A 72,089-nucleotide genomic window follows, 5' to 3' on the forward strand; every position below is an offset into this window, starting at 1 on the left:
TTTGATTCTCTAATGTTATTTTGAGAAAAAAATGATGTTTACAGAATGATCTCCACTCCCAACCCCTGACCATCTCCACTTCTCTTCACCATACTATCAGACTTAGTGTGGCCGGGATGTTCCCCACGAAAATTGGAAACAAAACCCTCTGAGATGTGCTAGGGAAGAAGACGTTTTAACTGCTGCTTGATCATAGATCTCTTCTGTCTTTCTTGCCTGCCTTTGAAAATTCAGACTCCTGATCAAGTGTTTGGCTCTTTCTCCTGCCTTCTTGTCACTGGGCTCCATTATGTTTGGTAGCTTTTCCCTTTTCTCCCTCATTGCACCAAGTTGCCACTGACTAGATGTGGGGAGGAGCTAATCAAAGAACATGTTAGATGGAATGTATAAGAATTTCAAAAATTCCCTCCAGACCACTGTTGTCATCTATGTTCATCCTGAGTTTAATTGAAACTCCTCCGCTATTTCCTCCAAACCCAGTGTTTCCTGTTCACCTTCAAAGATGAAAATCAACATTCCCAGGATGGCTAAAGAAGATGACAGCAGAGCTGTGTGAATTTCATGATGCAGTCAAAGTTAATTGCAATTGGAAATCATGAAGTTGTCTAGAGCTTTAAATTTGGCTTACGTTGTTTTCCCTCTAATACTTTCCCTTAAAATGCTTTCAACTCAAAATTATTCCCCAAGTTGCATTTTGCCATTGTTATATTAATGAATGCTTAAGAAATGACAGTATGCTTTGGTTCCCCTAATTCCTCCTTTGTGACAGAAATGCTTGCACAAATTTGTTTTGTTCCTTGTACACAAGAGTGTTGTTAGAATTTTTTGTCTCCTCTTACACCAAAGTTACCTAGCTACAAACCTGATGATGCCCTGGCTTTCATGGAAGGCCTGGGAGACTTCCTCTCATGCTACTTTTGCTAGACAGTAAGTGTTGGAAATTTCACCCTGAAAATCACACAGGACATTGAAGTCTCTGCTGCTTTTACAGGGTCCTGATCCCATACTAACCTTCATCACACAAACTAATTTTTTAAAATTATGCATTCCTTTTGATATTGTGCCCCAACACAGTTCTATAAAGGTAAGTGCTTTACTTATCTGCAAAACAAAATTATTTCCAATAGATGACAGGACATCTTCCTTTGTCTTATGTGTAGAATCTGACTTTGATGGAGTGATGAAATCCATGATAAATTTATGGGAAAATTTTCTCTAGTTACAGATAATGAAAGCTGAGAAAAAATTCCTTTTGATCTTATATAACTTAAACAATTGTCTTGATAATATAGAAGGATATTTCAAGGTTATTTATTCTTTTGACTTCAAATAAGATAATTGATAATCCTTGAGTGTTTTAGGGACTATATCACAAGAAACACACATCAGGTTTCACCAGCCCTCGTTACCCAGCCAGAGAAAGTTAGTTTTATAATTTATGCCTTTAAAAGAAAGGAGGTTAGGAGAAAAATAGCATGTGTGTGTTTGTGACCAATTAATACCATACTACTAGACTTACTACGGAGTTATTTCCTGGTAAACCAGTTGTAAATTAAAATGCATCAGATACACCAGTGTAGTCACAGAGTACACTGCAAAGTATTGGCTGTTTATCTCCTGAATGTGTGATGGACTAGGAGCTAGGATTTGCTGCTGCTCCCCAGCATCAAGAGACAGGATTGGACTGCACACTGTTCACCCAGGAAAAGAACAACATGAAAAGTTTGAAGCATGTTTCTACTAAATGTAATAATCACTTTCACACTATCCTAAAGTTGAAAGATTATAAGTTGAACTATTGTAAGACAAGTGCTGTCTCTATAAAACTATAAATATGGAATAATTATTTACTATGTCTTATTCTCCCACAAAACTATTATTTTAGATTTTTGGTACTTGATCAGATATTACATTATTTATTTCAAACCTTTCATTTTACAAATAAAAAAAATGAGACCCCAATTGAATAAATGATATTAAAGCCACACCATCCATTTAAATATGAATTATGTTGAGTATTCACTTGTTGATTTTTAACTTTCAGCCTCACAACTGCTGACACAGTTAAGAATTATGTTCATATCTGAGTATAATGTTCAAATATTTTAGCACAGGATAAAAGGCCACCATGATGTCATGTCTGCTTAACATCTTCAGTGGTGTCTCTCATTTTGCACTAACTCAATTCCCCTGTTGACATTTTGATTTATAATATAATTCTTTTCTTGAGATAAAGGACAGGGAGGATGAGGGCTGTCCAATGCTCTCCCGTGTGCTTCCCAGGATTCCTGGCTCCTATGCAGCAGCAATCCTGGATCCCACCCAGCTTTCACAAGCAAAAATGTGTCTAGAGAATGTAAATGACCCAGAGGGCCAAGTTTCTCCCCTTCCACTTTAGAAATGCTATATTGACATATTATACCATTAAATACAATGACTTAATGATTGTAAAAACCCAAGAAGCTGTTGACAGGATTACTTTATTTATTCTGCTTCTCCACAGACCACATTTAATTGTCTTGCCCATCTGTAAAAACAACTCATTTTTCCAAATTCACATAATCATTAATATTCTCCTTCATGAAGTCTGCTTTTTTTTTTAAATCATATCCTAAAGGGAGATCTATCTTTCCCTTTTCCCAGCCACAGGGTTGCTTATCTTTGTGAATTACTCAAATACAGTCTTTTACACTTAATTGGATTCATCAGTAAATATGGCACCTCACTTTTCAACTGTGAATCAAAGGAAGGCAGAGGCCATTCAGATGCTTCTGTAATATGCCATGTACTGGTAGTGTCTTCTGTATATTCATTCCAGGTCTCAAAGTATTACTGCTAAGTGAGTGAGTGAATGGGAAAGTTAATGAACTAATGAAATGAATCAGTGAGTAGACAATGATTTATGTAACTCATTTGACATATATAAATTTAGTTGTTGTTAAATAAACTGTTTTTACCAAATACTCAACTGAGAACCCAATAAATTATGCAAAAGTCAATTGTGAAAATAACTTATAAATCTGACTGAAAAAATAAAACTGATTCTGTCAGTCTTGGAAGAAAAATCACATTCTACTCTACTTCAACTCAATCAGACACATCTCCTACAGTCTCACTTAAATACTAGTCAAATATGATTTTGTAAAAATCATAAATTGAGCAGTACAAGGAATAGATTTATGTAGGAGTTTATTAGAAAAGAAAATCAAGCCATTCCATTCTGTAGATCACTTAACTTTTCATATAACAGAAAACAGTGAGGCGGTCAGTGTGGAATAGAGCCATCATCATTAATTACATGTTTTCTCGCTTTCGTTAACTCAGCTCAAATTCTATCCTAAAAAATTTGGGGAAAATTTCAGTGCTTTGACAAAAGCTTATATTTTGTGGATTAAATGAAAGGTTGAGCTCCAAATTTAATTTTTTGAGTACCTTTATGCTGCCACACATAGAAAGCTCTGATGTACAGTCTAAGGACAGGCACACTAAAGGTATTGTATAAAATTACCTTCAATTTGTGTGCATGAATTATATATGAAACATAAATGAATTGTCTATTTAAATATAGGTTTACTTTCCAACATATCTCATTACATATATACAAGTATTTCAGTATTTTAAAAAATCCACAATACCTCTGGTCTCAAGCATTTTGGATAAGATCTATCTTTTAAACTGTGTTTAGATATTTATAGTGTTTATCATTGCAAATCCTTTAGAATTTTCTTTTGTCTCTACATATTTAATCTTTAATAAAATGGTAATTTTAAGAATATATCATATCAAACTTAAAAATTAATGATAATTAAGGGCAAAATATATTTGGTTAAGTTGACAATGGCTAGTCAATTACCACTTAAGAAAACTATGGTATTATGGAGGAATCATGATATTTTTATGAAGATATTTTAAAAATAGAAACTCTACACAATTCCCCAGGCTGTGCATACATCTGACTTCTCCTAGCAACCTACTGAAAATTTGCTATTGTATTTTTGGTGACAAAGGGGATTGAAGTAGCAAAGTGGTATATCCGAAGAATTTACTGTGGTTATGTGTATGTAAATGGGACATGGTTACATATATACTTAATATATGCAGGAATTTGAGGCAAATAAAAATTGGAAGCATTGAAATTTCTGATATAATGATCAATATTAGCTACAGAAGAAAAGAACTTTGAGTTCACAGAAGCAAAATTTTTGACAAATTAATTGTTGTTTTCCTGGCTTTGGTAACTCTAAATTGCCATATTATACAATTTTTGCTATTCAAAAGTGCTATGATTTGTGTCCCAACAGTGTTTGAAAATGACTATTATTGCAGAGGCCATTCTGAATTACTACTGGGTGCTCATCTCATATATGTATCAGTCACATTTTAAGGGGGCAAATCACTACTATTTCTTCTGTATGGAATTTCTATAGAACTTTTATTCTGAGTACTCTACTCTGAGACTTTACAGTATTGTGGTCAGCTGGAAAAAATGGATAAATACTCTACCAAAAGAAAAAAGAAAAACTTCAGTGCCCACCCAAACAGAAAACCAACAAAAAGGAGGTAAACTTTATTTACCTATGCTCAGGAATGGATGAGTCTGAGAATGTGGCTCTAAGGGTCAGTCTTCACTCTTTTATAATATTTCATTCAAATTACTGCATAAGTATAAATAAAATCTAAATAAACCAGATTTAATAAATCTGTAGGAAGACCAAAGCAAGAGAAGACAGTGTTTGCCTTTAATTAACTAATAAAATTTATAAAATTATAAATAGAGATTTCTGCAACACATTACAAACCAGGACATATTTTCTAAAAGGAATAGCTTCGTTGTGAGCTAGTCCTAATTGTAGATTTTAGAGTTCTTGACTTCGCTTCAGAAGACACCTAAAATTCTCTAGCTGCACTTTCAGAGATATATATATTCTGTCCCACTAGTGCCAGGTCAACTTTAGAACTAAAGGCAGAAAATAACGGACTAAAACCCTAATTAGTACAAAGCCATTAACCATAGTTTGGGCAGGTTCAGCCTAAATCATAGGTAGAATTAGCACTCTGCTTTCAGTGATGAGAAAAAAAAAAATCCTGTTTTCTTCCTTAGGCTTGAAATACAAAGAGGAAAATAAGAACTACAAATAAAATCATCTTAATAGGACTCTAGAGTCTTAGAGCTGCCAGGATCATAGAGATTATTTACAAATACTTCCCATTGCTGATGAGCAGCTGGGGCGATGGGTATGGCATCTCCTGCTCCTAGTCAAAATCTCTGGGAGTCTTTAGCTTGTGAAGAGAAATAGAAAAACAACAAAAGAAAATCTTGAGGTTTTGACCTCTTACTTTTAAAGCAGGTTGAAGAAATACAATATTATGTGTAGTAGACATTAAAACATAGTGTAAGAAATAAATTGAAATAGTATAATCCCATAAGTAGGTGAAGTACAGTGGAAAATGATTGGGAGAGAGTGGACATGAAGTGGCTATAGAAGAAAGGGAGAGATAAGGTGGGGGTAAAAGTGAACTAAAGGGAAGTGGAGAAGCACACAGGAAGTGATGGACATTGAGTAAAAGACAATGAGACATTGAGAGAAAACAGGCTCTTTTCTACTTTTGTCGCATCCCATCCCTGCCCTTTGGAAAGAAGCATTAAAATCCTATCATTCTAAGGACCTGATAAATTAAAGTGAAATTTCTCTTTTGGCCAACGATTATTCTCTACTAATTTATACAAACCAGTGAATCTGGTAATTGATTTAGATTGTTTTACTGTCCTGGATTTGTCTTTATCTTTAAAACATTTTGTCAGCAATTTGAGAACGACCAACAGATTTCACATTACTCATTGCTAAAGAGAGCTAGAATAAGTTGTAGGACAGTTGGATTATTAACACATAAGTTTTTCAAGGATGAATATTGAAACAATTATTTTGAATTCTACAAGTTTCAGAACATATACATTCATTAAATGTTTGATGAATAAATAAATAAAAAGTATTATTTTCTTCAAAATGATATTTTAATTATTTTCAAACATATATAAATATTCAATTTAGACTTACAGATCTTCTTCATTCTACTAGAGTTTTGATATCCATAGGAAATATAGTTGAATAGAGTTCTGTTTAGTTTATCTAAGAGGAATCTATGATATTTCACAGCATTCCAAACAACCTTTTTTGGCACTCTTAGAGAAACAATGAAAAACTTTCTCTTCAGCTTGTTTTAGTGAAAAGTTTGGTGTCCAGGGGTGCTTATCAGTGTATCAGGAATACATAAAAAAGCTCTAGGAATGTAAAGCCTTCTGGGTAAAGTGACTCACAGGGAGAAATCTACAATGTGCAATAAAAAGTTAATTCTAATGAAACAATGAGTTTCTTTGCCTGAAAATCTCACTTTCATTTTAACATTTCAGTCCTATTACAGTGCATTAACCTTTGCTTCCTTCTGAGTAAGGTAGGAAGTGAGGAAAAGGGAAGGAAGAAAAGCACACAGGCTTTTTCTTCCTATTTCACATTACCTATTATACATTTTGATCCTTATTTACACTTTCAGTTTTTCACACCAGAGAAAGTATTCAGTATTTACTCACGAGTGTCCTATTTATTTCACTTAACAGTATGGCCTCAATGTGCATCCACTTAGCTATAAATGTCTGTAGTTTTTTATTCTTTATGGCTGAGTTTATTAAAAAAAAGCCACATCTTCTTTATCCAGCCTCCAGTTGATGGGCACTTGGGCCGTTTCCAAGCTTTAGCTATTACAAACTGTGCTGCTATAAACATGGGTGAGCATATATCACTGTGGTATGATTCTTTTAATTCTTTTGGGAAGAAAAGGTCTAAAGGACTAGGGCAAGAGGGATAGGTAGGGGAAAGGAATGAAGGGAAAAGAAAAAATATGAAAAAAGGAAAAAATGGAAACAAAATCTTTGTAAATAGGGAAGGGTGGAGGGGTGAAGGGAGGACAGGGGAATAGGGAAAAAATGAGAACCAAGATACATCATGTACAGGTACAAGATCTCAATGATGAATGTAACTGTATTGTATACCTAAAATGTACCAATAAATTTAATGGAAAAAAAAAAACCACACAGGTGGGGCAGGGCTGCGTGTGCGGTCGAGCGGAGGATCCTATCCTCCCACACTTGTGCTTCCGCTGGCCGAGGCTGGAGGAAGGGTCCCTAGCTCCACAGAGTAGTTGCCCACTGTATCTGTGGTGAGGATGTCACTAAAGATATATTTTTATTGAATTGGAGCATTACTGTTTATAAGTAAACTTGATGAAAATACCTTGCTTCACTCCCAGGAACAGTCATTGATCCACCATAGGATTGATTCCTTTTTAATTATATGATCCCAGTGAAATGTGCAACTGAACAGTTTCTCCCAACTGTTTCTGGAAATTTTAGATTCTGTGATCTATATATAGCAAAAAGAGTAGGGATACATTTTTAAACAATTTATTAATATCAGTAATATTTTCATTCACTCCTTTGACAAGTTTTTAGGTCCTCTTTTGGCATATTATTATTACTTATATAGGTTTGCAATGATTAGAAAAAAGATATAAACGCTTAAATAGCACTGTCTAAGTGCCATGTACTGCTGTAAAGATTTCGTGGCCATGCCTTCATCTGATTTTCACAATGAGCCTCTTGGGAAGGTAGACTATTAGGACCATATATATATAGGAAGCAAAGGGTCAGAGAATTACCTACAGAATTTGCCAAAGAGAACACAGCTAAAAAGAAATGGAGATAAGCTTTTACTCCAGTCATTCCGGCTCCAAAGTGAATGCTTTGACCTACTACCCTATGCTACCCTATTGTGGACTGGAGTCTACTCCTTTATTTCTTAAAGAAGGTAGAATTCAGATGAACACAAAGTGGGAAGAAATTTCACAGAGTACTTTTCATTAGCTTTAATCCTTCATTAGGTTTTATCTCATGTTGAGAGATTATTAGCTTTCATTTATGTCTTTAGGTTGCTGACCTAGACTTTTAATCTAAATGGGTACTGAATTTCAATTTACTGTGCACTTATTTTCTTTCTTTTTTTCCTTAAATTCTTTTATTGGTACATTTTATGTACACAATACATTTACATTTATCATTGGGTGCTTGTACCTGTACACAATGTATCTTGGTTCTTATTTTTTCCCCATTACCTGTGCACCCTTCACCCCCTCCAGTCTTCCCTATTTACATAGATTTTGTTTCCATAAGAAGGGAAGGGAAAAATTATGTGCACTTATTTCCTTTGTGAATCCACAAACATACTGATGGATTGATGGGTTTGGTAAATTAGCTTCAATGTCATACACCACAAATTAATTAGTTTAATCTGCACTTATATTTACAAAAAAATTTAAACATGTACACTGCAATATCTTCAGTCTATAAACACTTTGTGATTCTACAGTAGGGATCTCTCTATGTCTTTAAACCTCAAACCCAGTAGGGATCTCTCTATGTCTTAAAACCTCAAACCACAAAGGAAAGTATACCTTCTTTTCTAAATTGCTGCTTATAATCTTAGATCTCCCAATCCATTAATACAAAGTGTCTTTCTATTTATAAATGGTAGGTCTTCTGTTTTGCTTGTTTGCTTGTGTTTTGCTTTTTGAGACAGGGTCTCACAATGTAGTTCAAGCTGGCTTTGAATTCACAATGTAGCCCAGGCAGGCCTTGAACTTGTGGTGATCCTTCTGCCTCAGCCTCAGGTGTGCTAGGATTACAGGCATGCACCACCACACCCAGCTCACAGCCATTCTTTTTTTTTTTTTTTTTTTTTTGGTTCAGGGGATCAAATTCAGGACCTTGCATTCGTGAGGAAGGTGTGTTGCCACTTAACTAAATCCCTGGCCCATTTTTTAAAGCAATTTTTTAAATGTTTCAGTTCACAAGTCTTTCTCCTCCTTAGTCAAGTTTATTTGGAATTGTCTAAATCTTCTATGTTACTATTAAACATATATGCTTAAAATTACCCTTTCACAACTTTATTAAAACTGAAACTGATTGATTTATTAGCTTCTAACATTTCTGAAGAATTATCATCTATAACCATGAACAATTTGACTTTTTTCTTCCAATATGGGTGCCTTTGGTTTCATGTTTTTGCCTGATTGCTCTGGCTATATATTCCAGCTGAAAGAGAGTGGCTGAAGTGTGCTTCCTTAACTTTTTCCTGATCTTAGGATAAACGTGCTAGTCTTTCAATGTTGAGTATATTAAAATTATAAAAGTCTATTATTTTTATAACAGCCAACCTAAAGGGTGTAAAATTATACTTCATCATAATTTTTATTCACTGTGCTTCATTTCAATTCTGACAGATTTTGCTATGTTTACTAGCAGGTTCTGTGTTCACATGACTGTAAGTTTATATTTGTAATATCTCTTTGGGATGCTGAATTTTTTATCAATACATTATGCTTTTCTTTATATCTTCTCTTTTTAACTTAGAGTTTATTTAGTCTGAATATAGACTCCTTGAGTCTTTTAAGCTACTACCTGCATGGTATATCCTTTTTCCATCTTGGTGCGTTCAAACTTTTTATGTTCTTATGTGTAAAATGAGCCTTTCTGAGAGGTAAATTATAGATTTTTATATCTAAACTGCCAATCTATTTTTAATGGATGAATACAATCCATTCGCATTTAATCTATTTTTTATAAAATCTACTTTATTTTTATAGGTCCCTTTTTTATTCCTCACATGCTTTTTTTGTTTTTAAGCTTTATTTTCCTTATGCCATTTTTTCCTTCTTTTGTTTTCAGAGTTTTTATTATATATTATATTTTAGTTATTTTTGGTGGTTATCTTGTAGTTTACAAATAACATTGCACTCATAAAACTATAGTTTGTTTTTTTTTAATTAAATTCTTTTATTGGTACATTGTAGGTATACAACACAATTACATTTCTCATTGGGAATTGTACCTTTACATAATGCATCTTGGTTCTTATTTTTTCCCCATTCCTAGCCCTCCCTTCACACCCTCCACCCTTCCCTATTTACAAAGACTTTATTTCCATTTTTTCCATTTCTCATCATTTTCCTTTCCCTTCTTTCCTTTCCCCTGCCCCTCCCACTACCCCTACCCCTTTGCACCTTTTCTTCCCATTTTGCCTTATCGATTATTCTTTCTAATCATTGGTACATTTTAGGTATACAATATAATGACATTCATCATTGGAAATTTGCACCTTTACATAGTCTCTCTTGGTTCTTATTTTCACCCTTGTCCAGCCCTCCCTTCAACCCCTCCATTGCTCCCTATTTACAAAGATTTATTTCCTATTTTCCCATTTTCTCATATTAATCCCATTCCCTTCTATCCTTTCCCATAGCCCTCCCACTTCCTATTCACATTAACTATTATACATTTTAGTCCTTATTTACACTTTCAGTTTCTCACACCAGAGAAACTATTTGGTATTTATACATGTGTGTCCTAGTTATTTCACTTAAGAGTATCGGCTCAATGTGCATCCACTTACATATAAATGTCTCTAATTTCTCATTTTTTATGGCTGAGTAGTACTCCATTTTATTAAAAAAAACACACATTTTCTTTATCCAATCTCCAGTTGATGGGCATTTGGGCTGTTTCCAAGTTTTAGCTATCACAAACTGTGCTGCTATGAACATGGGCCCACATATATCACTGTGGTATGATTCATTTAATTCTCTGGGGAAGATCCCCAGCAGTGGAATAGCAGGGTCAAATGGGACTTCCAGTCCTAGTTCTTTGAGGTATCTCCATACTGATTTCCACAGTGGTTGCACCAGTCTACACTCCCACCAGCAGTGGAGCAGGGTTCCTCTTTCCCCACAGCCCCACCAGCATTTGTTATTAGTTTATTTCATGATAGCAGCCATTCTTTCTGGAGTGAGGTGGAATCTCAGCATTGTTTTCATTTGCATCTCTCAAATGACCAGTGATGTGGAACATTTTTTCATGAAACTCTGAACCAGTTGGAACAGAGGTTAGGTAGAACTCTTGAAGACATGGGTGTAGGAAAAGATTTTATGAACAAAATCTCAGTTGCCCATGAACTAGCACAAACAATCAACAAGTGGGATCTCTTCTTATTAAAAGGCTTTTGCACAGCAGGAGAAACCACCAGCAGTGTGAAGAGTCAACCCACAATGTGGGAAAAAATCTTCACCTGCTCGTCCTCAGACAAAGGTCTACTATCTCAAATCTATAAAGAACTTAAAAAGATCAGACCTCCCAAATTTAAAGACCCAATCCAAAAATGGGCATCTGAAATGAACAGACATTTCTCAGACAAAGAAGTAGAAATACCAAATCAATGGAGTTTCTCATGTCCTGGAAATCTATTTGCATCTGTTTTATGGATTCCATTTGTTTCCTATGTTGGGATTCCATCATGTTCCTGAGCTCCTCTCTAGATTTATTAATCATCTCTTGCACTAGGGGCACAATTCCTCCTGTTATCTGAGAAATTATTTCTGATTTCATTTTTCCCAGATCCCCTTTTGTTGCCAGTTCAGTGGTTCCAGGTGGTTGAGTATCAGAGTGTTCCATCTCATTTCCCTTTGGGGTTGCTGTAGGTGATCTAGAAGTCTGGTTTTGAGACTCATTTGCATGTTTTCTCATTTCGACTGGGGGAGGGGGGCTGTTGGCACCTGCACTGATTACCTCCTCTGTGCTGGGAGAGGTGGAACAGGGGCCAGGAGCAGCAGTAGGGATAATGGCCCAAAAGCCCTTTCCTGTGGGCTGGGAGCAGTGGGAGGGATGGTGCCTGGGGATCCCCTTCCTCTGGTCCAGGAGCAGTGGGATGGTGGCTCAGAAGCCCTTACCTCTGGGCCAGGAGTGGTGGGAGGGATGGTGGCCCAGAAGCCCCTTCCTCTGGGCCAGGATTGGCGGGACAGAAGGTGGCCCAAAAGCCCTTTCCTGTGGGCTGGGAGCAGTGTGAGAGATGGTGGCCAGGAAGCCCCTTCCTCTGGACCAGGAGCAGTGGGACAGCAGCTCAGAAGCCCCTACCTCTGGGCCGGGAACAGGGGGACTCAGTACCGTGGTCTGGTGGTCGGGTGTCCTCTGCGTCTTTGTAGTGTGGAACCAGGTAGCTGTACAGAGGAGTGGCGGGGGGGCCGGTCCCGTGGATTGTTGCCGGGGCACGGGCTGATTCAGTGTGTTTCGCGCTACTCGGGATAAAAATATAGTTTTAATAATACAAACTTAATTTAAGTAGTATAAAAACTCATATCTATATACTTACATCCCTCCCTTCTTATATCATCATCACCAATTATAACATTAGACATTATATTTTAATTAACATATATTAAGAATTACTGTTTTATACAATTATTGTGTTCATTATGTAGAACAACAGAAAATGCAAAGGTAAATAAAAGTAAGATAATATGATTATATTTACTCACATTTTAAATATTAATAAAATTCTTTGGATTTTCTTGTCATTGTGGATTTTTTGTACAACTTCAAGTGACACTCCAGTGTCCCTTCATTTTTGATTGAAGGACTTTCTTTGGCATTTCTTACAAAGCTGGTTTGTTTATGGCATCTTAATTTCTCCTCATTCTACATGGATATTTTTGCTGAATATAGACTTTTAGTTGAAATATTCTTTTTTGAGATTTTCATTAAGTCAAACCATGGCTCCCTGGCTTCCATTTTAAACTTGCCACCCCTCTGCTCTGGATTCAAATTACCTCTTCATATTATTGAAGATCACTTCAATGTGATCAGTCGTTTTTCTTTCAATGGTTTCAATTTCTGTGTTTTAGGATTCCAAAATTTGACTATAATATGTTTCTCTGTGTATATCTCTTAAACCTTAATCAGTTTGGGATTTATTGAGATTCTTGAATTTATATAACAATATCTTTCATCAGATTTGAGGAAATTTCAGTGATCATTACTTCAAGTATTGTGCCTTTTCCTTTCTCTTTGCTCTTGGCATTCTTATAATACATATGTGGGCTTTACTGGTGGTTCCTACCAGGCTCCCCGGCTGTTTTCATTTTTCTTCAATCATTATTACTTTCCACTCTTCAAATTGGATCTCTTTAATTTTTATACAGAAATATTTGCTGCTCTTTACATTTGTCTTTGCAATTCTGATGTTTGAACCATTTACTGAAATTTTTATTTCTTTTCTTTGAGTATCCAGATACCAAATTTCCATTTGGCTTCATTTTTGTAACTCATGTCTTTTTATTCAGATTCTATTTTTTTCAAACACTGTTTTCGTGATTTCATTTTTTTTCCACATTTTTCTCTTAGCTTGCTGAAAATATTTAAGGCAGTTGATTTTACTTCATTGTCTATTATATTTATATGTGGTCTTACTTATGAATAGTTTCTTTTAATTTTTTTCTTACATTTGCTTCATACTTGCTGTTTCTTCTCACATTTGTTATTGTCAAAACCAAACATTCTGAATGTTCTTTTGACTCTAGTAATCTAATCCCTCAATACTCAAATATTGTTGGTTTTTCATATTTGAGGGCTTAAAGTATCTTCTGGTGACTTTTCCCAGATGTATAGTCTTCTTTGTGGGGATTCACTGAAGCCTACATTTCATCCTCCGCAGTTACCCAATGACATAAATATTTCCTAAAATTTCTGGCTCCAAAACCAGGAAAAGTCCTGTATCTTTGGTAGTCTTCAGCTGGGCATCTGTTTCAGTCCATGAGTACTGAAAGCATGCTTGCTCTCTGTTTGCCTCTCAGCAATGAAGAGCAGTGTTCAGCAGTCAAAAAATCCAAGTTCAGTTTTGGCAAGACAAAGCATTTTATAGCTACTCCGAAACAGCAAGTCACATCAGAAACATGTGCTGGATGCTTAAGGCTACTGCAGCAAGGTAAGGCATGGGAATGACAGCTGCTCGTTCAGTTGTCTTCACTTGGTACCTGTGAGTGACTGGGTCCAGAGCCCAGCAAGGACTCCAGCATTTGTAGACACCCAAGTCCCTTATATAAAAAGGCACAGTGTTTCCTTATAAATTACATATTTTGGCTATATAGCTAAATCATTTCTTGCTTACTTATGACTCCTAATACAAAGGCTATGCAAATCATTATGCTGTATTGTTTAAGGAACAATGAAAAGACTAAAAGTCTATACATGTTCAGTACACATGTACGTTAGTTTTATATTTTTTTCTGTTCTGTGGTTTGTTGAATCTGCCCAGGCAGAACGTGCAGATAAAAGGAATGACTGCATAATGCAGCTAATCACTGAAATTTACAAAACTGTTACAACTTATTTATCAAGAACTCGCTTGGACAGTTCAAGTAGTCTATTCTATTCCAGAGTTGAAAACATCTTGCTTCAGACAGTTCTTATCATCTCAATAATAATTTCAGCGACAAACGATTTCCTAGAGCTTCTTATTTATCCATCTTCTGTGACATCCTTATCAAGGACTTTGTAGAATTGGAGGTTGTCAGAATGTCTAAGGAAAGTAAGAACATTCAAAGAAAGCTATCAACCTACTTCTGGGTATAAATAATAGTGTCTAAGTAAAATAAAATTTAATTAATATAAACATTATTTATTCATCTACTCAAAATAGTGCCAATTCAACACTTAGTTACTACCTGCCTTTACATGTAACAGACATAGAATTAAGGCTTTGTGAATTAAAAAATGAACATGGCTGGGCACGATACCACATGCATGAAAAGCCCAGCATACAGGAGGCTGAGGCAAGAGGATTGAGAATTGGAGGCCAACCTGAGGAATTTAACAAGACTTTAACTCACAAAAAACAAAAATAATGAATGAATGAACAAATAGGTAAATAGCTCAGAGTGCAACCCTATAATGATATGTGAGGAGTAGGCAGATGGAGGAGATGTGGTAAAGAGAAAAGAAATATAAATATGGCTCATTTCTAGAGAATCTTAAAAGAAGTAAGCAAAACACTTGTGAATTCATGTCTGCCTCTGAGATGATTTCTTCAAGTGTTGAATGAAGGCTATGGAAGATACACAGTATATGATCCTTTTAGGGTGGAAATCATATCATTCGAATGTTTTGTGACTTTAAGTTTTTTTTAATCTGGATGAAACTTTTACTTGCACAGTCCATTAGACTCTAGCTCTCAGTTCTGTTCAGAATTTAGCATTTTTGCGACTAAACAGAGGCTACCTTCTCTTTCGAATTTTTTTTCAGAAAAAAATAAAACAGCCTCTAGGATGGAGAATTTGCCATTCTTTCCTTTGAATGAATGAGCTTGGAGCCCAAGCTCAGGGAGAGTGAGAGGCTATTGCTGAAAGACTGGCCACCAGGTCTACCTCCAGCTCACAGGGTGGATCTTGCACATTGCTCATTACAGTGCTAAACTGAGGCACAGAAGAGCAAGAAAGTGGCCCAATCAGCTGTTTTCATAATCTTTATGCAGCAAAACAGTTGGACTGATTTTTCTGATTGATATATTTGTTCAGGTGTGTAACTGTGTTTTCTATTCTTTCAATTATTTGAATGAGCCAGATGTTTTGCTGTATTGTGGGCATAATTTCAATCACTATTATAAAAGAAAGCCAATTTCAATGGAGATAAATAGCCAGTACAAATGGCAAAAGTAAGGGCATGAATATCCTGCAACATTTTCAATATTTTTATTGAAAAATGTGCTTCACAAGTAATATACAAAAAATATATTAAAATTTAACTATTTATCAATTGCCTCAAGAAAACTTATGCTATGTTTCAAGACCTGTAATAGTCACTGAAAATATAGAAATAAATGTGATAGCCTCTACTCTTTAAATAATATGAATGTGAAAACAGAGAACAACTGAAAGCATATAAACATGTACTGCCTCATGCAATAAGTAGTCATTGTCATGCAAGGTGCATAGGGTAAAAATAAAATAAGAAAGCAATAAAGTTTTCCACCATGGAGTTGAAAACCTTAAATGGAAAAGATGAAGGACTTACAGTGAATTCTTATAATTGTCAGGATAATCTCTAGTAATAAGCAAACTTTAGTGGACATAAAATATTCACATAATTAGGAACATTGTCCCTGAAAAGAGACAGTCATGCCCAAGTTTTGTTTTTTTTTAAATAGAGTTTTTGATACAAAGCAACAGGCGGTGATGTAGGGGTGGTACTCAAAAGGGGTCTGAAGTGGTGTGTACACAATCAATATTTTCCAATTGACTGGCACAGGGTTTTTGATTGTCAACCTTCCTAATTTCCCAAGGTGAAAATTAATATAAAATTAATAACATAACATGGTCTGAACTAAATTTAAATTGTCCTGGTAATTCTTGAAAAAAGAAGTGGGAGAAGGTATTTCTTTCTAACGAGGAATCAAAGAGCTCTAGAAACAATGTGCAAATGCATTTAATTAATTTAAGCTGTCAGTTCTGTTGCACCTCTTTTGTTTTCTAACACAGATTTCCCACTTCAGTCTTAAGGACATAAGTATCACACCACTGTATTTCAGCCGATTCGTGTTTAAAGCATTATGTGATACTTAAAATGATGCTAATATAAAGGGAGAAAGATACTGAGCAGCTTAATCATTTATGAATGTGATTTTTACCACATATACTTTCAGTTCAACTTTTAAAGTCTAGCTTTGATAGAAACTAGCTATAAATATTTGGACAAAGTACCTAACACTTGATAAAAGCTTAATAAATATAAAATTAAATTTTATTGCTTTTGGCACAACAGTACTTATGAGAATAAATTTCCTTAGCATTTTGATTAATGAAAGAAAAGCTCATTATAGGACATAATTTCACTGTTCACAAATACTTGATTCAGAAGTTTGCTTTCCTGGGCAACAGAAAAATGGATGAGTACTATTCTCACTATTACAGAGAAAAGAAAACAAATTTCAACAGACTAATGTTTTATGTTGAACTCATTGAAGAGTTAAAGTCACAAAGGAACTGACTTGATCAAATGCTAAGTGCTGAAGGTACCTAAGGGAAGGAAGACTTGAGGGGAAACCTCTGAACTAAACAGCTAAACATCAGTAAGAAGAGATTAGGGAAGTAGCTGACAAATACTAAAGGCCAGGTTCAGTCTTTGACAATAATCTAAAATCCCTGAGTGTCGCACAGATTGGGAAAATTTCCATACTTTTGAAGACTCTTTTTTAAATAAACTTTTCTAATGGATCACAGAGAATATTGGGAAAAAAATGTAAAGTGTCTTACTGAGTGAGGAGGAGACAGTTCTGTGAGATGGGTCAGAAATGCCACCTAGATTATTCTCCCTTCCTCTACTGTGGATCAAAAGCTGTGTTCTAGCAAGTGAGGAAGGGAAACACTGCTGTACCTAAGATGCTAGTGAAACATCACAAATTACTTCTGGGCAAGGAGCAAGGTCACAAATGTACTGAGAACACAGTTTTAGAAAAGGGCATGAACTGAAAAATAGCAATGCCCAAGAAATTCAGTGACACAATTCATGCCAAGCCTTACTCAGAATAATAGTAGTGGAAATTTGCCATTATGATCTATATTTAGATGTCCCCCAAAGCCTTATGCTCTCATAGTGGGGCTTTTGAGAGGCGATTGGATTATAGACGTTGCAGCAGATGTGCTGCTAAGAAGTAGGGCTGAGAAGAAAGGTGCAGATCACTGTGGATATCACCTTGAAGACGGTGTCTCTCCTAATGGGATTTCTTTCATTTAGAGTGAAGGTTTAAAAAATCTATTTATTACTGCATTTTGAACATCTTAGAAATAAACTGCACCAGAAAGTCTAATATTTATACTTTCAAACCTACAAAACATTGTTAAAAGGAATTGAAGAAAGCTAGAACACATTAAAGATATTTCACAGTCATGAATAAGAATACTTAATAGGGTAATTTATATGTCCTACAGACAAAATTACCTCAAAATCTCAGTAAATTCTTTGCAAAACTTGACAAGGTGATCCTAAAATTTATATTGAAATTTAAAGCATCATGGAGAGCCACAAGAATACTGAAAAGGAACAACTTTGAAATACTCATATTTCTTAAATTTAAAAATCAAATGAAACTATTTTAGTCAAGATCTATGGTACTGGGACAAAAGTAAACATGTAAATCAATGAAATAGAATTGAAAGTTCAGAAATAAATTCTCATGCTTATGACTAATTGATTTTCAACAAGGTTGATATGATATTCTGATGGTGGATAGAATAGTAGCTTCAAAAAATATATTGCAAGAATTACACATTCACAGGAAAAGAATATTGTTGTACCTCTGCTTTATTACATGTGTCAGAATAAACTCAAAATAAATCAAAGACTTAAATACACAGGTAAAACAATGATACTAAAAGAAAAATATTAATCATAATAATAATGACCCTGAGCTAGGTGTTGGTTTATGAAATGTGAATATAGAAGTAGAAGTAGTAAAAAGAAAATGTAGATAAATTGTGGATGATCCATATTAAAAGCTATTGTGCTTCAAATACACCATCCAGACTGGGAAAGTGAAAACCACATAAGAAAATATTTAAAAATCAGTGTTTCCAATAAGGAACTTGTACCTAGAATACATACAATGATTACAACTATATAAGACCGATAGCCCAATTGAAAAATGAATAAAGTATTGTAATAGACACTTCTCAGAAGAACATCACAATGGCCAATGAACACTTGAATTATTCTCAATATCTCTAGATATTAAGAATTTTGCATCTATCCCACAGTGACCCAGTATACTCTCACATATTTAGTGCCTCTGTCAAGATTAATGATACTATACAGACATAATAGGGCTATCTAGAAGTCTGTGGCAGACTGCTCATGGTGGTCTAAAAATGACTTTAAGGAGCAATGAAAGTAATTTTTCTGGTAGTTATTGTGTGATGATGGATGAGTGTTCCCACATAGGAACTTGGGAACATTTACATAATATAAAACTCCTGTCTGTGCCAAAAGAGAGGAGTGCCCAAGCTTTTTCCCATTAATATATCTATAGTCTTAAAGATTATGATAACCATATAGAGGAAGTGGGCACCTTATCAAATGCTGGTATGGATGTAACAGGGTTCAACTGACAAAATTGTTTGCCAGTTCCTCAACCAGTTGGGTATAAAATTAACATAAGACCTAGAAATTCCACTCCTACATGCATACTCAAGAGAAATGATGAGATCCATCCATATAGAAACATGGACATAAATGTTTTTAGGAACATTACTCATAATAATGTAAAAGTTGGCATATCTCAAATATCTATCAACTGATAAAAGAATGGATAGACTATGCTATAACCATGCAGTAAAATATTTTTAGCAAAAAACTAGAAAAGAAAGTACTGATCAGTGCCTCAAAGTGGATGAACCTAGAAACATTAAGCCAAGTGAAAGGAACTTATTACAATGGGCTAGGTATTTAGTGACTCCATTTATACAATATCTAGATAGGCAAACTGTGGAGACAGAAAGTAGACCCACTCCTTTTTAGAGATAAGGGGAGGGAGTGGTTAGTAAAGAGTACAAGGCTTCTTTCTTGGGTTAAAAAATAAAACCAAAATTGATTGGAGAATAGGTGCATAGCTCTATTTAAATCTATTTAACTATACACTTTAAATGGGTGAACATTATGGAGTATGAATTAAGTCTCAATACAACTTTTCATTAAAGAATAATAAAGATCCTCAACTTTCTCTCACATCTAATATAAAAGTTAATTCAAAATAGTTCATGACCTAAATGTAATTTCTACAAGTGTTAATCTTCTATACAAAAACATAGGAACACAAGCCATGACCTGAGATTAACCAACGTTGTTAGATATTAATAAAAAAATATGATTCATAGAAGAAAAATGTGAGTAGTAGTCCATTTTATAAAAAAAAACAAAACACACATTTTCTTTATCCAGTCTCCAGTTGATGGGCACTTGGGCTGTTTCCAAGCTTTAGCTATTACAAACTGTGTTGCTATAAACATGGGTGCACACATATCACTGTGGTATGATTCTTTTAATTCTTTGGGGAAGATACCCATGAGGGGAAATAGCTGGGTCAAATGGGCCTTCTAGTCTTAGTTCTTTGAGGTATCTCCATACTGATTTATAAAATGGAGTAGTGCTTAGCCGTAAAAAATGAGAAATTAGAGACATTTGTTGCTAAATGGATGCACATTGAGGCGACACTCTTAAGTGAAATAAATAGGACACACGTGTGTAAATACCGAATAGTTTCTCTGGTGTGAGAAATTGAAAGTGTAAACAAGGACTAAAAGGTATAATAGATAATGCAAAATAGGAAGAAAAGGGGCAAAAGGGAAGGGAAAGTGGGAGGGGTAGGGGAAAGGAAAGAAGGGAATGGAATTAATATAAGAAAATGAAAAAATGGAAACAAAGTCTTTGTAAATAGGGAGGGGTGGAGGGGTTGAAGGGAGAGCAGGGGAAGGGGGAAAAATAAGAACCAAGAGAGATTATGTAAAGGTGCAAATTTCCAGTGATGAGTGTCATATTGTACACCTAAAATGTACCAATAAAATAAAATTTAAAAAAAGAAAAATGTGAAAAAATTTAACTACATTTCAATTAAAACTATTGGCTTAATGAACAGTAATCCAATCCTAGCGAGAATGAAAAAATAATAATACACACATATCTAAAAAAGTTGTCTGTCCTTCATAAGTTTAAATGTATAGAAATTCCACTTCTAAATACCTACCCAAGAGAAATAAAATATTGTATTCACACACAAAAAAATGTATGTGAATGTTTTGGCAGCTTTATTCATATTGCCCCAATCCAGAAACAACCCAGATGTCTTTCAGCTCATGAAGGCATAAACAATCTGTGGTACATCCATATTTAAGATACTACTCCTATTAAAAGGGACAAACTGTTAACTCATGTAACAACTTGGATGGCTCCTAAATGCTCCTTGTGAAGTGAAACAAGTCAGTTCCAAATGACTACATATTGTATGACTCCATTTATATTACATTCACCAAGGAGAACAGCATAGGAAAAAAATCTACTCAGAGTCTCCTAGTGAGGTGGCAGTGGTGGGGGAGGAAGTGATCCATAAATGGGCAGTTTGGGGGGAAATTTGGAGTGATAAAAGTATTTAATATGGAGTGGTATTCCTGGACATCGAACTCATTCATTGGTCTAAACTCCACACAACTATTACAATTCAAAATTTTTCTTTACTATGCATAAAGTTTCCAAAAAGAAACCAATATATGGAAGTAACTGACTCTTCAAAAGAGTCAAAATCATGAAAGATAAGAAAAATCCAATCCATTGTCACAGGTAGGAGACATGATGAGCAAGTGCAATGTGAGATCAAAACTAGTGAAAGACAAATATGTTCTATACTTGAGTCAATAATGTATCAAAGTCAATTTCTTGATTTGAGAAATGTCCCATGATTACGTAAAATGTGAAAATAAGAGAAAGTTGGATAATGGCCATATAAGAACAAAAAAATCTTCTGTAAGTCTAAAATGATTTCAAATTTTTTAAAAAATAGCAAAATATTAAAATGCTTTACACTAGGGCTAAAGAGTTTTTACTGACTTCTTCATACAAACCTCTTCTGTGTTAAATCATACTTTTTAATCATATTGTACACAATGGTGGTCTGACCAATACTTTTCTTACTCACATTCACACAGATATTTATGTCCCAATCCAAGGAACCTTTAGATATGTGGCTTTTTATGAGAAAAAGGATTCTTCAGATGGGAACATTACAAATTACTCACCTGGCCCCAAAGATGAAATCACAAGTCCCTGTAGGAGGGAAGGAGGAGGGTCAAAATGGAGACATTATGCAGACTAAAACAGAGAGAGATTCGAAGATGCTATTGTACTTATTTCAGATATGGACACAGAGGCTGCAGGCCAAGGAAGACAAAGAATGAAGCTCTAGAAGCTGGAGAGGCCAAGGAAACGGGTTCTCTTCTAGAGCATCTAGAATGAGCATGGCCGTGCTGACACTTGACTTTGTCAAGTGAAACTGATTACGTATTTATGATCTCCAAAACTACAAGAAAATAAATTGATGTTGTTTTAAGCTTGCTGCCATTTGTTAGAGAAACAATGAGAAAGAAATACATATGTTGTAATCACTACATTGTTTTAGGAATAAAATGGTATAAAAGTTAATAAATTCAATCAAAAATTAAAATGATATCAGTTAAATTGTATTTAATTGCAACCAGAGTACCCCATGGCCACAGGGAGGTTTCTTTTTAGCCTGTGCATGGAAACTTTGAAGTGAAGTTTTCGGCTATCTCTCAGAGGACTCACATTTCAAGTTTGGTAATTACTCACTCACAATATCTGGTTTTATTCTTCAGTCATGGTGATGACACATTAGCAAAGGATAGTGGCTTTTCCACCTTTGTAGATGAGATCATTAAGAGTTACTTTCAAGCTTGGCCTTGCGGTCAGAACTGTTGGCAGTGGCTGTGCTCTGCTCCTGCTGGCGTGCCCCGCCCACATCCAGGTCACTGTGGGGAACACCCCCCCCCCCCGCAAGGCATGCCCACCAGCATCTCAGGCCAGCTGATGAAAACTGAAGCCCACTGGAAAAGTGAAGAGAATCTCCGCAATAAAGGCACACCAGACCACTGTACTTGGTAAGTTGGAGAGATCATCATCTCCCATTTGAACCCGGACTATCTTCAGGGGAAGCGCAACTGGAACCTGTAATAGAACCTTGTGGGGTTCAACCCTGCAGGAAGCTAGGGAGTTCAATTTGGGACTTGCAGCCAGAAATCTGCCTGAATCTCACGGGTCTGTGACTGGCTTACTGAGACTTATTGACTTATAACTGCACACTGCTGCCCACATTGTCTATTGTGACAGCAGAGACATACTCTGAAGGAGGCCCTTCATTTGCATCTTTTATTTGTTATTTCCAAAATTACCACTACTTTTTTTTGCTCTTATTTTTGTTTCTTCTTTTTCTACTCTTTCAAAATGTTTCTTTTTCTCTTTTTTCTTTTTCTCTTTTCTTTCTCTCTTTCTCCCTTGCTCCCTTGCTGACCCACATTATTCTTCATCTCCTTTTGTGTTCCTGTTCTGGCCTTAATTCATATTTCTTCTTTATTTTTATTTTCTTCTCTCTCCTTCTCTCCCGTGTGTCCTCTGGCCTCACTGCTAACCTTCCCCAATCCTTCTACCTACCTATCCCTTCCTCCCCAACTCCTTCTAACTCCCCATCCCAAAGGGGACAGTTACTATATTGAACAGTTTATTCACTATAAACATGTTGGATTGGTCCCTGATCTTGATTTAATTCACACAGTTAGTTAAAAGTGATAGGTTAATAACCACCACAAATTATCATTTTGTAAAGGGTACTTGATGCTCTTGTGTTGCTGAATGTATCATTTGGGTTAAAGTGTTATGATTAATCTAATCAGTTGTCCTTCCAGTTATAATGAAAATGAGATAGCCTCAGAGTCACTAGAGACTCAAAGCCTAAGGACCAGCTATATCTGGAAGACACCTCTGATAAGCAATCATTCCATAATGGTTCTAAATACATCAACAAAGATACTTACAATAAGCAACTTCAAAATATCAACCCAAGAACTAAACCAAGAACAGTACTAAAAACAAAAATAAGAAGACATTTAAGCAAGTCACAAACTTAGACTTCCAACCCACAAAAGGCAAATTCTGAGGGAAATGAGGTAGAAAGTCTGATAATCAACCACCTGGTGACTCTGAACTGATAGCACAGGAAGTAACAAAACAGATGAATGAGGCTCTAGAAAAATTCAAAGCAGAAATAATATCCCAGATAACTACAGAGATGGTGAACAGAGTGAAACACATAATTAGAGGTTCTAGAACAGAAACAGATAAAAAAAATTGATGAGCTCAGAAACACCCTGGAAGCATGAATGCCCAGCATAAGAAAGAAATGGAAACCATGATTGGCCAATGTAAGAAAGAAATAGAATCCATGAAACAGATTCAAACAGATATTCAGGCGATTAAAAACTCCATTGAAAGCATGAAGAGCAGATTAGGGTAATGAGAAGATAGAATATCAGATATAGAAGACAGGATTGTGTTTAAGGACCATGAAAACAGAGATCTCTTCAAAATAGTTAGGGACCATGAGAAATCAATCCAGCAGCTGCTAGATGATGCTAAGAAGAAAAACATAAGACTGATAAGAGTCCATGAAAAAAGAGGAGAAAGTACAATTGACATAAAAAAAGTGTTGACTGAAGTAATAGTAGAAAACTTCCCAGACAGAGTTGGAGAATTGGACAAACAGATAAGTGAGGAATATAGAACTCCAACTAGCCATGATCAAAAACAATCTACACCTAGACATATAATAGTCAAGATACCAGAAACCCAGCAGAAGAACAAAATCATACAGGCAGTTGGAGGAAAAAAAAAAACAAGAAACAAATCACCTACAAAGGAAAGCCCATCATAATCATGGCAGATTTTTTAACACATCCTCAATCAAGGATGGCCTGGAGTGAAGTATTTTAAGCCCTAAAAGAAAATAACTTCCAACCTAGGCTGTTGTATCCTGCAAAATTATCTTTCAAAATCAATGGGGAAATTAGATACTTCCATGACAAAGAACACCTGAGAAATTTCGTGAACACCAAACCAGCACTCCAAACAATTCTAAGCAATAGCCTAGAAAAAGACAATGAAGGTCACAACTCCATCAGGCCCAACAGAGGGAAGTTTCTTACCAGGCAAGATAAGAAACTGAAGGAAAAGGAGGAAAAATAAGAAATAAAAGAGCCAACAATAGTTAAACATCATGACAAGGATGAGTCAATATTTATCAATTATAACTATCAGTGTTAATGGTCTCAATTCACCAATCAAAAGAAATAGGCCGACAGAATAGATTAAGAAGCAAAATCCAACAATATGCTGTATACAAGGAACACACCAAACTCAAAAAGAAATTCATAGACTGAGAGTAAAAGGTTGAAAAACAGTTATCCACACCACAAGAACAAAAAGGAAAGCAGGGGAAGCAATTTTATTTGCTGAAAAAGTAGACTTCAGTCTAAAACTAATTAAGAGAGATGAAGATTGTCACTACATCCTTGTGAAGGGAACAGTCCAAGAGGAAGAGATGACAATCATAAATATATATGCACTAAATACAAATGCTCCCAACTATACAAAACAAATATTAATGGACATGAAAATGCAAATAAGCACTAATAAAATTGTAGTGGGGGACCTCAATACCCCATTATCACAAATAGACAGATCATCTAGAAAAAAAAAAAAAACAATGGAATTCTAGAGCTAAACCAAGCTATTGAACAAATGAGCTTAATAGATGTTTACAGAGTGTTCCACCCCCAAAAATCAGAATAAACATTCTTCTCGGCTGCACACAGGTCATTCTCCAAAATAGATCACGTGCTAGGTCATAGGACACGTTTAAGTAAATGTAAAAGAACTGAAGTTACCGCCTGTATATTATCAGACCATAGTGCAATAAAACTAGAGATCAATGACATAAGAAACCTCAAAAATCACACAAACACATGGAAATTAAACAATCCCCTTCTGAACAACCAATGGATCACAGATGAAATTAAAGAAGAAATTAGACAGTTTCTACAAGTAAATGACAATGCCAGTACAACATACAGGAATCTATGGGACACAATGAAACCAGTTCTATGTGGGAAATTCATAGCAGTGAATGCCCATATTAGGAAAACAGAGAGAAGTCAAATAAATAATGCAGAAACATAAACTCCTAGAAAAAGAAGAGGATAACAAACCCAAAGCTCATACAAGAGTGGAAATTATAAAGATCATAGTAGAAATCAATACAATGGAGAGTAAGAGAACAATACCAAAAAATCAATGAATCAAAGAGTTGGTTTATTGAAAGAATAAATAAAATAGATAAACCCTTACCCAAACTTATCACAAAAAGGAAAGAAAAGGCTCAAATCCATGCAATTAAGAATGAAAAAGTTGAAGTCACAACAGACCCAGCAGAAATCCAGAGCATCATCAATACCTACTTCAAGAACCTGTACTCTAATAAAATGGAAAACAAAGAAATGGATAGATTCCTATATACATAAAAATTGCCAAAATTAAATGAAGAAGATATAGAAATTTGAAAAACCCCAATTACAATGAGTGAAACTGAAAATGTAACGAAAAATTTACCAACAAAGAAAATCCCAGGTCCTGATAGCTTCCCTGCTGAATTCTACAAGACATTTAAAGAAGAACTATTGCCATTATTCTTTAAACTCACCAAGGAAATTTAAAGGGAAGCAAGGCTTCCAAACTCATTCCTGGACATGTTACTTTGATTTCAAAAACCAGGGAAAGACCCAACCCAAAAAGAGAACTACAAGCCAATCTTCCTAAGGAACATAGATGCAAAAATCCTCAACAAGATACTGGCATCAGAATACAAAGGATCATCAAGAAGATCATACAGCCTGACCAAGTCAGATTTATCCGAGGGATTCAAGGATGGTGCAACATTCCTAAATCAATAAATGTAATACACTATATTAACAGAGTCAAGGACAAAAAACATGTGATCATCTCAATAGATGCAGAAAAGTCAGTCAACAAAATCCAACACTGATTCATGATAAAAACCCTACAGAAAATTGGAATAGAAGGTCTTTATCTCAACTTGATTAAGGCTAACTACCAAAAACCAACAACCAACATCATACTAAATGGTCAAAAACTGAAAATTTTCAGGCTAAAATCAGTAACAAGACAAGGATGCCCACTATCACCACTCCTGTTCAAAATTGTTCTGGAAATATTACCCACAACAATTAGAAAAGAGAAAGAAATAAAAGGAATAAAGATAGGAAAGGAAGAAGTTAAACTGTCATTACTTGCTGATGATATGATACTTTACATAGAAGACCCAAAATACTCTGCCAAAAGACTTCTAGATTTAATTGACAGATTCAGTATAGTAGCTGAATATAAGGTCAACACTCAAAAAACAGTAGCCTTATTATATACAAATAATAGACCCACTGTAAGAGAAATTAGGGAAACAATTCCTTTTACAATAGCATGTAAAACAATGAAATATCTAGGAATCAATCAAACAAAGGAAGCAAAAGACCTCTACACTGAAAATTACAGCACTCTAAAAAAGGAGATCGAAGAGGATATAAGAAAATGGAAAGAAATCCCTTGTTCCTGGTAGGAAGAATCAATATAGTGAAAATGGCCATACTTCCAAAATTACTATGTAGATTTAATGCAATGCAAATTGAAATTCCAACAATGTATTTCACAGAACTAGAGAAAACAATCCAAAAATTCATTTGAACCAGAAGAGGCCTAGAAGAGCAAAACCAATACTGGGCAACAGAGACATGGCTGGGGGTATTACAATCCCCAACTTGAAACTATACTACAAAACCACTATGATAAAAACAGCATGTTACTGGCAAAGAACCAGACTGGAGGATCAGTGGAATAAATTAGAAGATGCAGAAACAACTACAGATATGCTCAGCCACCTCATCTTTGACAAAGAAACCAACCACCCTCACTGGAGGAAAGATAGCCTATTTACTAAATGGTGTTGGAAAAACTGGATTTCAACCTGCCAAGGATTAAAACTAGACCCATACCTATCACCATGCACTAAACTAAGATTGAAGTGGATTAAAGATCTATATATTAAGAAAGAAACATTAAATTTGCTGTAAGATAAGTTAGGTAGAACTCTTGAACACATTGGCATAGAACAGACTTTATGAACTGAACCTCAGTAGCACAGGAACTAGCACAAAGAATCAGCAACTGGGATCTCATCTTATTAAAAAGCTTCTGCACTGCAAGAGAAACCACCAACAGAGCTAAGAGACAACCTACAATGTGGGAAAAATTTTTTAGCAACTTTACCTTAGATAATGGACTACTATCTAGAATATATAAAGAACTGAAAAATATCAGACCCCTCAAATTCAAAGACCCAATTCAAAAACGGGCATCTGAAATGAACAGACATTTCCCAGACAAAGAAGTAAAAGCAGCAAATAAATATGTGAAAAAATGTTCAACATCACTACTTATTTGAGATGCAGATGAACACAGCACTGAGATCCCACCTCACCCCAGAAAGAATGGCTGAAATCATCCAATAACAAATGCTGGTCAGGGTGTGGAGAGAAAGGAACCCTTCTGTCTTGTTGGTGGGAGTGCAGACTGGTACAACCACTGTGGAAATCAGTATGGAGATACCTCAGAGAACTGGGACTAGAGGTCCCATTTGTCCCAGCTATCCCCTAGCTAGGTATCTTCCTAAAAGAATTAAAAGAATCATACCACAGTGATATATGAGCACCCATGTTTATAGCAACACAGTTTGTAATAGCTAAAGCTTAGAAACAACCCAAGTGCCCATCAACTGGAGACTGGATAAAGGAGATGTGGGTTTTTTTTTTTATGAAATGGAGTACTACTCAGCCATGAAGAAGGAGAAACTAGAGACCCTTTATAGCTAAATGGATGGATATTGAGGCCATATTCTTAAGTGAAATAAATAGGACACACATGTGTAAATACCAAGTAGTTTCTGTAGTGTGCAAAACTGAAAGTATAAATAAGGAATAAAAGGTATAATAGATAATGTGAAATAGGAAGAAAAGGGACAAAGGGGAAGGTGAAGTCTGAGGGGTAGGGGAAAGGAAAGAAGGGAATGGAATTAATTTGAGAAAATGAAAAAAAGGAAACAAAGTCTTTGTAAATAGGGAGGGATGGAGGCGTTGAAGGGAGGGCAAGGGAAGGGGGAAAAAATAAGAACCAAGAGAGTATGTAAAGGTGCATATCTCCAGTGATGATTTTATTTATATTGTACACCTAAAATGTACCAATAAAAGGATATACAAAAAATAAAATGATTAAAATGAATAATTGATAATTTGAAATATGAAGACAAGTATCAAAGGGGTAGGGGTGACAGGAGCAGAAGGGGAGAGATCAGGTTACAGGCTGGAATCTGGAAAGAATCCATATATAGATTGTGTTTAAGACTATAGGAAGAGATGTAGATAGAGACTAGGTTGGAGCTCATTAGTGGGTTGGGAAGGAAGAGTCACTGAGATCAAAGGAGAGAAGGATATGTTTCCAGAAGTAGCACATACAACTATGTATAGTACAAAGTACTCAATAGTGTGATAAATGACTGTTACTGTTTTAGGTACTTATCATAACACGCTGTGCTTTTCATCCTTTAGAGCATAATCCTACTTATATAAAAGAGTTTACTGTAAAACAGTGTGCTGCTATGCCAGTGGTAGCCTCATGTATCTCATGTTTAACTGCTTATTTGGATAATATCCAGGGGCCATCACAAAGGATTGATGAATACATTTTTAGTTTGCACTTAGAAGTTGGCACTCTCTGTGGTACTTTGAGATACACACGGATGAAATTGCCTAATAACATATTTCTCAGATTATATTTCCATCACGTGTCACATGAGTGTATTGAAATTTAAATAAAAAAAAACTTGGCCTATGTGGAGTCTACTAGTTAATTAGAATTTTTTTCCCCAGACCACTATTTGTTCAATATTAGTTTTGAAAATCTTTCTAAAACAAATCACATGGGGGCCGGGGATTTAGCTCAGTGGTTCGCCACCTGCTGTGCAAGCTAAAGGACCCCAGTTTGAAAAAAAAACCCGATATCAAAAAAAAAAAAAAATCATATCTTCTGATGTCTTGTTAATGCTTGAGATGTTTTTTAAAATTATATAGAAAAATGTTTAAGTATTTTTCAGTTTTGCTTTGGTTGAGTCCTATTATATTTGAATATTATTATAGTTGTTTTCTCTTCCATTTCTTTTCTTTGAATAATTTTAATTTTTGTATATATGTGTGTGTTATGTGAACGATAATAAAGTTATACATAAAAAAATTTAAAAAGTTACTTTCAGAACAAAAATGCATGATTTGATTAAAACATTATACAGAATTGCATCTCTTTCTGGCCTATTTGATGCATACATAGAAAAAACGTCCAAGGTAAAATTAGGAGAAACAAGAAAAGGTGCATCTACTGCCTTCTTGCCATGTGCCATGCAGGACTATCACATGGGTCAGTGGTTGGGCTCTCATGCGGGAGAAAAAAAATGATGCTGACGCTAGATGGGAAAACCTCTAGGTCATTATTTCAGGCTTGAGAAGATTCATGTATTAAGACAAAGGCTTGAAGTTCTCAGATTACAGCACATTTTAGGATTTCTCATTTTATTTAGAGGACTTTCCCCCCAGAACCAATGGAGTACTACTTAGCCATAAAGAAGAATAAAGTTGAATCATTTTATAGGAGAATGGATGCAACTTGAGACTCTAATGAAATAAATCAAACACACAAGCTAAAATATACATTATTATGATTTCTCTTATATGACAAAGCCAAAATATAAATAAAAAGCAAAATAAAAGATAGATAAAAGGAAACAGAGAGATAGATCTTTAGAAAATGGGAAGAGGACCATGAGATGGAGAATAGGGGGAAAGTGGGGAAGGAAAAGGGACATAATAAAAATTATGATGTGTCATATCCCTGTACCAACTGCTCTCAATGATTGTAATCATTACGTAGCTCAAGAATGTAGCAAAATACATAAGTAAAACTGCTTGCCTGAATGGTTTTCTCATCATTCCCACTGGAGTGTCAAAAGTCACCTGGAAGGCTATGATTTTCATCTTGTAGTGCTAAAATATCATCAGCCTATGACTGTATTTCATATAATAAGAGAGATTCAGATATTATATCCTTATATATGTTGTCTTCTTTAGTGTATAGAAAAATATAAAGCTAATTACTTAACCTAAAGAAGATATAATTTTCAAAACAGAGGTATCTAAGGATGAACCTCTTGACAATAGGCCAAATTTAGTTCCAGAAAAAATAGATTGAGTAAATTTAAAACAAAATAAGTCTATTTATGAGGATGAGTGAAGGGTGGGGGAAAAAGGAACAAGTACAATTTGTTCAATACTTCTTCACTAAGTCAGTCAAATTATGGGATGGGAATAAATTTTGACTTCATATCCTGGCTTCTCTATCATTCAGTTTGACTTTTGGAGGACATCTCTAGTGAACACCTTTCTGTGTCTCCTTGTCTGAAAACAGAAAAAATCTATATGACTGCGTTGTTGTGAGGATACAATTAAAAGATGCACAATATAATAATAACAATAAAAATAGTGAACATTTTGGGCAGAACATGAGATAAAAATAGTATTTTTGCTTAAGCTATTACCTAGAATTTCATTTAAAGAATGATATTATCTATTTCTGTTATGAAGTGAGTAGTAGGAGAAACAGTGGAAATTTCCCAGTGAGGCTAAAAACTTACCCAGAATTTGTGAGTCAAAGAAAGAATCATTATTTCTTTCATATATTATGTTTCTAGGATATGAGATACTTACTAGTCACCTAATTCATCTTCACTAGTTAAAACACTCAGAATAAAAGTTTGAGTTATAAAAGTTTTCTATTTTTAGAAGTCAATTTTCTATTAGAAAGTCATACTATATTGCACTGAACTGACAGGAGCTACCAAATAGAGAAGCAGAGATTCTTTCAGTCTTCAGTAGTGAGATATATTTAGCAGAAAGATGCTCAAAAGAATAGAAGCTTTATAGTGCTTGCAAAGAAAGAGCTAAGTAATTCATGTAGTTCTTTAAAGTCTTTTAACACGACTTCCTTTTGTTTACTTTGTTTTGTTTTCTTTGTTTTACTTTGTATAGGTGTTTTCCAAAAAGTTTACATTTTTACTTTTACACTTCAGAAATGGAAAGTCTATATTTCATTTTCTCTATTTCTCAATGGTATCTAAATAAAAGTATTCTTGTATATGTAACATCTTTTCCAATGTAATCATAAAATATGTACAATAGCTGTGGCTTGATAACATAAATTATGATAATTATTTTTACAATAAATACTAGCATCTCTGCTGTGGGGAAGCTGTAACCTATTTGTCTTAAAATGATATGTCTCATAATTGATAAGGCCATATCTTGAACATAAGCCAGATTCTTTGATTCTTTTCTTGTTATACCTTATAGTATCAATTGAAATCTCTTAAACTGTAATGAGGTCATGCCTGTGGTCTTAGTTTCAGGCCTGTGTACAAAATAAGTCCCATAATTTAATTCCACCATGCTGAAGTCCTGCCTGCTTCTCCAATCCTCCACCTTCACAGGGCGCTGCAGGTAACTTCATTCTGTAACAAAGCATTTTCAATGTAGTTGGCCACAGGTGAGAGTTAACACACTACCTGGCTCAAACTTATGCCTTTAGCAAAGAAATATTTCCAAATATATCATGAACAGGAAAAGATTCAACTGCTAGTCTGCAATTTCTCATTAATGAAGAGAATGTCTTACAACTGATTTATTGGGAAATCTTTCCTTACCGGAACAGAAATATATTTGTGTCTGGGGATTTACTTTCCACTGACTTGCCTGATGGATATGTTATTCTGGATCACCTTAGACCTGTTATTTTTGAATAAATGTTTTAAAAAGTACCAGTGCTAATGGCACAATAAAATTGACAAGTTTAAAATAAAATGTCAGAAATATAAAAAATTAAAGTTCTTATAGCAATATTAGCCCACCATATGGCTCATAATGTCTAAATTATACAGGATTTACAAATCCAATGTAGTAGGCTAAAAAATGATTCTGTAAAAACAAATATAAGGAATTTTGATCCAATTTCCATGCCATCCAAAGTAGGTATTAATAAATAAGAGTTTAGATTATTGATGCAATTTTATTGGTGCCACAGTCAGCATTTATGACAGAAAAGGAATATGCTTTTCTTCCAGAAAGACATAAATATGAATTGATGTTTTTCTCCTTTCCTTTTTACATTTTATTATATATTTAATTGGTACACTGCTATTGTACATGTTTCTGCAGTACGATGTAGTGTTTCCATACAAGTACACATTGTGTAACTATCAAATCAGATCAACTAGCATCTATAGTGCATTTAGTTTTCTTACCTCAAAAGTAGAGAAAGATTTCTGTGTTGTAGAACAAGGAAAAGATCTAGAACATCAGAACATTAGCTGGCAGAGTGCAAGTCCTAAGTCAGTGGCAATCCCTTTCCCATGGGGACGAATTCTGATGAGTATTCATATAATTAAGGAGAAATGAATGGCTTAATGCAACACAGGAGAATGAAGCCTTTGTCGCTATACTCTAATAGGCTAAAAATTTTCAATGTTATTGGATTTGTTTTCTAATTTCTTTTTATATTTTATTCATTTTAAAAAATCCTTCAATTAGAATGACTTGAGATGCACAGTAATTGTGGAAAGATGGTAAAGAGGCTTAATAAAATTCTGAAATAATTGTATCATGAAAAGTCACAAGAATCTGTAGGAATTCATCTCTTCTTGTCAAGTAATCCTCTATTTGAGAGCCAGGAGGAAGACAAGAGGAGGGCAGAGAGGTGAAGCTGATGAACAAGATGGCCAGAGAAATTTTGTAACCAAATTAATTCATTTCTCATCCCTAGGTCTTGCTTTTGCATCCTTAGATTGAAATGGCTCAAGTTACAACACATTGTAACGCTGCCATCTGTCTCTCATTTTATTATGAAAAGGAGACATCAAGGATATGAAAACATCCATTTCCAATCCCATTTCTCCTCATTTTGCTTGTCTTTCTCCTGTCTCCTCTTCCTCCACAACTTATCCTAGCTTTCTTCTTTCCATTGCCCCTTCTCTCTCTTCTCTCCTTCCTTCTCTTCCTTTTCTTCCTTTGCATTTCCTTCTGCTCCTTCTTTGCCTCCTTGCTTTCTTCCTTCTTCAGAACTTATAGAATTTCCACCATATTGTGTGCTAATCATCTATCAGGATTTCAATGACGTTTTGTTTTTGACATGTTATTTTATTTTTTCTTTAGTTAAAGTCATTCAGTTTCTACTAAGTCAAAAAATGTCCTGATGTAGGCTCATACAATTTATTGAACTCTGAGCTATCTCCAGTTTTTCTGCAGCTACAGTGATTCTCCCTGTCCATGGTAACAGATTCTCCTCATTGCAATATTTAGGTTTCTACTGCTTCTCACATTCTAAACTATGAGATTATTTTAGGATCTGTGAACTTTTTCTTGTCACATTTATGTTTGAAGCACACCTTATTAGTTTATTTATCCATGTGCCACTTCTCTGCTAAAAGATTTTGGAGCAGGATGAAATACTCATAAATAATGAAGCTAGTAAAATAGGAATGGAATATTTTTTTTTTAAATGAAAGTTGGAAAAGGAAAAATGAATTATTTCTACCATACCATATTTAGTTAACTGTGTGCTTGCTGGCAGCTGGATATAAAAGCCTATCAATACAATGTTACATTTCAGTTCTTCACCAGAAGGAAAAAAATCTGTCAATTTAATAAAAATTTTGCATTTCATTCCAGGACATTTTGAGGAGAAAATAGTCATATAGGAGCTTCTACAGTTGTCTTAGTGATCACAGTAACCTAACGGTGATCTACCAGAGTAAATATGAAATTAGTTTTCATTTTTGATCTTGTAATGATTTCATTTTTACAAAAACTGCCTCAATATTCTAGATAAGTCATTGAGGGTGGTTCTATCAATAACAAATATACTATCCATATTTTATTGTGTTTTTATTTTAATTTTAAAGGTATTAACCTATACAATTTTATCCAGTTTTATGTGAAATAACAAAATAGATCTATTGGCCCTGACCTACTCCTCAGTTTTATTCCACACAAACATTTAACTGATCAGTTTTGATAGTGATTCCTATCATATCTAGATATTATGTGTTTATACTCTAATTTCTTAATTTATACTTTGTACAGTAAGTAGGGGTACCTGTTTTGGTAGGGGAGCAATTAATTTCATAACACAAATCTACATACACACTTTCCCAAGTTACCTTTTTCATCCCTGGATTATAATTTCCATCTATTATAAATGAATTATTCAAATTTCACTGCAATATAAGCAAAAAAACCTACACTTACAATGCCTATAATCATTGTATTTCTTATTGAGTAAGCTCCTTGATAATGTTTTATGATGGTTATTTTTACCACTACATTTCCAGGTTCTGTAATACTTCCTGTTCTTTTATCTACATTCAACAAGGAAATATAAAATACATAGAGTTCCTTTCAGACCCTTTCCATTTTCTCACTTTAACAATTGAAGTTTTTCTTCACAATTAAACATTAATATGTACATTTTTCTCATTCCCTCAAAACACTGATTATTTTTCTGTTGAAATTATTTTTACATAGTCGTTTCACATCCAGAGATATTTACCTGATTACTCTAGGCTAAACTGGTGACTCCCAAACTTATTGCATTAATGAATATAAATAGGTAAAGCCAATATAAACATTTTTAAACATGCAAATGAGATGCATGCATGAAAAATTAGTAGAATCACTAATTTAAAATATTTCTTCCTGTAAACATAAATTCTGTCATATATATTAATTTATTTATGGAATTATTCATTTATTAAGCAAAATGTTGAGTGCATACTATGTTCCATGCACTATGCTTACATTGTGAATGATCTATTTCCTTAAGAGAATTTACAACCAGGTAGGGGAGTCATATCAACTCAGCCAATGGTACTCAGAATGTGCTCAGAAGGCAGAATAAAGACATGAAATAGACAGAAGAAACTGGGACTACATTGTAGGCAATAATTTTTCATTGTTTACACAGAGATAACTGTGTTTGATCAAGTTCTTAAAGATTAGTTTGCAATGGGGAAAATAGAAGAACAAAATCAAAAGGCAGGACTTACGAAATCTGAAAGTTATGTCACATACAGCAAAAAAGACAGAGTACAGAATGATTGGGAGAGTTGGTGTCTGGAGAGAGGCCAAGTGATAAAGAATCTTCTTTGCAGGCCAGTTAAAGCAATGTGTTAAAGAAAAGATTTGGATTTCAAAATGATCACTTCACAGTGCTATGTAGCATGTTTTGGAAGTTGAAAGGCTGAAAATAGAAAGATCACTTCAAAAGTCATTGCAGTGGGCTAGAAGAGTGCACTGAAGCCCTGAACTTAGATATGTTAATAGAGTTGTGGAGAAGTAGGTAGAATTGAGAATTAAATAGGAGGTTGAAGGCAAGGCATTATATAAGAGGAAGAATGAGATCCAATATTACACATGAGGCCTCTCTTCATACTATCATTGGAAAGCTCTTAGTCAAGTCTATGGCTATTTGTGCAAATTAAGAAACAATTCATCACAAGAATTTATCATAGTAATAATTTATTTTGGTATACTAAATCATTATTCACTATGACATAGCTATAGATATATAGATATAGATGTAGATATAGATGTAGATACAGGTCAAACCTTGGCTTTGTAGATATGTATTATGGTCAAAAAGAATATATAGGCACCACTTGAAACTTCAGAACATCATAGTGACTATTAATCCTGATATGACAACTTCATTGGATTAAGAAATGCTTAGCAGATTAATAAAGCAAGCTTCTGAGTGAATCTGGTGGGCCATGGAGGTGTGGGCTTCAGTTTTACGCACATCTGGCCCCTCTTCTGTTCTTCTCCAGTGCTGTTCCCTGCTTCTCTCCCCACCAAGGTGAACTAATCAGCTCTGCTTCACAACTCCCTTCTGGCCTGATGTTTCTTCTTTGGAACCAGATGACTATGCACTGAAACCCCCAAACCATGAGCTAAATGCAACTTTTCCTCTCTTAAGTTGTGAGATTCGGATATTGTATCCAGCAACAGAAAAGCTGAATAATACGATCATGATTAGTGCCTGATTACAAACACTACAGCAGTTTATGGAGAAGGGTTGTTAGTGGACCCACAAAATCTTCAGAAAAATCGCTTATTTTGACTTTTTGGATGTCAAAACCAAAACCGGTTTGCAAGACAGAGAATCAACAGAAAGTGATTATTAACATTTATATTAAAAATATTTTCTATCTAGTAAGCCTATGCTCTGGTAGAAAACCACATAAACTTTTCTTTTTAGAATACTGTGTAAATATAAAGTATTTTGAGAAAAATTAAAGTGAATCAGAGAATCAAGTGAAAAAAGAGTTGGTTTAGAACAACTGATTTTAATTTACCCTATGATTTCTAGTCCCATGTTTAATATAAGTGCTCATGGAAACCACAGCTCATCAGTGAGTGATGGCCACACACTTGTACACAAGAGTGGCGAGGGGCCACCGTGGCTGACCTTGGGAGCCACTGTCCTGGACGACAGAACATTGTCATTCTTAGAAAGCTCTTTCCAATTCATGCCACTGATGGGCTCCGTTAATCTTTTACTCCAGACAAAAGAAATTTAAGCAAAAATAACTATATGATACTATGGAGGTGTTTTTCTGTGAGCTATTTCTGACCTAGACAAAATTTAAATACTTTTTTATTTCCACAAAATGACCACCACAGCAAGCCTTGCCCCAATTAATTTTATAATGAAGAATAGTCACTAATGAGTAAAATGCCCACATCATATTTCAATTTAAGACAGTGAAATGATGGGAGGGAAAACAATGCACCAAAAAAAGCATTTGGGAGTGTTCACCAGTTGAACAGCAGCCTGTGAAAGTAGGTTACATGCTCTCTTCAGAGCAGCTTTCTCATGCCCATTATTCAAACTATTAATATTAATGGATTCTGGGAGAGAAAGTTAGGGACCTAGTCTTCCATCTTGCTGTGTAGAATCTGAATATTGCATGATATAGAATAAATGGAGTGTTACTGATGCCATTTTGTCTCAAATAAAGTTATTCCAGAGAGCAATACCTTATCCTCATGCTCTCTTTTTCTGTGTTCTATTGGAATCTAGACAAAAAGTAACTATAAAAAATCCACATGTCCCAACTTACTAAAGCTACCAGGTGTTCACTACCTCAGTGTTGCTTGGGGTGCACTGTGACCTTCTCCCGACACAAATGTGAGGTTGGGCTCTCTTGACTCAGCAGAGCAGCAAGTGTCCCCCAGTAGTGTAATTTGAACATGATTTAAGAATGAGAAGACTTGTTAGAAAAGTTTTCCCTTGACAGAGGTATGTGGTGTTGATGTTCTAAGAAAGTTAGGCATGGAATGAAAATGGCCTGGCTAGATTCATTAGCTGTAAAGTTTCCATTTTTCATTAGGTGCTGTGAGGCTGTGTGATTTCATGAAAAGGATTTTAGTGCACACGGAAGAGGATAACAAAGTAAAGTAATAAAGATAGGTAGTTCTACCACCCAGGAGGGGATGATTGCGTATAGGGTGCAGATTCATCAGTGTTAAGGGCTGTGCAGTGTAGGTGACAAGGCTAGCATAATCCTCAGCATTTTCTTGTTTCTATTCATGCTCCATATCACTAATTTTGAAGGGGAGTTGAAATTGGCATGTTTTGGAACATATGGGGTTTCTGCTGTATTTACATACATGTGTGGCTCTCAGCCTGGAAGAATCTTGAAGAAACTATTCAGAAAAAAGTAAAAAGGAATGGACCAAGAGAAGAACCTGATTTCTTTTCCAGGTCTACCTAAATGAATGTGATCTAAGGTTTGTGAGTCATGGATTGCTGGGCTCTGGTTTATCTTTATAAGAGAATAGATTACAAATTACAAGGTTATTTTCCCTTACTTTGGTAAATATTTCCACTTAATTTGGGTGTATTTTTAAGAAAATAAGAATACTCACTGGTTGCCTGACTTTGCATTAAAAATATCAACATAAGAAGTGTATGACACAGCAAGCAGAAGTATTAATATTTTGGGTTTATTAAGAAACTCCAATTAGCTACATTCCAAATATAAATAAATTAATAGTGGCAAGGGGAAAGTGCTAAAGAAAATTTTTTCAGAAGGAGAATTTTATTTACTTAAAAAATTTAAGATTTCACCACTAGTATCTTGATTTCCTCTTATCACATGGCCACTTGTTGAAATGAGCATTTTTTCCCATTGAATAGAGTTTGTATCAATACTGAAAATCAATGGAACATATACAAACTGAAATACCTAGGACTTGTTGAATGGGTGGGGAGCTGACAGGTGTCTGGGCTGAGATACATCCTCGTGGTGAGGATGAGAGGCTTTCTTCCATGACATAAGAGTGATATGGATGCAGAAGTGTTCTGCTTAAGAGAGTTTTCTATTTTATTGTGTTAACCATCCGTAATAAACTGCAAACACACTTATTTCCTCATTAACTTATTTCTTCCTTAATATACTTTTATTTGCTCTCACCTAATTTTTCATTTTATAGTATTATTTTTCTGGAGCACATTTTGCTCATTCAACCTAAAATTTCCAGTGATTGACACATACCAAGTAGCTAATAAGCAGCTCTTGAGTGAATAATAACTTCTCTTACTTACATATTATTTTCAAGTCTCTTCAGTTGGAGAATTTGAAACTCACATAGATTTAACTTTGCCAAGATTCCACAGCAAAGATCTAATCTTGTGATTCCCAGATGAGCTGGTTTACCGCCTCTTCAGACTGTGGAATGGTCTATGTTTCAATGCAGTTTACTGCAAGAGGCTTCAATGGAATAAATATATGTGGCTCAGTTTTGAAGTGCCCAACTATGGCTTGGAAAAGCAGCAATTAATGCTCAATGGAATAAAACCAAATAATCTAGAAGTAAAAATATTACTACCAAGACAAAATTCATTTTGATTCTTAGGAGCACACATTTCATTTTCTTTTCAGATTTACCGAGTGTTAATTTGCACTATTAAACCTTAGAGTTTTTAAATAAAAGGACAGTCTTCCCGATACTGCAGAATTATCAGAAGAAATAAAAAAATATATCCTGAAGTGGTCAGGATATTGATTACATTTCAGCATTTAACATCACGCTGTCAAAAATTACACTGAGAAATAGTGGTTAAATTCAGAGGCAAGATTTAACAGCAAAAGGTATAGAGAATCCCCACTCAATCATCATGTGTTTCTGGAGATTTATTGAGGCTTAATTGACATTGCAATCACACAAATAGCCAGAGATCTAAGTTTGCTTAAACACAAAAACAATAGAAATAGATGAATATTACCAGCACCCAAAATGATGATAATCCCAGTCTATTTGAATTTTACTAGTTATTTGGTCCCAAGACATCAAACATATTCAAAATAATTTGAATACCTAATCCACAAAATTCAATTTTTATATTTAATTTTTTGAATTTTAAAAATGTGATAATAGAAAAGGAATACTTGAAACAAAGCATGACCAAGATTGTGTTATGCATTTCAGGACAAGATTATTAATATCTATGCTTCTGTATCCCTATTTCTAAAAATGATATTGTGATAGCACAGAAATACAGCTTAAATTAGATTCAGAAGAGTTATTAGTCATTTATTTTTGAGATCTTTCCCTCTTCTTTTCTTTCAATCTGCTTGTTGTTGTGTTCATCGACAAACAGACCCTGAGATGGAAATTAGGAATAGAATTAATTGGGAAAGATTCTCAGTGTCCTCACCTATAGGGCAGAAATGGGGATAGGACTGACAGAAAAAGTTGGGGTCCAATAGTGTCAGTCAGTTCTTCAGTGACTTCTGGAGCTGGGATGCTAGTCAGACTTTTCCCATGTTGAGGCAGGGGCTGAACATTTAGACTTCAAATTGGCCAGTTGTTGGCAGCTCTGGGCTGCCTAGGAGTGGGCTCTGTCTCTGGAAGAGACAGCTCTCTCCACCTATGGGTATCTCAGCACAGCTGTGGATATTTTGCTTCAGTCATAAAAGGAAATTTGGGGAAATATGGTAGCTTAACCTCACCTCACTAACATGGATGATGTTCCTTCTCAGCTGGAAACTGAAAACCCTGTGCTTTCTGGGGATCCCACAGTTAGGATTCTGTCACTGGACACAGCCCTGGACAATGAGATGTATGGGGTTCTGAGAAAGATTTTCTCACCCAAGAAGAAAGGAGGAAGAGACAGCCAGGCAGAGTCATGCACGAGCACTTCCTTCTATCCCACTTTTCTATTCTTTCTGAAACATTTGTATAGACAATTCTAACTAGAGGAGCAACAATCTTGCAGACATCTACAAAAATTGGTTGGGAGTGTCAAGACAGAATATATCTTATGTTATTTAGTAATTAAATTAAATCATTTTTGGACTTCTGGCCTAGCTACTTTCATTATAGAAATTATTTATTTTCTTGGGCCATCTATAAATATACCTCCACTTAGAGGTAAAAGCATTTTAATTGATGTAGTGCTTAAGAAGACAGAGTACCTGAAATAGAGTAGATGTTTAATATTCATTCTTTCTTTCCTTTATAAGGTGCAAATCATATTACAACATTCAGCTATATAGAACTCATAGAAGTGAATCATTTTATAGAGCTAGATTCTCTAATAACCAAACATCTGATGGAAATAATTCTCATATATAATGTATAATGCTCTAGTATCTGGAAAAAAAATCTTCTAAACAGAATTCACACTGCAATTGATATTTGTTGACCATTGATAAGAGCAATATTATTGAAGAATATTTCAATGCACAAATAACTACAAGATCTGTGAGGTAAGATCTGTTTCCCCACCTCAATGATATCAGACTTCTGTGCATTCAGGATCTTTACTACTTCATGTGGCTCTACTTATACCATCAAACTTGCTAATATCCACTAATAACAACTGCTCCCTAGCACAGCCCCTTGCACATTCACACATCTGTAATGATCTGCAAAGGTTTCATCAATTAGTGACCTAATCCTATTGAAGCCATGTGTAAATTATTAAAACAAAACGCCCATAAATTGCTCTCTGGTCTGTGCACTTCACTGAAGGCATTCTCCGTTTATTTGCTTCTCAGACACATGAGGTTCTAAATGGACTAGAATGTAGGTGGATGGTGTCTTGAATCTATTTTCTTTCTTTTAGGTCACTTGTAATTTCTTGAATAACAATGGTATTAGTAGTAACAATTTTTATATATTACATTATTACTAGATAAAGAACAATACTAAACATTGTATCACATGATGTACTCTTAACAAATCTAGAACAATAGGAAAGATTATTGTGAAGACTAAGAAAAAGGAAAATATATTCCAAGATCACACAGATAAATGGTGGAAGAACTCACCATTCCTTTTAATTTCACTGATTTTGTAATATATTAGAGTAATTTAAATCAGAAGACAGAAACTTGATCTTTATATTTTGCCCTGTACAGAAAGCAAATAAAAATGGTGCAAAGACATAACTGTAAGACCTGAAATTTTGAAAATGCTAGAAGAAAACACAGAGGAAATACTTGAGCACATAGACACAAGCAATGATTTCCTGAATAGGATTCCAGAAGCTGAGGAAATAATACCAAGATTTGATGTATCAGATTGCAGCAAACTAAAAAGATTCTCCACAGCAAATGAAGCAATTAACAGACTAAAGAGACAGCCTACAGAATGAATTTTTTGCCATCAACCGTCTGACAGAAGATTCATATTCAGAATATTTAAAGAACTCAAAAAACTTAACTCCAAAAAAGCAAATAATGCAATAAAATATGGTTGAATGAACTAACAGACAAATCCCAAAAGATGAAATTCAAATGGCTCATAGTTATATGAGAAATATTCAGCATTTTAGCCAGAAGAAAATGAAAATTAAAACTTCATTGTGATTCCATCTCACTCTAGTCAGAATGGCTATCATCAAGAACTCATCAACAGCAGCAATGAGTAGGGGAAGAAACCCTTCTGTACTGATGTGAATTCATACAGCCACTATAGAAACCAGTATTGAGGTTCCTCAAAAAGACTTAAAGTAGAACTACCAGGTGAATCAGTGTAACTCTAACTGGTATATATCTGAAGGAATTAAAGTCAGAATACTATACAGCTAATTGCGTACCCGTGTCTACCTTAGCACAAGTTACAAAAACAAACTTATGAAATCAGCCTAAGGATTTATCACCAGGTGAATGGATAAAGAAAAAATGGTATACATACACAATGTAGTATTATTTAGATATAAAGAAGAACTAGGTCTTTCATTTACAGAAAAATGGATGGAAATGGAGACCATAATGTTAAGAGAAATAAAGTCAGATTCAGAAAGACAAGTATTGCATGTTTTCTCTAATATGGGGAATTTAGTAAAAAAAAAAGGTGACATGAAAGCAGAAGAAAAGTATTAAACAGAAAGAAGGGGATAAGGAGGAAAGGGAGGGGTTGCAAAGAAAGGTATTAAATGAAAATTAAATACTGTAGACATACATATCCATGAATATACATACATATATATATATATATATATAAATATATATAAAGCTTTTCCTACTTTTCACTATTCCACCTACATTCCAACATGGAAATCACATTGGTATGCAGGCTTGTCCATATTTTCTTTTGTTCTTGTACTGGGGATTAAACTCACTGCCTTCCACATGATAGGCAAGGGCTCTACCACTGAGCTATATCCCTAAGCCATGCCCAGATTTTGAGATTAGTAAACCAAAGTTCTGAAATCAGGCAATAACAAAATCTAGTTTTCCATTGTTCTTTTTTTCCTCTACAATTTGTATCCCTACTTAGTGTAAATCTAACTTCAACACTTAGTGTACTTTTCCACAGATTTCAGTATATCATAGTCATTTTGCAAAACTAGGCTATCCATAGAAAAAAGAGCAGTACCTTTATTTTACTTGAAACTATGTTCATTGGTATGAATCCATAAATACGTATCTTCACACCTCATTTTCATGATGATCTTGTGGATATGATTAGACTAGAAATGTACTGCAGGTATTTAAAAAGGAGGGCTGGGTTGCCTTTAAGTGATAGGAGTGAAAAAAGGAAATCAGGTAATACAGTCCTGAAGTTGGAATGATGCTAAGAAGGCAGATTTATTCAACCATTTCATTGTCACTTACAGCATGAGAAACAGTCAGATCATGCAAGGCAAAATTCAGTTTAGTAAAGGCAATAAATGAAATATACAGTAAATAATTCACCAATGCAACATCATCGCTACCTGTTTGCTGGAAAACAGCCTGACTTTTAGAAGAGACACCCTCCAAAAATGAGCCCCATAATCCAAAGACACAAAAGGGCTCATCTTCAGGATATGTCTGTTTTAAAATCAGACCAGACCTTATTTTTCAGGTTTGTCTTATTTTCAGGGAAACACGAATAGCAGGAAATAAGAACAATTTTATTTTTGTTCCTTAATGCCTCGCCCTCTTCAGCCTCTTCCGTTCTTGTTGAGACTCTTCTTGGAGACTTTGTTTTTCCTCTTTTATCCTCCTCTCCCCTGTTAACCCCAGGAACTATGGCAGGGCCTTTCGGGACTTGGATTTTTCCAACTCTTCACTGTCATCTCTCGCTGACTCTCCTACAGCCCCCAAGTCCTATCACACTGCTTGCAGCTGCCAAAAGAATCTCAAAAAGTATAGTTTTTATCTTAGAACAAACAAAAATCAACTTGTATTCCTCTCCTGCCTCCCAGTTCTCTAAATGCAGGTGCCTGCTTCATTTCACTTGTGGAGACCTTTGGCATCTTCAGAGCTTTACTTCTAGGCTTAGTTATATCTGTCCCATTCCTGGGATCTAACAATGGGCAGCCACAAGCCCTACCTGGAATGCTGGTCCCTGGGAATGCGGCTGACATAGGTGGACACAGCAAGATGGCCAAATGCACATGACTAGGAGGCCAAGAGCTTCATAGCTACATTCTTGGATCACACACATGATGGGATCTAACAAGTTTCCCCTGTTCTTCAAATATATCAGAAAATTTATGCTCTACTTCATATTTACTTCATTATATTTCAACTAACAAGAATGACTAACAGGTGATGTGTTGTTTCAAAGCAAAATATACTTTAATAGTGTAAGTGGAATTTAAGACTCTTTGACAAAAACATGACAATCCACAGCATTGGAAAATTTTCCCTCTTAATCACACGTAAAACATAATAATGTCAAAAGTAGAAGTATACAGAATATAACTAGAACATAGGGTGCACTGGAGAGATGAAGCAACAGAAGTTAAAAAGTTTTGGAATGTACACTATTAGGAAATCTGCTAGAATATTTATCAATGGCTATAATAGGAAGATTTAAAAGTACAAAATGGAACATAAATGTCATCTCATTCAAATCCTGTAGGCTAGTCTGAGCACACAATCTTAGATGTTGAGCTTTCGTGCACTGGAATTTGTTTTCTTCGCATTACCAGAAAGTGTGTTTTAGAACTGAACTGAAAGGTTTCCCCTGCGAGGGTTCAGAGCTGATGTTCAAAACACCAAGGATCTGTCTGCTATGCTGTGCAAGGTTCTGAGGTTCTTCCACACTTGAGAAAGCTTCAGAAATAAGAAATCTTGTTTGCATTGGTCTCATAACTGTTCAGTCTTTCTATTTGTTTAACAATGCATGTGTTCTTTCAACTGTGAACCTCAGGAGCTGGAATAAAAGCTCTGGAGGAAAAGTCCAGGCTTAACATCCTGCAGACACACAGCCCTCCTGGATCTAGAAGAATGAGTGGAAGCTCTGCACACATGCAAGTGTTCTGCAGGTGCTGACACTGTCACCTTCTCTTCAGTGGGAAAATTTCAACAGATTTGCTGACTGTAAGATTTCAAAGAGTCAGCAAACAATGGGAAAATTAAAACAGTTCTTTTCTGGCAAATTATTGTGAGTGTGTGTGTGTGTAAAAATTGCAACTAATGAAGTTTTTCTGTGATCATTTGCTTCAAACCCCACAGTCTACTTTAAACAAACATTCTGAATGATTGTAATTAAAAACCCTTCCATGGAAAGACAGACACTGCTGAGTCTTTAAAAAGCATCCTCCTTCAGATTAAAATATCCATTTTCCTTTCTTTAATATTTGTCTATGTATAGGGACTAATTAAATGTAATTAAAGTGAATACAAGGATACCAAGCCCTAATGAAATCATGTTTTAGATACATTTTAAGTGAAGTGCAAAATGCAATGCTCTGAAGATTTTCCTCTTTAACAAAGGACAGATAAAGAGAAGGTGCAGTTTCCAAGATCAAAGCCAAAGTGGGTCACAGCCAAATTATTTAAGGGAATGTGTCTCTAGAAAACATGGATAAGTTTGGAGATGTTTTCCATTTTACAAATGGACAAAGTCAAATTGTAGCACACATACACACATGCACTGTGCTATTTAAATAAGTCATTGGAATTTGATTGCAACTCTAAATCAAGCAAGATAGTGATATCCTCACAGTACAGAACTGAGACACTGACCAATCATCAAGTACCAGAATTCAGCAGTTGCAGTTTGTTTTCATATTTTTTCCTTCAGTGTAAGAAAAGAGAACTTAGCTCTGTTGCTTCTTTCTTAGAAGAGAGGAGAGATGAGAAAATGTCTTGCTCTTTGATTAGGGACACGAGCAATGGGATCTGGTGAAGACACCTCAGGGACATTTCCAATAAGGGTTGAAGTCAAAAACGTAAAAGATCTGTACTGAATATGCTGCATTCCACAGTAAGTATCATAGCTCCTACCTTGTGTTTACCATTTTTTCAAGACTGACTTCTTCAAAACTCTCAGATAATCAGTGTTGTTACATAGACTTCCCAATAAAACATGTAAGTCTTATCTAGCTGTATTTGAAACTCAGAGTCAAATTTTGCACACTAGGAATTACCAGGTGGAGAACTGAACCTGACCCTGGCCTTGGCTTGTATACAAACCAGACAAAGTGCCACCCCTGGGTTTCTGTGTGTGGCAGCCACACCCGGTGAGGACTGCTAGGTCTACTTCTGCCCTTGTACTTGGAGAGGAATCCCTAATTCGAAAATGGAAGGTGGTGCTATTTGCGAATGGCAAGACCACACATAGGGATAATGTGCTAATCATAATCTTTTACTGATACTAATTTAAGAAGAAGAATTAGATTTTTAAGTTTCAAATAAAACCCAACTGAAGTTTTGTAGTGTGAAAGGGAAATCCCTTGCCCAGCCCTCTCCTCATTCCATGGTCCCACAGACAAACATAATCATGTTGAAAATAAAACCTCATTTTTAGACAAATACCCCTGTGTAGCTTGATGAAGGAGAATATTTCTTAGCTTATCAACATTACCTCTTGTACTGAAATGCCTCTATGTTCTATTCTGCCAACATTGGTACATGCCAACACTTTTGTTAAATCATTACAGTTTACATTTTATGATTTCTATCTAGGTTATATGTAATGTGAAGTTTGGTCAAGAATTCTGTTAACAAGTGTTTACTTCCTTATCCACCTTTCTAAACAATGTCTCAGTATCAATAAATATTTATTATTAAATTTTCATTTGGTTTTATTAGTATCTGTCAATGCACTATTTTTTTTCAAAGCTACACTACACATTTCAAATCCCACACCTTTTATCTACATTCTCCAACACCAAAATAATCTACATTTCCCTTGACTAATGTGTGGGATCCTTTTTGTTGAACCCCCAGACCTTCTTTCTCTTGGCTCAGCTATTCTCAGAGCTGGTACACCCTGCTCAGGGCAACTTCCCTTTACCACTTCACTGTGTAGCATACTTTATTTTCTAGGTTCCATACCTACTACTTACAAAGTTTTACATCCTGTTGCATTAAAGTACAAAATCTGTAACAGCTTTTTAGGCAGAGACTGGTGTTTTAGTAGAAAAGATATATATTTTCCTTCCATTTTTATTGGTGTGGACCTGAGGTCTTTATAACAAAAGACAGATTAACAGGAAAAACCACAAGTTTATTTAATATGAGCTTTACAACCTGATATTCTCTCATAAGAAAATTAGAACAAACAGAAATGGCTAAAACTGGATAATTTGAAGGTTATGTCTGATGGAGACTAGACAGTCATGGGGAAATAATGACTGCAAAACCAAAGTTTCTGATCTAATAATGGTAATGAACTAGGTGAACTTAGTGAGGTATGTTCAGGTTCTTCTTGGACTCTGTCTTTGACCTTCTATGTCTTTGGTCCTTCTGGTCACATTTGGAATGACCTGTGTCAGAGGAGAAAGATCAGAGCAGAGAGTGAATTTCCTGTTTCTGTGGTCTTCTCTAATGCCAAAGAGCAGTATTTTGGACCAGTATATCCTAATCCCCATTTACATGCATATTTTTTTAAGCTTTGTAAGTTTGAAAATATGTGTAATCTATCTTCAAGATTAATGAGTTGGCAAAATACAAAATCCTACAATCAACCTTTTTTCCTTAACATTTTGAAAATCCTGCTTCCTTTGAGCCCTATGTCACTGTTGAGGAATCTGGTGAAGTCCTACTGATAATGTTAATCACAGTGAAATAGTTTCTTGTGTAATCCTATGTATGTATATGACTTGCACCTTAAAGAGACCCAAGTTCATTAATAAATGGAGCTTCTTGTCTATCACATGCAGAAAATAGAATTTAAGAACAATACCGTGGGTGAAATTTGTAGATGTTTTACCTGAAGACTTCAGAGGTCATAGTTTTTTAGTATCAAAAAGAGATTAAGATATAAGAACATCGTTCCTGGTTTATATTCCTAGCTCCACAAATTACTAGCTGTGTGAACTTGGACAGAGGAGCCTGTCTGAACTGAAATGGGATCTAATGAAATTTTTTTCAAAAAACCTGCTCTGCAAATTTTTTCTTTTTTTAACATTTAGCCAAAATTCAACAATCACTTATGGTTTTGTGTTTTAGGTGAGCCTATTTCACTTTTAAACTAAAAAATTATGAATTATTTTTCCAAGATGATGTCTTAAAAAGTTAACTTTATTTTGATATAGAAAAGTATGTTTTATGTAGACCATTAATTATACAAACACAAAAATTTGTTAAATCTAATAAGAAATAAAAACAGAGTTTCAGCCAGTTCTAAATCAGATGCCTGAAGCTGTCCTCTAGCATATCTTCTAGTCAAAGATACACAGTTTGAAGTGGAAAATAAAAATAATGCTAAAGAAAAGCAATGTACACCAAAAGAGGAGTGCATTCATTTTTCTCATTAAACATCAAAGAGTTGATAAATGCAACTTATTTTTATAACTAAATTAGTGTGTTTGCATGAACAAAAACCAGAAATGCATCAAATTCCAATCAAAGGAGTAGAAATGAAAGAACACAAATTAAGTTGCTCATTATACATGTCAATTATTTGTGATAGAAAATCAACTTTACAATCACACCTTGCAACCAGGGCTACAAAATCTCTTCAACTCTGCAAATGTGCTTATAGCTAGTTCTGTTTTTCAGACAGGCAAGCTAACACTTCAATCTCTCTCTCTGTCTCCCTGTCTGTCTGTCTGTCTGTCTCTCTCTCTGCAACTTAAATCCACTTCGTGTATTTCCTGACTATGTATCTTACTTTATCAACACAGTTAAAGACTTAGGGTAGCTGGTAATCCCTTTATCTTGTATGATGAAAGGGAATGTACCTTTGGTTACTGCTTGTAGAACTCCAGAGGTTAATCATGAATAACTATAAAATCCAATTAATTCTCATCTTTCTTAGCAGTCATGGAGATCATTATTAGTTTACTCACTTGAAACCATATACTTACCACTATTTTATCTGGAGATTTTCTGGAATTTAAAAGAAACTTGATTTAGTTTGATTTGACTTGAAACTGAAATAGTTAATACAGAAAATATTTATGTGGAAATATTTTTAAAGGAAGAATTCTCATATGAAATAAAGGAACAAAATGTTATCCATTTCAATTAAATGAATGAGTTGGACTCATGTATTGTTTGAGAGGATTTCAAGATCTAAGCCAAAACGTGGGTTCTTCAGCATAAAACCAAATTTTACACTTTGAAGAAATTAATACATTCTTCCAACTTTTCCTTATAATGGAAAACACTTAAGCACACACACACACACACACACACACTCACATACATGAACTCACAAATATCACAACATTTGGGCAAATGAAACTGGCTAATACAGACAAAAGCATTTGTGCAACTACTGAGACCTGGCTTTGTCAAAAACACAGTACTGCTATCAGGCGTATATAATGTCATAAATGGTATTTAAATATTTTATTGCTTTTTGAAATTGAAATTAATGCATGGGAACTTTATATATCATGCTAGCTTAGTGCTTGAGCATACCTTGTAGAATCATATAAAGACAAACATAAATTATAAATAACAGGCTTATTTCTCACCGTTGAAAATAAGGGCAAAGACTTATCTCTGCCTCTCTTTTTCTTCAAAATTTCTTTCTGTCTTTTCAGACTGGCTGCAAATCTCTTTGATAGTGCAACCTCTGGCCCCAGCCCAGGAGTGTCCAAGCATCTGAGAACAGCACCTTGAGCATCCTCATAAAACAACGTCCTGTGCCATCTCCTTGGAGGAGCCTGGCCTAACCTCAACTGTTACCTGACTCACAACTCCAAATCTACCTTGTGTGCAGAATGGGTTCTATGGATTTAACTATGTAAAAAGTGATATTTCTTTCTATCCTTGCAATCTCTTTAGTGGCTTTCCAGGGTCCATTGCCTCATCACTTTTTATTTTAATGTTTATTTAATAATAAAACTTTTCTTTCTCCTATACCTTTGTGGAGAAGTTTTCTGGATTGCAATATTTTGTTTTCAACCATATTATCCAAAGAATTTTCACTCTTTCTCCCCAAGTGTATGCATGATGCTCAAACTTCAGGACATCCCAACATCTTGAGACAGGGAACAATCTTAGGTGACGGTTTTCTCTTTTGGAATGTATTGGAAGTGTGAGAGTAATAGTCTAAGTAGGGATAGACAGAATCCAGTACAACAAGACAGGCTGTGAATCTGCATTTACTTTTGCCAGACGTTCTTCAAGAAAGTTCAAGCATTCTTAATTTTTCTATGAGTTTGATAAAATACTTTTGCATTAGACTCTTGTTTTAAAATGGCAAGACATATTTTATTCAATGTAGTGCGTAAATAGATACTTCAGTGTGGAATGAAACTCAGTTCCAAATACCTCTGCTGGAAATACACAGGCAAAGACCAGAGTGAGGAAGTCGAGGGGCAGCAACTCATTCACAACACCTAGATTGGACACGAAGGGGAAATTCCTTACTGAGTAGGCTAAATGTGATTCTCATTAAAGGCAGACCAGGAACTGGGCCAAGGATGCGGCTGAATTGAAAAGAAGGCTCACAGAAACCTTACTAAAGTTTCGTCCAATAGGGAGTCTTAAATTCTCAGCAATGACCATCCTCATTATGCAATATGCTTGCTGAGTAGAAATTGGAAGTACTAGCAGGTGGAGACTCAGAATTGAAGTCTGGAAGGAAAAACTGCTAGAAAGTACTGAAAACATATAAGAACTCAAAATTTATATGCACCTTTGTTAGTCTCCAGAGCAGTGATGCTGAACCTTATATAGCTTTCAATGGTAAAAAACAGCCTAATAGAGTACAGGTGCCTTAGGTTTGCCACCACTGCCCTGTGGATACAATAAACTTTGTTAAAAGTAAGAAAACTATCCTTTAAATGATTATCAAAGTTGAGTTTTACTATATATGTATCCTTTCTAAATAAACAAGCAAATGTATGCCATATATTTATTGCAAACTACTCTAAAATTCTACATCTTAGAGAATTAGATGCATCCATTAATCTCAGTACAATAATTTAATATAATGAATATCTCTGCAATTATTTCACAAATCAGGGAACTATATCTCAGAAAGGACTATTAATCTGTGCGATAAAACAGTGCAAACTATTTGACTAAATTTTAACTTTTTTTCTGATAAAGATTGCAAAAGAAAGTTTATGTAGAAGGTATTGTATTTAGTGCAGTGGAGTGATGAAAAAGGTGAAAAATCAGCTTTCTTTTCAGGAACTTCTTAGAGAAACAAACTGCACAAAAAAGCCTCAGAGAAAATGAAAACAGAAGTCTAGAGAGAAAGATGCAATACTGCCCGTGCCCAGCCTCTGCTTACATAATGATTGTTCAAGGATAATTTGTTGAGTAGCCATAATTTATGTACACAGACTTCTGGTTTGCATGCCCTGTTCAATATGCATGTACTTTGAATGTGAATTTCTGGTGGGTGTTTTGGCAAAGAATGGAGTTCCACTTTCTCCTGGTACTTTTACTGCTGAAAATGAATCCTTAATTTAAATTAGGGTTTTTACTTCAAAAGCCAGAAAAATAATCTTAAAATTTTTCCCCTTGCAGTCCCAAATACTCTTGTGAATTCATAAAAAAGCCTCTACATTTTAATACAGATTTACAGTTTATATTTCTGCTTAAAACTTAGTACATTCCAGAAGTCTCATCTAAGACAGAAAGTTTTCTTTAGCCTCTGATTTGATTACATTAATTCAATAAACATTTGTTCAGTACCATTGCAAACACTAAGTGTAGTAAACATAAAGGTTTAAAAAGATAATTGTAAACTATCAAGTTCTGATACATGCAAGACCTTTGTGCTCATGATTATTGTGTAAAAATGAAGATGTGAGATCTATGAGAAAAACAGTAGCTGGACTTCAGTGGTGGCTATGGATCCCCATCCCAGGGTCTTCATGGCCACGCATAATCTCTTCCCGCATTGTACTCAAGTCCATCTATGGTGTCAGCTGAATATGGCACAAGTGATGGGATACTGCTCCAAGATTATTATAAAATGTACTGTCCATTTAATTTTGTTTCTCTCCTTCACACTTTTTCTCTGCTCCTTCAATACATATATGCTCTGGATGAAGCAAGTTCCCTTTTCAAGCCCTATGAATGGTCCCAGGAAGTAAGGAATAAAATCCTCCTACTAAAGCTGTCTGGGTTAGCTGGAAAAAGACCCCCCCACACCTGGTCTTGCAGTAACTTCAGCCCTGGCTGGCATGTAAACAAGAAACCCATGAGTAACCCAGAGCCATATTCCCTGAGCTAAGCCATCCTTAAATCCCTGATCTTCAGAAACTATGTGTGATAACAAATGTTCCTGTGTAAGCTGCTACATTTTGGAGTTGTTTTCCAGCAACAGGAGCTATGCAATTGAGGGAAATAAAATTCAAAGATAGATTTGGTTGCTTCCTCTGTGGACAAGTTAAGAAAACATAAATGCATTGTGCTGAACGTATAGCTTTGAAAATGGTTGTAAAAAATAGTTTAGGTTTGGAGAATATTTCATTAGAGAATCCTAGAAGACATGGAAAGTACTTAAAGGTAGAAAAGCAGAAGTGAATTCATGAGTACTTGTAAATAGGGAAGGGTGGAGGGGGTGAAGGGAGGGCCAGGGAATGGGAAAAAAATAAGAACGAAGATACATCATGTAAAGGTACAAGATCCCAATGATGAATGTAACTATATTGTATACCTAAAATGTACCAATAAATAAACTTAATTTTTAAAAAAAGTGCTGCCAGAATTCTAAATACCGGGAGGGAGCCGAATGAAAAGCTGTTTTGGAGTTAGATGAGGCCATGTATGCAGTCACGGAAGGAACAGGGAGTAATTGTATTAGTTGTATTCTATTCTTTAAAAAAGAAAGTCACAAAATGAAGCAGTTTTTCAGAAAAACTTGCCACAAAGTTGTGAATGGCAAAGATTCTTTTATCTAAACCCAGGAATAATCTGAAGAGCTCACAGGTTAATGGGAGGGGTGGGACAGTTACACACAGGGAAGGTCTTATGTGCTATGAGAGAGAAACCCAAGCTGCCTGCTGCGCAAGCACAAGGACCCAAGTTCGATCCCCGGTGCCAAAAAAAAAAAGAGAGAGAGCAACCCAAATCTAGGCAAGTTAGGTGTACTGAGTAGTACATTGTATGTACCATGAAAGAATAAGTGGATGCAAAATAAACAAAAAATTAGGGAGTCAAATATAGAAAATGAGAAAATGTACTTTTTTGTGTATTCTAAAGGAACCAAGTTCTTTATACATGTGTAAAATCCAATCTTTACAATACTGTTCAGCAACTGATATTTTTAATGCCAGTTCACAGGTGAGAAAAATGATGCAAATACTTTAGTCACACAGCTGGGAAGAGATGGAGCTGGGATATGAGTCAAGATCTTTCTAATAATACTTTCCTTATACTTTATACTCTTCTCTGATGCCAGAAAGCTGTGTTTGTCAGCAGTGCTGTAATTGGAAGTCATATTTGCCAAGCAAGCCTGAATCAGATAAGACTTTTGTTTGCTTTCTAGCTGACAGCTAGATCGTCTCTGTTGGGGCTGATATTCCAACTCAATTAAGCTAATGCTATATGATTAGTTTGGGAGAAATACATTATCTCAGTGGAGTAACTTAGTCCATCACATTTGTAACTGAGAATCCATCAAAATACCTATCTGGGTAGCTTCGTATAGACAGTATCTCAAGTAAGCATATTACATTTTTTTTCGCTTCTTGAAGTTACATAATGTAAGTCTAATTCATGATTAAAAGACAAATAATTTATTGAATGAGAGAAGGTTCTATTAGATTGAAATTATTACCTGGGTCCTTAGCTCAAAATGAATAATTATACTAATAGCCTAGATTCACCAAAAGAACAGATAATTCAAAGTTGTTTTTAACTTAGAAAGTATGTTCATCAGCTTTCCTTTTGCAGGGACAAAAACATCTGATACCCACAACTTAAAGGAGAAGAGGTTTAATTTGGCTCATGGTTTTGGGGTTTCAGTCCATGGGTAGCTGCTTCAACATAGCAGTTGCACAGTAGAAGGGGAGGCAAGGGAAAGCTGCTCACCTGTGGCAGAGAGAAGAGAGAAGAGAGGAACCAGAGTGGAAGATGTAGCCTCCAAAGGCATGGCCCCATCAACACACCTTTTCCAACTTCCTAACAGAGCATCTAGCCACGGTTTCAATAGTGCATCTACCCAAGAGGCCCACTCTCAACATGAGACTTTTGGAGAATCTTCTAGATGTAAACCATAATACAAAGAATTGATTTTTATATTATTCTCCTGTGTATTAATTTTTTCCATAATAAAATGTATTCATAAATCTAAAAAAATTCACCAGTCATATGATACACTGCAAGAGATTTATATTTCTAAACATGTTTGCTTAGGAGTTTTCTTTTCCTCTGTGGAGTAAACACCTATTTGAAGGAAAACAGTTTACTAACTTTTTGAAAACTATCACACTCGTGGCTAATGAATTTTCCTCCCCCTCACTATCTTTTCATTTCATATTATTTTCACATTTTGTTAGATCACTTTCTTATTTATTCTAAATACGGAGTTCTTAAATTTCATTGGATTTGCTGAAAATACTGATGTGACACATGAATTCTGTACTGGAGCACTTTAGTAATGAGCTGGAAGGGGGTTTCCCAAACCCTGAGACTGTGTAACCTCATCATCACCTCCAGAATACTCAGTGTCCTGAAATGAAAGAAAGAAAATACATATATAAGATATGTTGCCCTGCCTCACACTTAAGAATTTCTAAATTACTAATAATGTCATACTTTCCATATAATTCAGGCATTTCTTGAAATCATACTTTAATAAAAGCAAAATTATTTATTAATATTGAATAATTATAAAATATCACCTGAATATTTTTTGTTAATAATATTCTTCTAATCACAATTAACAATAATTATTGATCAATGTTTTAGCTAGGCATTGTATAGAGGGAAAATTCTCAAAGTTCCTACTCAGGTCATAAATTGTCAAAGTCTTAAATGGTTGAAATTTATGTTTTTGTTGTAGAATCATAGACTTGCATAGTTGAGTTGAATTTTGGCAGTTAATTTGATATATAGTTAATCTGATTGAATAAATGAATTTGAATTCATCATTTGAAAAATCAAACTTTATTTCCATTGGAATGGCTGAACCAGTATCCTTGTGGAGTGACAACATTATCAAATGGCTTTCACCCTGCAAATTCTGCCCACTACCTCGTTTAATCTTCACAAACCGATGAGGGAAAAAATGATAGTATAGTAGTAGTAGTAGTGTCATCTGTCTAGCAAAGAGTATTAGAAAAGAGATGTTACTCATATACAAATGTCTGTCCTCTAACACTCTGTGGTGATTCCTCCATTGCCTCTGATAACTTTTTTTTTTACTTAACTTTATTGGTACATTTTAGGTATACAATATAATGACATTCAACACTGGAAATTTAAACCTTTACATAATCTTTCTTGGTTCTTATTTTTTTCCCATTGCCCTGTCCTCCCTTCAACCCCTCCACCTCTCCCTATTTACAAAAACTTTGTTTCCAATTTTTTTCATTTTCTCATATTAATTCTATTCCCTTCTTTCTTTTCTCCTACCCCTCCCACTTTCCCTTTCCCTTTGCCCCTTTTCTTACTATTTCACATTATCTATTTTAACTTTTAGTCTTTATTTATACTTTCAGTATTTCACACCAGAGAAACTATTTGGTATTTACACATATGAGTCCTATTTATTTCTCTTAAGAGTATCACCTCAATGTGCATCCACTTAGCTATAAAGGTATCTAGTTTCTTGTTCTTTACGGCTGAGTAGTACTCCATTTTATAAAAAATAACATATTTTTTATCCAGTCTCCAGTTGATGGGCAACTAACTGGGCTGCTTCCAAGTTTTAGCTATTACAAATTGTGCTGCTATGAACATGGATGCACATATATCACTGTGGTGTGATTCTTTTGATTCTTTGGGGAAGATACACAGCAGGAGAATAGCTGGGTCAAATGGGACTTCCAGTCCTAGTTCTTTGAGGTATCTCCATACTGATTTCCACAGTGCTTGCACCAGTCTACACGCCCACCAGCACTGGAGCAGGGTTCCTCTTTCCCCACAGAACCACCAGCATTTGTTATTGGTTGATTTCATGACAGCAACCATTCTTCTGGGGTGAGGTGGAATCTCAGTGTTTTTTTCATTTGCAACTCTCGAATGACTGGTGATGCTGAATATTTTTTCATATGTTTATTTGCTATTTCTACTTCTTTGTCAGAGAAATGTTGCTTCATTTCAGATGCCCATTTTTGATTGGGTCTTTAAATTTGGAAGGTCTGATTTTTTTTAAGTTCTTTATACATTCTAGATAGTAGACCTTTGTTTGAGTGATACCAGGTAAAAAATTTTCCCACATTGTGTGTTGTATCTTCACAGTGTTGGTTGTTTCTCTTGCTGTGCAAAAGCTTTTTAACAAGAAGAGAACCCACTTGTTGATTGTTTGTGCTAGTTCACAGGCAACTGAGGTTTTGTTCATAAAATCCTTTCCTACACCAATGTCTTCAAGAGTTCTACCTATCGTCTCTTCCAGCCAGATCAGTTTTTCTGTTTTAATACTTAAAACTTTAATCCATTTTGATGTTAGTTTAGTTCATGGTGAGAGATATAAGTCTAGTTTTATTCTTTGGTAAGTTGAAACCCAATTTTTCTAGCACCATTTATTAAAGAGGCTATCTTTCCCTCTGTGAGGGTGTTTGGGTCTTTTGTCAAAGATGAGGTGGCTGAGTGTATCTGAAGTTGTTTCTGCATCTTCTACTCTGTTCCACTGGTCCTCAGGTCTGTTTCTTTACCAGTACCATGCTGTTGTTGTTTTTGTTTTTTTGTTGTTGTTTTTTAATCACAGTAGCTTTGTAGTATAGTTTCAAGTTGGGATTGTGATAACCCCTGCCATGTCTCTGTTGCCTAGAATTGCTTTTGCTATTCTGGGTCTCTTCTTGTTCCAAATGAATTTTTGGATACTTTTCTCCCTGTCTGTGAAGTATGCTACGGGATTTCAATTGGGATTGCATTGAATCTATATATCAGTTTTGGAAGTATGACCATTTTCACTATGTTGATACTTCTTACCCAGGAACAAGGGATGTCTTTCCATTTTCTGAAATCATCTTCAATCTCTTTTTTCAGAGTGCTATAGTTTTCAGAGTAGAGGTCTTTGATTTCTATTGTTAGGTTGATTCCTAGGTATTTCAATTTTTGGATGCTACTGTGAAAGGAACTGTTTGCCTTTTTTATCTCTCAATGAGTCTGTTGTTCGTGTAGAGGAAAGCTATTGAGTTTTGTGTGTTGAACTTGTATCTAGCTACTTTACTGAATTTGGTTGTTAAGTCTTAGAAGACTTTTGGTGGAGTTCTTGGGGTCTTCTATATAGAATATCATGTAATCTACAAATAATGACAATTTGACTTCTTTGTTTCCTATCATTATTCCTTTTATTTCTTTCTCTTGTCCAATTGCTGTGGCAAATGTTTCCAAAACTACACTGAACAGGAGTGGTGATAGTGGACATATTTGTCTTGTTCCTGATTTTAGTGTGAAGGATTTCCGTTTTTGACCATTTAGTATGATACTGGCTATTGGCTTTTCATAGATGGCTTTAATCAGATTGAGGTAGAGACAATTTATTCCAAATTTTGTGGGGATTTTTTATCATACATGGGTGTTGGATTTTGTTGAATGCTTTTTATGCATCCATTGAAATGATCATATGGTTTCTGTCCTTGGCTCTATTAATATAGTATTACATTGATTGATTTGCGTATGCTGAACCTTCCCTGCATCACTGGGATGAATCCCCCTTGGTCAGGGTGTATGATCTTCTTGATGATCTTCTGCATTCTATTTGCCAGTGTCTTAGTAAGGATTTTTCCATCTATGCTCATTAGTGAGATTGGCCTATAGTTCTCTTTTTCAGTTGGGTCTTTCTCTGTTTTGGAGATCAAGGTGATGCTTGCTTCTAAGAGTGAATGTGCGAGTATTGCTTCCCTTTCAATTGCATTGAAGAGTTTAGAGTAGTGGTTGTCATTCCTCTCTAAATGTCTTGTAGAATTCAGCAGTGAAGCCATCAGGGCCCAAAACTTTCTTTGTTGGTAAGTTTTAATTATGTTTTCAATTTTGTTGATTGATATTGTGTTGTTTCGAATTATCAGGTCTTTTTCATTCAACTATGGTAATTCACACATATCTAGGAATCTGTCCATTTCTTGTGCATTTTTCATCTTATTGGTGTATAGGTTCTTGAAGTAGCTATTCATGATCCTCTAGATTTCTTCTGGGTCTGTTGTAATTTCACCCTTTTCATTCCTAATTGCATGGATTTGGGCCTTTTCTTTCCCTTTTTTTGATAGGGTTGTCTAAGCATTTGTCATTTTTTTTCTTTTGAAGAACCTTTTGCTTCATCGATTTTTTTTGCCATTCTCTTAGTCTCCATTTCACTCATTGCTCTGATCTTTGTAATTTCCTCCCTTCAATGAGCTTTGACTTTATCCTGCTTTTCTTTTTCTAGAAGCTTCAGGTTCAGCATCAGGTTGTTTAATTGAACTCATTCTGTTTTCTGCATATGAGTATTCACTGCTATGAATTTCCCTCATAAGACTGCTTTCATGTGTCCTATAGATTCCGATATGTTGTATTGTCATTGTCATTTAATTGTAGGTACTCTCTGATTTCCTCTTAAATTTCCTCTGTGACCCATTGGTTATTCAAAAGTGTGTTGTTCAATTTCCATTTGTTTATTAAATTCTTGCAGTTTCTTTTGCTATTGATCTCCAATTTCATCACACTATGGTTTGATAATATACAGGGAATAACATCAATTCCTTTGCACTTACTTAACCATGTTCCATGAGCAAGTATGTGGTTTATTTTGGAGAATGACCCATACGCAGCTGAAAAGAATGAAATTCAGATTTTGTTGGATGGAACACTGTAAATATGTTAAGTTCATTTGTTCAAGAGTTTGATTGAGTTCTAGTATTTTGTTGCTTATTTTTTGTCTAGTTGACCTATTTATTTGTGACAGTGGGGTATTGAGGTCCCCCACTACTATTGTATTAGTGCTTATTTAATTTTTTATGTCCATTAGTATTTGTTTTATATGGTTGGGTGCACTAGTGTTTGGTCCATATATGTTTATAATTGTCATCTCTTCCCCTTGGATTGCTTCTTTTACAAGGATGTAGTGTCCTTCTTTGTCTCTCTTGATCAGCATTGAGTTGAAATCCATTTGAACTGCAAAGAGGACAGCAACTCTTCCATTTTTGCTTTGGTTCCTATTGTAGGGAGTATTGTTTTCCACACTTTAAATTTGTCTATGAGTTTCTTTTTGAATTAAGTGTATTTCTTGTATGCAGCATATTGTTATATTTTGCTTCTTGACCCATTCTGCCAGTATATTTCTTTTAATTGGTGAATTGAGGCCATTAACATTGATGGTTACAACTGATACATATTGACTTATCCTTGTCATGACTTTTTCTTTTTGTTGGATTCTCCTTTTTTGCATTTAATTTCTTGTTGTACCTGATGGATTCATTCTGCTGGACTTCATGGGGTTGTGATCTTCATTGTATTTTCCTAGGACATTGTTTAAAATTTTTTGGAGTGCTGGTTTGGTATTCATGAAGTTGCTAAGGTGGTCTTTGTCATGAAAGTATCTTACTTCTCCATCAATTTTGAAAGATAGTTTTGCAGGGTACATCAATCTGGGCTCAAGGCTATTTTCAGTTAGGGCTTGTAATACATCACTCCAAGCTCTTCTAGCCTTGAGGGTTTGTGTTGAGAAGTCTGCTTTGATTCTGATGGGCTTTCCTTTGTATGTGATTTGTTTCTTTTCTCTAACTGCTTGTAGAATTTCGTTCTTCCATTGAGTTTCTGGAATCTTAACTATTATATACCCATGTGTAGCTTTTGTTTTTATCAAGGCTAGTTGGAGTCCTATATGGCTCACTTATCTGTATGTCAAATTATTTTCCCCTGCTTGGGAAGTTTTCTTCCATTACTTCTGTGAACAGTTTTTTTATACCATTTGCACTCTCTCCTGTTTCTTCATTGACTCCAATCAGTCTGATGTTATTGTTTTTATCATCTAGCAGGTGCTGTATTGATTTCTTGTGGTCCTTTACTATTTTAAATAAATTTTTCTTTTCCTGGTCACTCATTGCAATCTTATCTTCTATATCTGAAATTCTGTCCTCACATTGGCTCACTCTGCTGGGTAAACCTTCACTGAAGTTATTTTAATCTCCTGAAAAAATGTTTGCATCTGTTTTATGGATTTCATTTGTTTCCTATGTTGGGATTCCATCATGTTCCTCAGCTACTCTATTTTTTATCTGTGTTTGTTCTAGATTTATTAATCATATCTTGCACTATGGGCACAAACTCTGCTGTTATCTGAGAAACTAGTTCTGATTTCATTTTTTCCAGATTCTCTTTTGTTGGCAGATCAGGGAGTCCAGGTGGATGAGTATCAAATTGTTCCATCTCATTTCCCTTTGGGGTTGCCTTAGGTGATCTGAAGTCTGGTTTTGAGACATAGTTTACGTCCCTTCTCATTCCAACATGTGCAGTACTGTGCCTTTGTTGAGGCAACTTTTTACTTACACAGTGGTCTTCAATTCTCAGCAAGCCACCAAGCAACCTTTTCTCTGCTGCTCACCAGTACACTAATTACTGGGTTCAAAATGGTATCCTTCTGGGTCCCTGAACTTACCTGTTGTCTGTGTGGGCTTCTAGTTGGGGCCTGTGTACACTTGGGATTGTATCTAGGTGTGCCTCTGGCTGGGGCCCCTATGTACCTGTTCTCTGGGAGGGCCTTTGGCTGGGGGCTGTGCACCCCAGTTCCTCTTATGTGAGCAATCTTCTGGCTAGAGTCTTGTGCACTTGCCAATGGTATTGGGGTAAACCTCTGGCTGTTGCTTGTGCACTCAAGTAGCTCTTTTCCAGCCAGGATCTGCTTGCAGCCATGCTGCTCTTGTGTGCACCACTGCTCCCCCAACTAAGGTGGTCTGGTGTGCCTTTATTGCAGGGATTCTCTTCGCTTTTGCAGTGAGCTTCAAGTTTTATAAAGGAGCCTCAGAGAGGTCCTCTTTCTGTTGTTCACTTCTACTCTATCTTCTGGAGCTCAGAACAATGTCCTGTATGACCCCTGCAACTCTGCTGTGTGGATCCAGATAATGACTCATCACAGCTGTAGGGGTGTGGGTGAGTGTGCTGCTGGCCCCCACAGCTCACCTCCTCAGTGTTGGGGTGGGGGGCTGTGCTCCTCAGTGCCCAGGGTCAGTGGTAAGGTGGCCCAAGAGCTCTGGTAACTTTACTCAGTAGACTTTGATCCCATGGTGAACACCGTGTTTTCTACTCACGCTCTTCCATTCATTCATCAACTATTTCATTCTTTTTTTTTTTTTTACCACAGATCAAACTCAAGACCTTGCACTTGCAAGACAAGTGGTGACACCACTGAGCTAAATCCCCACCCCAACCATTTCATTCTTAATATTGAATTAATGGCATCTATCTGTCAGACATGTTAGTTTTGAGGGTTTCAATGATGTATAAAATGTAATCCTTTCTTCCAAGTTGGTTAGAATTGAATTGGTATGATGGACATCCAGGCATAGAATCAAAGTGGAGAGTCAGGCATGGTGCCACTCATCTGTAATCCCACCATTCTGGAGACTGAGACAATAGGATCACTGCCAGTTCGAGGCCAGTCTTGGCTACATAGTGAGTTCAAGGCCACCCTGGGTAACACAATAAAACTCTGTCTCAAAAAAAAAAAATTAAAGTAGGGAGCAAAACATTAAAGCATCTGAGAAAGAAACAGAGCCCCTCAACTGATGAGATCAGAAGATGTGTCATGTAGCCAATATTCTAAAGAGTTGGAAGCCTGCCGTGGCAGCGCACATCTGTAATCCCAGCACTGGAGAGGCTGAGGCAGGAGGATCACAAGTTCCAGGCAACCTGAGCTACATATACATAGCTAGACCCTCTTTCAGAACACTCAAGTAATAATAATAATAATAATAATAATTAATAATAATATCAGCAATCACAAAAGGATTTAAGATGTAAAGAGAACAGTATGTCATACCTAAAGAGCCAGAGAAAAAAATGTCATGATCTGCCCTTGGTGTATTCCTCAGTGGGGGTAACTCTACTTGGAGGTGAGGACAAGGGAGTATAATTTATCACTCTAGTTATAAGCAGATCACTCTAGTTATGGCATAGAAAATGGATAGTTGGATGATGCAAATTCTGGGATAATGAAAATTAGAAGGATGTAATGTGAAATAGGAGTTTATGATGGGCTAAATTTAGGTGGTGATAATGTGAATAAGTGAAAGAAAGGGAATTTTAAAAATAGCAGCTATAATCATTAATAGAGAGCAGTGATTGATTTGACCAAATGATGAAGAAAAGATGCATCCCAAAGTTTTAGATTACAGAATGAAGTCATTGTGATGAAGAGGGAAGGACGGGAGGGTAGTAGCAGGTACTGCATGTGTTACAGTAGACATATGGAAGGGTGCCTGGGACTGAGACATCAGATACTCACCTCAGCCACAAGGGCCTCAGTGTCATGAGATACTTCATAAGAGACACTGTCACTGAACAAATGTTGCAGTTATGATCTCAGGAGTAAATTAGAGAGTTACCATCTCATAGGTGGTAGTTAAAATCACTGGAGTAGGTGAGATCACCCAAGGTGGATATGTGTTTATGTGAAGTCTCTCTATCTTAATGAAGACTAAGAACTAACCCAGAGAAATGTATATGCATATTAAGAAAATGAGAAGAAAATGACTCCAGGGACCTAGTTAAAATGCAGAAGGAAAGTTGCTCTGATTATCAAAACAGTAAAATATTGGTAGATGATTTCACTGATCAGATCATGTCAAAATCCCAACCCTAGAGTTGGAAGATATCTGGAGATGAGGAGGAAGCTTCTTCAAACCCACTTCTACCTCTTTCATCATTTCAAGTTTTTGCCTCAGAGCTGAGTGAATAGGGAGAAATCACTTGTGGTATAAAAATAGATGTTTGAATTTTAAATCTTGATTCTAATGACATACTTTACTAACTTTGCAACGTTGGGCTATTTAATTAGCCTAAATTTCATATTGCTCTTCAGCAGAAAATTAAATATGAAAATGCTTGTCTCACAGGGTTGTTGAGAGGAAGAAATGAATCAATTTATGAAAAAGCATTTTATAAGCTTCAACATGTTCTAAACATGCAAATTTGATAACATGCGGCTTTGTTACCTTATATCCTTTACCACTTAATATGTGTGTGTGTATGTCTGCTTGTATAATGTTTTTATAGTAGTTCTTTCCTGTTATTGCAATGAAGATGTAAAGATGAATATTTTACTTCTTTGTTGGGCTCTAATTTCTGAGCAAATACCCACATGATAAAAGGAAGGAAAGTAAGCTATTTCCCCAGGAAGTATTCATAATATCCCAGGTTATTATTAAAAATATGCTATTTAATAAACATATAAATCAATCTTATCACTGCCTCTAGGGCTTTTCCCTATGGTTCCTACTATGCAAACTTCCTCATACTTGATCCAGTTTCATGTTGTGGCAGAACTGGAATTCTAAGGTCAAGGGAGCCCCTTGATGCAGGGTCGCCTCCCGGTATATAGAGCACATGGAGAAGGAAAAAAAAAAGTGATAAAGAAGAAAAATGTCCTGCATAGCTCTCCAGCTCTTCAAAGAGTCTTTCCTTTCTGGCTGGCTAAAGTCAGTGATGATTATTCCATGGTAGTTTTTGTTTGTTTTTTTTTTTCTGTTTTTTTGGGTTTTGGGGGGTGTTTTGGTACCGGGGATCAAACTTGGATCATTGGGCATGTAGGGCGGGTGGCAGAATCACTGAGCAAAACCCATGTCCCGTTCCAGGGAAGTTTTACTAAGTGTGCTGTTCCCAGAACAGCAGACCCTCACTTAGGGAAATTCTTAGAAATGCAAATCTCTAGCTCCAGGACAGAACTTAATCTGAAACTGTGGGGCTGTGAGCCTTCTTTTGCAGGGGTTGTATATTTTTTTTAATTTTTTCACTTTTTTTGATAAAGGGTCTTCTTATGTGGTTCAGGCTGGCCTTGAGCTCACAATGATCTTCCTGCCTCAGCCTCCTGAGTCCTGATATTACAAGCGTACACAATCATGCCTGGCTCTTTATGATTGTAGTGCTAGGCATGGAACCAAGATCCTGGCAGAGATTAGCCAACTGCCATCACCACTGCTGAGCCACATGCCCACTCCTCAGCATGATACTGAGAGTCCTGGTGATCTTAATGGAGTCTAATGTGACTGCATTGCTTGGAGGGAGTAGATACTTCCCACTACTCCTTCCTGTCCTACTCATGATGATGCCAGTATAACAAGTCACATGTAGTGGATAAATAGTTGGTAAATGAATAAAATAAGAAATATGTTTTGGTTTTAAATACACTGACCCACATAGTAATATTCATTGATTTGGCAAGGGTTCCAAAGCAAGAGAGGAATGAAGGCTATTGTCTTTCTGTCTCCCAACTTTTCTAAGCCATGCTACTACTCTGAGAAATTTTAAGTTTGTAAGCACTTTTTACATCAGTATAGTGATAACTTTTTTATGTCATTATGTTTTCTGCATTAGGAAAGTGCAATTTCTCAGTGTAGTCTGGCATAGATTTGGAATTTTAGCTAAATTAACCAGGATTTAACAAAACAACACTTGGCTCAGACATGCTGATGGTCATCATATAGCAAGTGAACTTGTGAAATAGCCAGAAGACAAATGGATTGCAGGAAGTGTTGTGTTGTGGTGATTGGCATGTCAATTAAACTAGCAGGGGAAAAAGGTGCAACTTGGTTTATTATCAGAAAAAATAATATGTATGGAGATGCTATATCCATGAGACTGTGTCTGCCTGTGAAAATAATAAAGTCAACATTGCCAACAAATTTGTGAACAATAACAATAACCACTCAGACAGAAAACTTCTTCTTGAACGTTGGCTTGTTCTCCATTTGTTTAGCACATTAGATATATTGTTCAGGATTATTTTCTGAGAAAAGGAAAAAACACAGAATTATTGAATATCTCTCAATAATTGAATCTAAGAATGATATTGAAATAGTATTACCCTATACCCTATAGTCAGCAGGTGAAGTAGCTAGATAATGAACTTCATCTTTCTTTTAAACAATAGCAAAAAACCACAACAATTAATTCTAGCATATAGTATTATGAGCTCAGCATTGCAATAAGTGTTTTGCCTACTTAATTTAATTTTCATGATGGTTTAATGATATTGTTGTATTACTTTCCTGGGAAAACAAGCTTTTATGGTATTAAATACCTTGTTCACGTTTACGAGGACCCATGGGTTAAACTCAAGTCCATTTGGAACCAATTATGGTTTTTAATTTTTTTCTTTTTTGGTACCAGGGATTAAACTCAGGACTTCGAACTTATCAGGCAGGCACAGTGCCACTGAGCTAAACCCCTGGCCCTGGTTTTTAAATTATTTTAAATTTATTTATTGAGTTTATTGGTAGATTTTAGGTATACATTATGATCACATTCATCATTGAGAATTTTTACCTGTACATGATATACCTTGGTTCTTATTTTTTTCCCATTCTCCTATGCCCTCTGGAACCAGTTCACTTCTCCCTATTTACATAAATTTTGTTTTCATTTTTTTCTTTCATTTTCATTTCCTTCTTCCTTTTCCCCTGCCTCCCCCCTGCAGTCTGCCTTTCATACCACAGTGATATATGCACCCCCATGTTTATAGAAGCACACTGTGTAATAGCTAAATCTCGGAAACAGCCCAAATGTCCATCAATCCATGATTGGATAAAGATGATCTTGGATTTTTTTTTTTTTATAAAATGGAATACTGCTCTCCTCCCTAAGCACAGCCGGCCCTGTAGCCTGAACTGGTGGCTCTGAGAACAGGAACTCGCACTTTGGATATCTAAATCAACAATCAGAGAGAGGTCCCAGGTTGCCGGGAGTCCCACCACATCCATTCCCATGCCAAGCACACTGGCAGGGACCAGCCAGAAGGTTAGGACCCCTTGCCACTAGCCACACCCACAGGGGTGATCCGTGTGGGTGCCTCCAGGACCGCCCCCCCCCCGGACCTCCAGCCTCTTGGCTGTACCGCTACCTGGATCTACACTACAAAGACACAGGGGACACCAGACCACCGTACTGGTTAAGTTGGAGGGATCATCACCTCCCATCAGAACTGGACTATCTTCAGGGAAAGGGCAGCTGGAACCTGCAGTACAACCTTGCAGAGTTCAACCCTACAGGAAGATGAGGAGCTCAACTTTGGACTTGCCACCAGAAATCTGCTGGAATCCCATGGATCTGTGACTGGCTTGCTGAGACTTACTGGCATATCTGCATACTGGTGCCCACATTGTCTATTGTGACAGCAGAGACATACCCTGAAGGAGGCCCTTCACTTTCATTTTTAATTTTTATTTCCAAAATAATTATTATTGGGTACTTTTGCTCTTACTTTTAATTTTTTTTATCTTTTCAAATATTTATTTTTCTCTTCCTTTTTTCTTTCTTTTCTCCTTCCTTTCTCTCTCTCACATTCACTCTCTTGCCATCCCACATTGTTCTTCCTCTCCCTTTTTGTTCCTGTTCTGACTCTAATTCAGATTTCTTCTTCATTTTCCTTTTATTCTCTTTTTCCTTCTCTCACCTGTGTCCTCTGGCCTCACTGCTAACCTTCCCCTATCCTTCCACCTATCTATCCCTCCCTCCTCAATACCTTCTAAATCCCCATCCCAAAGGGTAAAATTGTTATATTGAAGAATTTATTCACTATAAACATATGCTGGGTTGGTCCTTGATTTTGATTTAACTCACACAGTTAAAGGTGATAGATTAATAACTTTCACAAATTGTCATTTACTAAGATGTACTTGATGCTATGGTGTTGCTGATTGCATCACTTGGGCTAAGGTGTTTTTGATCTAGTCAGTGGTCCTTCCTGGTATAATGAAAATGAGACAGCCTCAGAGTCATTAGAGACTCAAAACCTAAGGACCAGCTATATCTAGAAGACACTTCTGAGAAGCAATCATTTCATAAGGGTTCTAATTACAAGCAACAAAGATACTTACAATAAGCAATTTCAAACTGTCAACCCAGGAATTAAACCAAGGACAGTACCAAAAACAAAACTGAGAAGACATTTAAGCAAGGCACAAACTCAGACTTCCACCCAACCAAGGGTAAATTCTGGGGTGTTAGGGAAAAAGTTGGAAAAGTCTGATAATCAGCCACCTGGCCACCCTGAACTGATAGCACAGGAAGTAACAAAACAGATGAGTGAGGCTCTAGAAAAATTCAAAGCACAAATAATCTCCCAGATAACTACAGAGATGGTGAGCAGAGTAAAAGAGATGATTAGAGGCTCTAGAACAGAAACAGATAAAAAAAAAGATGAGCTCAGAAACATGCTAGAAGCCATGAATGCCCAGCATAAGAAATAAATGGAAACCATGATTGCCCAACATAAGAAAGAAATGGAATCCATGAAACAGATTCAAACAGATATTCAGGAGATTAAAATCTCCACTGAAAGTATGCATAGCAGATTAAGGAAATCTGAAGATAGAATATCAGATATAGAAGACAGGATTTCAGTTAAGGACCATGAAAACAGAGATTTCTTAAAAATATTAAGGGACCATGAGAAATCAATCCAGCAGCTGCTAGATAATGCAAAGAAGAATAACATAAGACTGATAGATGTCCACAAAAAAGGAAGAGAAAGTACAAATGATATTAAAAACTGTTCACAGAAGTAATAGTAGAAAACTTCAGAAGCAGGTGAAAAGAACTTGACATACAGATAAGTGAGTTATATAGGACTCCAGATAGCCATGATAAAAAAAAAAATCTATATCTAGTCATATAATAGTCAAGATTGTAGAAACCCAACAAAAGAACAAAATAGTACAAGCAGTTACAGAAAAGAAACAAATCACATATAAAGCAAAGCCCATCAGAATCACAGTAGACTTTTCAACACAAACCCTCAAATCAAGGAGAGCCTGGAGTGAACTATTTCAAGCCATAAAAGAAAATAACTTCCAACCTAGACTGCTGTATCCTGCAAAATTATTTTTCAAAATTGATGGGGAAATTAGATACTTCCATGACAACAAACACCTGAGAAATTTCATGAACACCAAACCAGCACTCCAATGTCCTAGAGAAAAACAATGAAGGTCACAACTCCATGAGGCCCAATGGAGGGAAGTTTCTTACCAGGGAAGGGAAGAAGCTAAAAGGAAAGGGGGAAAGATAAGAAATAGAAGAGCCAACAAAGGAAAACATCATAATAAGGATGACTCAATATTTATCAACTAAAACCATCAATGTTAGTGGCTTTCATTCATCAATCAAAGGAAATAGACAGGCAGAATGGTATAAGAAGCAAAATCAAGCAATATGCTGTATACAAGAAACACACTTAACTCAAAAAGAAATTCATCGACTGAAAGTAAAAGGATGGAAAGCAGTTCTTCAGGGAAAAGGAACCCAGCAAAAAGCAGACGTAGCAATCTTACTTGCAGACAAAGTAGATTTCAAACCAAAACTAATTAAGAGAGACAAAGATGGTCACTACATCCTTGTGAAGGGAACAATCCAAGAGGAAGAGATGACAATCATAAATATATATACACCAAATATGAAATCCCCCAACTATACAAAACAAATATTAATGGACATGAAAAACCAAATAAGCACTAATACAATTGTAATGGAGGACTCAGTACCACAAATAGAAAGATCATCTAGACAAAAAATTAACAATGAGATTCTAGAACTGATCCAAGCTACTGAATAAATGAACTTAATAGATGTTTACAGAGTGTTCCACCCCACAAAATCAGAGTAAAAATTCTTTTTGGCTGGACACAGCTCATTCACCAAAATAGACCACATGCTAGCTCACAGGACATGTCTAAGTAAATGTAAAAGAATTGAAGTTATCCTCTGTATATTAACAGACCATAGTGCAATAAAATTTGAGATCAGAAACATAAGAAACTAAAAAGCCTCAACAAACACATGGAAACTGAATAAGACCCTCCTGTATAACCAATGGGTCACAGAGGAAATTAAGGAAATTAGACACTTTCTACAAGTAAATGATAATGCCAGTACAACATAAAGGAAACTGTGAGACACAATGAAAGCAGTTCTACACTGGAAATTCATAGCAGTGAATGCACATATTAGGAAAACAGAGAGAAGTCAAATAAATAACCTAATGCAGAATCTCCAGCTCCTAGAAAAAGAAGAGTATAGCAAACAAAAATATCATACAAGAGAGGAAATTATAAAGATCAGAGCAGAAATCAATGCAATGGAGACTAAGAAAACAATACAAAAAAATCAATGAATCAAAGAGTTGGTTTTTTGAAAGAATAATAAAATCAATAAATCTTTACCCAACTTTATCAAAAAAAGGAAAGACTAGGCTCAAATCCATGCAATTAGAAATGAAAAAGGTGAAGTCACATCAGACCTAGCAGAAATCCAGAGCATCATCAATACTTTCTTTGAGAACCTGTACTCTAATAAAATGGAAAGCACAAAAGAAATGGACATATTCCCGGATACATATGAATTGCCAAAGTTAAACGAAGAAGATATAGAAATTCTAAACACCCCAATTACAATGAGTGAAACTGAAAATGTAATAAAAATTTTACCAACAAAGAAAAGCCCAGGTCCTGATGGCTTCACCGCTGAATTTTACAAGACATTTAAAAAACTATCACCATTACTCTTTAAACTCACCAAGGAAATTGAAAGGGAAGCAAGGCTTCCAAACTCACTACTGGAAGCAAGTGTGACTTCGATTTCAAAACCAGGGAAAGGCCCAACCCAATCAGAACTACAGGCCAATCTCCCTAATGAACATAGATGCAAAAATCCTCAACAAGATACTGGCAAACAGAATACAGAGGGTCATCGAGATAAAACATCCTGCCCAAGTTGGATTTATCCCAAGGATGCAAGGATGGTTCAATATCCATAAATCAATGAATGGAATACACTATATTAACAGACTCAAGGACAAAAATCATATGATTATCTCAATAGATGCAGAAAAAGGATTTGACGAAATCCAACACTCATTCATGATAAAAACGCTACAGAAAACTGGAATAGAAGGTCTTTATCTCAACCTGATTAAAGCTATCTATGAAAAACCAACAGCCAATATCATACCACATGGTCAAAAACTGAAAACTTTCACACTAAAATCAGAAATAAGACAAGGATGCCCATTATCACCACCCTTGTACAATACAGTTCTGGAAACATTAGCCATAGCAATTAGAAAAGAGAAAGAAATAAAAGGAATAAAGATAGGAAATGAAGAAGTTAAATGTCATTATTTGATGATGACATGATACTTTACATAGAAGACCCAAAAAACTCTATCAAAAGACTTCTAGACTTAATTGACAGATTCAGTTGAGTAGCTGGATACAAGGTCAACACTCAAAAAACAACAGTCTTCTTATACACAAATAGCAGACTCACTGACAGAGAAATTATAGGGAAACAATTCCTTTTACAATAGCAACCAAAAAAATGAAATATCTAAGAATCAATCAAACAAAGGAAGCAAAAGACCTCTACACTGAAAACCTCAGCATTCTGAAAAAAAAGATCAAAGAGGATATAAGAAAATGGAAAGACATCCCTTGCTCCTGGGTAGGAAGAACCAATATAGTGAAAATGGCCATACTTCCAAAACTACTACAAAGATTTAATGCATTGCTGATTGAATTTACAACAATATACTTCACAGAACTAGAGAAATCAATCCAAAAATTCATTTGGAACCAGAAGAGACCTAGAATAGCAAAAGCAATTCTGAGGAACAGAGACATGCCAGGAGGTATCACAATCCCCAATTTGAAACTATACTACAAAGCCACTGTGATAAAAACAGTATGGTACTGGCATAGAAACACACCTGAGGATCAGTGTAATATTTTAGAAGATACTGAAACAACTCCGGACATACTCAGCCACCTCATCTTTGATAAAGGAGCCAACCACTCTCATTGGAGGAAAGATAACCTATTTAATAAATGGTGTCGAAAAGACTGGATTTCAACCTGCCAAAGATTAAAACTAGACCCATACCTATCACCATGCACTAAGCTAAGATCGAAGTAGATTAAAGAGCTAAATATTAAGACAGAAACAATAAATTTGCTGAAAGATAAGTTAGGTAGAACTCTTGAAGACATTGGCATAGGAAAAGACTTTATGAACAAAAGCTTAGTAGCATGGGATCTAGCACAAAAAAATCAACAACTGGGATCTCATCTTATTAAATAGCTCCTGCACTGCAAGAGAAACCACAAACAG

This window comes from Heterocephalus glaber, unplaced genomic scaffold (assembly GCF_053883595.1).
Source record: "Heterocephalus glaber isolate CG9 unplaced genomic scaffold, H.glaber_assembly_v1.0 deba00000347, whole genome shotgun sequence".
Classification (NCBI taxonomy): Eukaryota; Metazoa; Chordata; class Mammalia; order Rodentia; family Bathyergidae; genus Heterocephalus; species Heterocephalus glaber.